The sequence below is a fragment of the Sturnira hondurensis genome, unplaced genomic scaffold (assembly GCF_014824575.4).
Source record: "Sturnira hondurensis isolate 20B ecotype Veracruz unplaced genomic scaffold, ASM1482457v3 Scaffold0023817, whole genome shotgun sequence".
Classification (NCBI taxonomy): domain Eukaryota; kingdom Metazoa; phylum Chordata; class Mammalia; order Chiroptera; family Phyllostomidae; genus Sturnira; species Sturnira hondurensis.
This window is the reverse complement of record NW_028096448.1, coordinates 10,599,881-10,671,969: the sequence shown is the minus strand read 5'-3', so window position 1 is coordinate 10,671,969 and position 72,089 is coordinate 10,599,881. Positions and strand designations below refer to the sequence as shown.

Sequence of the window (72,089 nt, the reverse complement as noted above, 5' to 3'; positions counted from 1 at the left end):
CATCTACTGTTGGACACTTGGGCTGCTTCCAAATCTTGACTATTGTAAATAACGCTGCAGTGAACATAAGAGTGCATATATTCTCTAGAATTAGTGTTTCAAATTTCTTTGCATAAATTCCCAGAAGTCAAATCACTGGGTGATAAGACAGTTCCAGTTTTAAATTTTTGAGGTAATCTCATACTACTTTCCACGGTAGCTGCGCCAACCTACATTCCTCCCAACAGTGCTTGAAGCTTCCTTTTTCTTCACATCCTAGCCAGCACTTGTTTGTTGATGTATTGATGATAGCCATTCTGACAGGTGTCAAGTGATATCTCATTGTGGTTTTCATTTGTATTTCTCTGATAATTAGTGATGTTAAGCATCTTTTCATATACCTATTGGCCATCTGATAGTCCCTCTTGGAGAAGTGTCTATTCAGGTCCTTTGCCCATTTTTAATACGATTGTTTGGGTTTTTTGGTGTTGAGTTTTATAAGTTCTTTATAATTTTGGATATTAACCCCTTATCAGATATATCATTGGTGAATATGTTCTCCCATTCAAGAGGCTGTCTTTTCATTCTGTTGACATTTTCCTTTGCTGGGCAAAAATTGTTCCGTTTAATGTGTCCCATTTCTTCATCTTTTCTTTGGTTTTCCTTGCCCAAGGAGTTATATCAGAAAATAATATTGTGCAAGAAATATCCAAGACTTTGCTGTTTATGTTTTCTTCTAGGAATTTTATGGTTTTTCAACTTACATTTAAGTCTTTTATCCATTTTGAGTCTTTTATCCATTTTGTGTATTCTGTAAACTGGTCTTCTAGTTTCAATTTTTTCCATGTACCTCTTTAATTTTTCCAACACCATTTATTGAGGGCACTCTCATGTTCCATTGTATGCTCTTGCCTTTTTTGTCAAATATTAATTGACCGTAAAGTTGTGGGTTTATTTCTGGGCTCTCTGTTCTGTTCCACTGACTAGATGCCTATTATTATGTAAGCACCAGGCTGTTTTGACAACAATGCCTTTGTAGCATAGTTTGATACCCAGTATTATGACCGCTCCAACTTTGTTCTTCTTGAGATTGCTGAGGATATTCAAGGTCTTTTTTGGTTCTGTATAAATTTTTAAAATATTAGTTCCAGATCTGTGAAATATGCCATTGGTATTTTAATAGGAATTGTCCTGAGTAGTATGGACATTTTAATAATGTTATATATCCAATCCATGAACACAGTATATGCTTCCACTTATTTGCATATTCCTCATTTTTTCCTTAAATACCCTATAATTGTCTGAGTACAGGTCTTTTGTCCCTCTGTTTAAATTTATTCCTAGGTACTTTAGTTTTTGTTGTTGTTGAATAGTAAATGGGATTTTTTAAAATTTGTCCTTCTATAGTTCATTATCGTTGTTTAAAATGGCACCCATTTTTGAATACTGATTTTGTACCCTGATACTTTTCCCAATTAATTTGTTAGATCTAATAGTTTAAGGGGGCAGGATTCTTTAGGGTTTTCTACATATAATATTATGTTATCTGCAGATAATGACAGTTTTGCTTCCTCTTTTCTTATTTGGATGCCTTTTATTTCTCCTTTTTGTCTGATTTGTGACTAGTACGCCCAGTACTACATCGAACAAGAGTGGTGAAAGAAGACATTCATTCTTGTTCCTGATCTTAAAGGAAGCTCTTTTAGTTTTTGTCCATTGAGGGTGATATTGTCTGTGGGTTTGTCATTAATTGTGTTGAGGTATGACCCCTCAATTCCCACCCATAATAAATGGGTGCTGGATTTTATCAAATGCATTTTTGTATCTAGTGATATGATCACGTGATATTTAACCTTTATCTTCATTTTTTAAAGATTTTATTTATTTATATTTTAATTATTTATTTTTAGAGATAGGTAGAAAAAGAGGTAGAGAAATATCACTGTGTGGTTACCTCTTCTGTACCCCCTACGGGGGACCTGGCCTCCAACCCAGATATGTGCCTTGACTGGGAATTGAACCAGCAACCCTTCGGTTCACAGGCCAGCACTCATTACACTGAGATACACCAGCCAGGTTTATCCTTCACTTTTAATGTGTGCTGTATCACATTTATGAATTTGCAAATATTCTAGCAAACTTGCATCATTAGAAGAATTCCACTCGCTCATGGTCTATGATACCGGATCCAGTTTGCTAATATTTTGTTAAAATTTTTAGCATCTATGTTCATCAAGGACATTGACCTATAATTTTTTCTTTGTAGTATATTTTTCTGGTTTGGGGGTTAAGTCTGGCCTTGTAAAAAGAGCTTGGAAGTATTCCCACCCCTTGAATTTTATGGAATAGTCTGAGAAGGATAGATGTTAGTTCTTCTTTGAATATTTAATAAAATTCACTTGTGAGGCCATCTGACCTAGGACTTTTGTTTGCTGGGAGATTTTTGTTTTTATCACCGTTTTGATTTTTATTACTTGTAATTGGTCTATTCAGGTTTTCTGATTTCTCCTGCTTCAGTTTTGGAAGATTGTATGTTTCTAGAAATTTATCCATTTCACCCAGGTTGTCCAATTTTTTGGCATATGTCAGGGGGACCCCCCCAAAAACAGGAATTATTTTCTGGAGGGCAGGGCCCTTGTAGTACGTGTTTCCCCCGTTAGATTAGTGTTCTAAGAACACACCTTTATCAGTGTACCAACTGGCATTGTTGTAAGAGGCTGTGTTGGGCTTCATTGAATTTTTTGGAAGACTCTTTCAATGTGTTTACCCCTTTCATGATGGGTGATTTATAAGTGCACCTGCCCACACCATGCCGAGTGTTCAGCAGTTTTTGAGCAAAAATGGCATGAACCTACATGCCCCTTCCTCCCTATTCATCCAAGTGACTTGTTTTTGGTTCCTTGCATTAAAAAAGTCCTCAAAAGGAAATGTTTTACTGGTGTACAGAAGTGAAAAAAATGGCCAAAGCACTAAAGGCCTTAAAATCAACAAGTTCAAAAACTGTTTTGAGCAGTAAACAAGATATCTTGGCAGGTGCACTGTATCAAATGGAGAGTACTTTGAAGGTAACTGAAGTTTAAACATGTAAAAATAAATACACAATTTTTATAAATAAATTCTGGGGTTTTGGGGTCCCCCCTGGTGGTTATTCATAATATTTTCTTACAATCCTTTGTATTTCTGCGATGTCACTTATTACTTCTCCTCTTTCATTTCTAATTTTAATTACATGGGTTCTCCCTCTTTTTTCTTGATGAGTCTGGTTAAAGATTTGTCAATCTTTTTAGATTTTAAACATACCAGCTCTTGGATTAATTGATATTTTGTACTTTTTTTTAGACTATTTCATTATTTTCTTATTTCTTATTTCCTTATTTCTTTCTTATTTCCTTCTACTTACTCTGGGCTTTGCTTGTTTTTCTCTTTCTACTTCTATTTGGTGTAGGTCTAAGTTGTTTATTTGAGATTTTTCTTGCTTCTTGAGGTAGGCCTGTAATGTTATGAATTTCCCCCTCAGGACTGCTTTTGCTATATCCCACAGATTTTGGGTTGTGTGTGCTCAATATTTTTTTATTTCCAGGTAATTTTTTATTTCTTCCTTGATCTTGTTGTTAACACATTCATTGTTTAATAATATGATATTTAGCTTCCATGTGTTTGAATGTTTGTCAAGGGTTTTTTATTATAATTGATTTCTAGTTTCATACCATTGTGGTCAGAGAAGAGGTGTGATATGATTTGTCTTAGTGAATTTTTTAAGACCTATTTGGTGTCCTATCGTGTCATCTGTCTTTGAGAATATTCCACGTGCACTTCAGAAGAATGCATATTCTGCTGCTTTAGGATAAAATGTTCTGTAAATATCAACCAACTCTATCTGATCCAGTGTGTCATTTGAAGTCACTGTTGCCTTGCTGATTTTTTGTCTGGAAAAGCTCTCATTGTTGATGACAGTGATGTTAAAATCCCCGACTATGATGTCACTCTTTCACTTAATGCCCATCACAATTTTCCATATATATTTAGGTGCTCCTTTGTTGGATGCATATATGTTTGTAAGAGTTATGTCCTCTTGTTGGATCAAGTCCTTCAGTATTATGCAGTGATCTGCTTTGTCTCTTGTTATGGTCAGTTTTTTTTTGAAGTCTATTTTGTCAGATATAAATATTGCTACACCAGCTTCTCGTTTGTTTCCATTTGCATGGAATATTTTTTCCCATCTGTTTCCTTTCAGTCTGTGTGTATGTTCTGTTCTGAGGTGGGTCTCTTGTAGACAGCATAAATACGGGCCTTTTTCTTATCTTTTAAGCTACCTTATGTCTTTACATTGAAACATTTAATCTGTTTACATTTCAGGTTATCATTGGTGGGTACTTATTTGTTGACTTTTATTCTTTATAGTTATATTACTTCACTATATATTTCTTTTCTTTTTTTCTCTTCTTCTCTTCTTTCTCCTCCTCTTCTTCTCCTTTTTCAAGCAGTCCCTCTACCATTTTTTTACAATATTGATTTGGTGGTAATGAACTCCTTTAGTTTTGTTGTTGTTGTTTTGATCTTGGAAGTTCTTTATTTCACCTTCGATTTTAAATTATAGCCTTGCTGGATAGAGTGGTCTTGGTTGTGGGTCCTTACTTTTCATCATTTTGAATATGTCATGCCATCCCTTCTGGCTTAAAGTGTTTCTGTCAAGAAACCAGCTAACAGCCTTCTGGGAACTCCCTTGCAGACGGATAACTAACCGTTTTTCTCTCGCTACATTTAAGGTGAAAAAGGTACTCTCTTGATGTTGTCTCTTGATGTTAGATCCCTTAATTTTTCCTCAATCATTTTGAATTTTTTTCTGTTCTGATTGGATGTTCTCTGCTCCTTGCCCTTCCAAATTGCTGATGCCATCCTGTGCTTCATCAAATCTTCTATTGTTTCCCTCTCAAATATTCTTCATTTTGGTTATTGTGTTCTTTATTTCTGACTGATTCTTTTTATGTTTTCATCTCATCTTCTATGTTTCCTATCTCTTTTATAAAATTCCCAGTGACTTTATTGAGCATCCTTATAACGAGTGTTTTGAACTCTGCATATGCTACATTACTTGTCTCAAGTTTGTTTATTTCTTTCCCTTGGAGTTTTGTCCTATTCTTTTTATTTGGCATGTGTTTCTTTGTCTCTTTATCTTGGTTGACTCCCTGTGTTTGTTTCTATGTATTAAGCAGAGCTGGTAATTTGTTGTATGGCCTTCTATAGTTAGTGTCCAGTGAGATCCAGTGGTACGGTATCCCTAACCACCTGAGTAAGGTGTTTCGGGTGTGTCCCTTTGTGGGGTTTCTGTGCCCTTCTGTTGTAGTTTAGCCTTGATTGCTATTGGCACATAAGTGGGAGTGATTGACTATCAGGCTAATTGGCTGTAAAAACTATCTGTGACTATAGCAAAGAAGTTTTTGTGCAGTGGCTATGCCTATGGAGCAAGACTCACTTTAACGGGCCCTGGTCCCTGCCAAGTCTGCCCTTCGGGTGTGTTGTTTCTGCAACAGGTTGGGTGCTGCTCTGGTGTTGTCTCAATCTAGCCACTGGGAGGGTTGGGTCTGGAACCTCTGGGGACAAGCTTTGATGCAGGCCAAGTTCAGCTACTGCCTTTGCTCTGCCCAGGGCCACCTGGTATAAGCTACAAATTGATCTGCATGTGGTTGCCACTTGTGCTGGTCATGGTGGAACCTGGGAGAGGTTAAGCCATGACCTAAGGATGGCTGTCACTAATGCCAGGCTTGCGGCCACTTAGCAAGACGTATAAGGCCTTCTGAGTCCAGGTGGTACTCTTTGGTGTGTTGTGAACCTTAGAGATATTTCAGGAAAGTCTGCATCATAACAAAGGACAGGCCATTGGTATGGAAAAGTCACTAGAAATGGCTTGAGTGGACCCACAAGTTGAGTCAGGTGGAGTCTCAGGGAATCATCAGGGCAGGGCACACAGTGTTAGCCAGGTTGATGGAGACCCAGATACAGTGCCTGCATGTGCATGCAGCGGGAAAGAAATAAAGGCTTCGGTCAAGTACTTCTGTCTGGGATAGAGCTGCCCCTCTAGTCTTTGTCCTGAAGCCAGACAATTCAGTTCCTCTTTGTGCGTCCCTCACACTTTTCAAGCTGCTGTTCCAGCACTGAGGTTCAGAGCCTGGGAGTCTGTCAGAAAGTAAGTCCATGCATGGGCCCTTTAAAAGAAGTGCCTGGAGCTCCAGACATTCTCTGTCTCCCTCAGCCGCTATCCCTGCTAGTCTTTACAGTCAGAAGTGTGGGAACTTCCCTTCCTGGCACTGGAACCCTGAGCTGGGGAGTGTACTGTGGGGCTTGGACCACTCATTCCTCAGGGGTGACCTCTGCAGCCAAAAATTCCTCCCAATTTTTAACCACCTCGCGTGGCTGTGGGACCAGCACATTCCACATGTCCTCCCCTCCTACCAGTCTCCACAAGACTTCTTTATATCATCACTTTTAGAACTTCTGTTCATCTAGACGTCAGACACTTCTCAAAAATTATTGTTCTGTAGTTTAGTTGTAATTTGATGTGGTCATGGGAAAAGGTGATCACAGCATTTACCTACTCTGCCATCTTGAAAGGAAGTCTCCTTGAGCAGTGCTCAGGGAAGAAAAAAATGGGGAAATGATTTGTCTGAGTTCTACCTGAATGGAGGTAACTTCAACTTTTTGCGAAACAAGTTCTTAAAATACAAATGTGTTTCACCTCTTTGAACTGCTTACCCAGCAGGAGATAGAGCAGATGGGCAGGTAGAATGCAGAAAAGTGAAGGGGAAGAGGACAAGATCAAGGAAAGATTAGTAGCCACAGTGTGGATACAGGCGTGTTTCACTCATAAAAGTCTGTGTGCACACTCAGTGTGTGTGACATTTGTGTACCAGCTTGGTCACAATGGGATTTGGTATCCATTTGATTAGGCAAGAGTCTGCAAACAATGGGGGTTTTGATTTCAATATAAAAATTAGCAAACCAGAAAAGTGAAACCGTTCTGGATAGATACATCTCATATAGCTTGGCAACTGAAATAAATACACATTACATTAGTTTAAGCTCTCGTATCCATCTCCTTTTTTGCCTGTATCTTTGGTTCATATTAGCATAACTTCACCCTCCTCTCAAATTTCTTCCTTTCTGGTCTAGGTGTACAAAAACCTCCTCTCCTTGTTTATCACAATATTCTTGGAAGGACCAAACAAAGACACATAGATATAAAAGTGCATTGTGAACTGTGAAGCTTTATAATAATTTCAATTATCATTATTAATTTATATCCTGAAATATACAAAAGAGAGAGTGGACAGTTAAATATATGAGAAATGTTAAATGCTTAAGATAACTTACCTTAAAGAAAATTAGGTCTACCACCATTTAATAACTAAGCTAAGTATATTAGGAATTATTACACTAAGAAGGTTTTTAAACCTGTAAAAAAACAGGGAAAAAAACATTATGTGGTAACTTCAAGCTTCAAGGTATGTATCAGAAGAAATTCCAACAGTCTGGGTTGAGTCCTAGGGTGGATGAATCATTAGAGGAGACAGTGGTCAGACTTCCCAGGAATTGCATAAGTAGCAGAATGGTCACCATCTGATGTGGCTCACACTTTGTAACCAAGCAAAAAAAGAAATGAGAGATTAGGTCAGCTTAATCATTTTTTTTCAGCCTCAGAAAGGTCAGAGTATTATTTTGTATATAAAAACTTTTTGCAAAGTCTCTGTGGTGTTAACATAAACATTGAAAAACAGAAATCTAATAAGTGTAAATTAGTTTAAGTTCCATCTATTATGCTGATAAAATATTTTAAAATAAAATAAGTACTATGTAATAAATGGAAGTTTTACCAGCAGCCATTTCAGATGAGACTTCTGATGATAAGACATTCCAAGGAATTCAAAATTGTATCAAAGAGGTGTTAGTAGGAAAAGAAGAGTAAGTTTCCCTTTGTTATCTGCATCCTCACCTTTAGAACCTGAGGTGTCCAGGAAAAAGTAATGCTGCCAAACCAGAAACTTTCGTCCTTCAGTGACTGGTCACCATGAACATGCTCACAGCCCTTTCAGAAGAAGGCTACTGCTGTCCTTATTCAGAAATCACTCGGCTGAGCTTTATGTATATGGATAAGTATTTTATGTATGTGTATTTTATGCATTTCTTTATATTTATATATTTTTAAGAAAATGAAAGGGGAAAATTAAAATTCCCGGATTCAAGGTTTTGCGGTGCATTTTCACTTCTCTCATTCAGACTTCACACTGAAAACAAAAGAATTCAGGTAACAAGAAATCTAAATATGAGATCTTCACACAGTGGGGAGTGGGATTCTAACCTTCTGTTCCATGTCAACAGCTTTCTTGGGGTGTGCTGGCTGTGCGTGTGTGTGTCAGTCGCATACACATGCGTGCACACAAATTCTGCCGCTGCTCAAGCACCTGAAAAATTTTCTACACTACCCATGCAGTCCTGAGTCCAGCACAGGAAACAGAATTCCTCTCTTACCGTGAGCCCAGCCTTTTGAATTTCCTCAAAAACACAAGTGCAAAGTGGGGTGGAATTTACTCCACACAAATTGCTTAAAATTGTAAGGAACTTTGGCACTTCTGGGGACCAGGCACCTAGTTATACCAGTGACTACTTTTATGGTGGCTGGTCTTTTGATTAATCCTAAAAGAGATGACACTTACAAGTTTATTAGAAAAACAAAATACAGGATCCTCTTAAAACTGAAACAGGTTGCTAGGGAACTTTCCATTCACCTTTAACTATTCACATATTAACACTATTGCTTCAATGGTACTTTGCCTTAACCGTCCAATAACTTTTTGATTCTGCTCCTCTCAAAAGATGCTTCCCTGCACAAGAATTTTTTCCTTACATGAACAACAATGCAAATATATCAAATGTCATGAATAATGAATAATGGGAAGAGTAAGAGTTTTTATTTATTGGGGTATAATTGACAAGTGAAATTGTACGATATTTAAAATGCATAATGTGATGATTTGCTATACACATACATTGTGAATTAACAATTCACAGTTAATTAACACATTTATCACTTAACATATTCCCATGTATTTATTCTTTGGTAACAACATTTTGGTCCCTTTCTCTTAGAAAATGTCAATTACAAAATGCAGTATTATCAGTTTTAGTCACCAGGTTATACATTAGACACTCAGACCATATTCATCTTATAACTAAAATTTTGTACCCCTCTACCTCTCTCTATTTTTCCCACCTCTGCCTTTAACAGTCACATTTCTACTTTGTTTCTATGAGTTTGATTTTTTAATTTTCATTTTTATTTATTTATTTATTGGGATATTTTATTTTTTAGATTCCATATACAAATGATACCATGAAATATTTGTCTTTCTCTATCTGGATTATTTCACTAAACCTAATGCCCTCAGGGTTCATCAACATTGCCACAATTGGCAGAATTTCCTTTTTTTTATGGCTCAATAATATCACATGGTATATATGTAGATACCTAGATAGATAGATAGATACAGGTATAGATACAGATATAGATATAGAAATGATTTTAGATATCACATTTTTTAAAAAAATTTTTCTTCTCAAATTTTGTATTTAATTATCTTTAGAGGGGAAGGAAAGGAGAGAAGGAGAGAAATATCAATGTATGATTGCCTCTTGTGAATCCTCTGCTGGGAACTGGCCTGCAACCCAGGCATGTGCCCTGACTAGGAATCGAACCGCAATTGTGTGGTTCACAGGCCCGCACTCAATCCACTGAGCTACACCAGCCAGGGCTAGATATCACATTTTCTTTATCTATTCATCTGTTGACAGATATGTAGGTTGTTTCCATGCCTTGCTATTGTATGTAAAGCTGCAATGAACACGGGAGTACACATATCTCTTTGAGGTAATAGTTTTGTTTTCTTTGGATATGCACACAGATGTGGGGTTGCTGGGTTATACGGTTCTATTTTTAATTTATTTAGGAACCTCCATTGGACAATCTCCATGGGACAATCAATGAACAATTTAAAAAATTTAAATAAAAAAGAGAAAAATAAAGAAAATCAGCAATGGGATTCTAATAAGAGATGGCATAGCCCAGAGACAAAGCAAATTTCTCAAAGTTGCTTGAGAAGCAGAGAATCAGCAGAAGATCCAGCTTAAGTTGTATACCAGAAACTGCACCAGAAAAAAAAATTAAATTCATAAAACTATGATGAAGCTAAAAGCCAAGATGTACACCAGTAAGAAAGCTTAGTAGGGTATACATAGTACAAAACAATCTGAAAAGTAAATCATCAAGAGGCTTAGTAGTCTGATAAAAAGAACAGGAGAAACAAATTGGAGAGACAAAACACAAAGGCTTGTGCAAATAGTTGGAACCAGAGGATACTCAGTAGTGAAAGCTTGGGACTTGGCAGAGCAGAGAAGGAAAGAAGCTGCAGCAGCAAGAGCAAAGACGGGGAGGCAGGCCTCATATCTATGCATTTCTGGGAACTAGCCCAATTTTAATGCTTGGACACCATAGCACTTAGAAATGAAAGCAGGCAGAGATTAAATCTGGCTATGGCACTGAGCTGACAATAGTGTCCTTCAGTTTATTTTCCTCGTTAAAGTATAAAGGTAATGCATAGTTATCCAGTGATTACTGAGGTCTTCAGTTTACAATCAGGATGACCCTTGGAAAACCTCTTTGGTGACATATTAGATATTCAGAAATGTTATTTGGTCATAAAAACAACCTTTTAATGGAACAAAATAATGTATTTGTTCATCTACACATGAATGATTACACTGGGGTTTAGAACATTTTACTATTATTGGCACATAAAAAATGTAATTTACATTTTGTTTATTTTATTTTTAGAGAGAGTGGAAGGGAAGGAGAAAGAGAGAGAGGGAAACATCAGTGTGTGGTTGCCTCTGGTGCACCCCCTACTGGGGATCTGGCCTTCAACCCAGGCATGTGCCCTGACTGGGAATCGAACCTGCGACCCTTTGCTTCACAGGCCTGTGCTCAGTCCACTGAGCTATACCAGCCAGGCTAAAACGTAATTTAGATAAGGACACAAGTACTATGTAGGGATTAAATGTATATTTATATTTATGTACAACAATGAATATATATAATTGTAGATTAAAAATATCTATGTTATATCAAATATTATCCCCTTTTGCATGCCACGATAAGTTACTAGTATTTTGGGATACAGCCACATATTTCTTCAATTCATTTCTCCTTTTCGAGGGCCACTTCTTCCATTTTCATTACCAAAATATAATTAACAATTTTATTTTTAGATACCATGCCCATTTCCAATTGACTAAGAATGGAGAAAATCTAGGAGGTTCTGCTATCTCAACCTTAACTTAATTACCACTCTTTTGATAAATGGGAAAAATAATCATGTTCAGATCTCATTTAGGATGATAAAAATCTCTCACTTATCAGTCATTGCCCCAACTAAATTGTTGTTCACTTTAGTCTTAGATTCTGCTTATTTACAAAGGTCACTAGCTATGTTATACTTACACTCTAAACTCAGGTTTTCAATATTTCTTTTTCTAGTTTCAGGGCCAAAAGTTTATCAAAGTTAATTCAAACTTGATGACAGCATGAAAATCAGAGCAACTTTACTATTGCACATTTGGCAGACATGTTTTTTTTTTAATTCTCTTCTTGAAAATATTCTTATAATTAGATCTTAAAAACACAAATATTTAGTCCTAGCTGAGAGGCTCAGTTGGTTGAGGGTCATCCCAAACACCAAAAGGTCATGGGTTCAGTCCTAGTCAGGGCACACACCGAGGCGGCTGTTCGATCCCTGGTTGGGGCAAGTTGAGAGGCAGCTGATCGGTTTCTCCCCCACATTGGTTTTCTCTCTCTCTGTCTCTCCTTTCCTCTCTCTCTAATCAATACATATGTCCCCAGGTGAGAATTTTAAAAAATATTTAAAACAAATAAGAATGTTAACATAGTTTAGACAAAAAGGACATTTTCTTGTCCTCCGATATCCTTTTTATAAAAAAAAAACTAAGTAAACATTTTTGAAAATACTATTGGGAATTATTTTTATCTAATGATAGTAATACCACATTATATAAAATATTTTAGATCATGGTTTATCTTCTAATTGTGGGAATGTTTATATTGTTCAGTGTCATATATCAAAAGGTTTGTGTTTTGGATTTTAAAGGTGGATTTATTATCATCTTTAAAGGATGGTTCTCAGGATGGGCCTGAGAAAAGATTGCAGTAACTCTCAGTCGGGTGGCTAAAACTCTATCAGAAACCCCATAGTTATTCTGGGCAATTGTAGCCACTTGAAAGTAAGAAGCCAGTCTCAGAAAGGAAAGACCCAGAGAAGAGAAGCCCCAAATTTTGTGTACATTTCCGGTGATTTCTGTGTGTATGTGTGTGTGTGTGTGTGTCTAAGCAGCACAACTGGGGATTGAAGAAGTGAACTAAAGTTTGAATTGTCACCCAAGAGATGCAGTTTGAAATTTGAGTCTTGTTAATTGTCAGCTAAAACAAACAAAAGGTAATAGTCTTCAACAGACTATAACAAAACCCAAACACAGAGTATTATTTACAATGACAAGAGTACAATACAAAATTGCTTGACACATGAAAAAACTGTCACTCATGATCAAAAGAAAAGACAATTAGCAGAGTTCAGTCTGGAGATGACTGAGGTGTTTGAGCAAAATAAGAATTTTAAAACAATTATTATAACAATGATCAATGATATAGAGATAAATATGCTCATAATGAATAAAAAGTGAGGAATCTCAGTAAAGAAGCTAAATAAAAAGGAACCAAATAAAAATTTCAGAAAATTACACTATTATTTTTTAATTACAGCATGATGACAAAGTACAGTCAGTAAACTTGAGCATAGAACAATATGAATTATCTAACCTGAAAAACAAACCAATCAATTAAGAGAAAATGAATGGAGTCTCAGGGACATATAGGACAATTAAAAAGGTCCAACTTACATTAAATTGGTGTCTTAGAAGGAAAAGATTATTTGGCCAAAATATTTGAATTAATAATAGCCAGTATGTTATCAAATTGGTGAAAAAAATAAATGTACAGATATAAGAATCTCAACAATACCCTACTACATCAAATTCAAAGAACATCATGTCTAAGAACATTATAGTCAAACTATTTGAAATGAAAAATAAAAAGAAGTCCTGAAAGCAACAAGAAGAAAACAATACATTCAACACAAAGGAAGAATGGTTACTTAACAACTGACTTCTCTAAAATTGTGGACTCTAGGGGACATTGGAATTACACATTCAAAGTGCTGAAGAAAAATATGAACTAAGAATTTTATAGTGAACAAAATTATCCCTCAATAATAAAGGCAAGAGAGGAGACATTTTTGATTTTTTACGTGATATAGTTGTCATAAGCAAACCAGTAATATGTGAAATGCTAAAGGAAGCTTTTCAATCTCATGGGAAATAATATCAGATTAACTTGGACCTCTAGGAAGCAAAGAGGACATTAGTAATGTTAAGTTTCTAGATAAATATATATGACTATTTTCTCTGGTTTCCGCATGTACATATAACTGTTTAAAGTGAAAATTTGTAACATTATTTTTTGAGTTGTATAGTGTATGCGTATGTACCATGTATGATAACTGGAACATAAGGATGAAGAGGGGAGCAAAGGAGACCAACCAATATTGAGGTTCTACAGTTTATGTACCAGGGGACATTGTTAAAGCTGGCTAGCTTGTGGAAGTTATGAGTATATATTATCATCTGTAGAGCAACTACTGAAATGTTTTTAAAAACTGAAGTGCCATAAAAACTCATTTCAGGACAATGATTGTCACCTCAATCAAATCTAAGGAAGTGAATAAGTTTAGTTCCAATAGAATAATTATTGGCATTATGCTTTAAAGAAACTCTACATTGTTTCTTTTTAATATGCAGTGTGTCATACTTGTGTTGATGTATGACAGAAGTTATAACACTTCAATGGAATCTGCAAAGCACTGATTAGTCACAATAGTAACTAGATTCTTCATTTTATCTCTATTTTTAAGAAAATTGCTATCATTATTCCACAGAGAGGCAGGTCCACAAATACTTATCGCAGCATTGTTTATAGTATGAGGAGGGGTAGATGGCACCTGGAAGAGCACGTAAGGAAAATGCAGACGCATTTGATGAAGTACACAGAGTTATGCACAACAGACTAGATATACACACAGCAGCACAAATGCATCTTATAACTACAAATGACTGAAGAAAAACCAAGACAAAGTTCAGATTGAAATCTCTAAGACTGTCTCTTCAACATAAATTAAAAATCTATGCTCATACAATAATATCCATCTTGGAGGACGACATACAAAGTAATTCATGTCAGAATAGTTGTTTCTGAGAAAGAAAGGAAAGGAAGTACAGAAGGAAGCAAGAGACAGATGGTAGGGAGACAGGTGATAGATACAGATAAAAAGAAATAATGAGGATATCTATGTATTAAACAATAATAACAATGTAGTATGAAATGAAGAGAGAGAATAACCCTAGCTCTTTACCTATTTATCTTGAAAGTAAGGAAGAATCTGGAGGGGCGTAGGGGTGCAGAATGGAGACAACTGGACTTGAACAACAATAAAAAAATGTAAGAAAAGTAATTGGATTTTCTGAACCTTGTGTTTTCTTCTTCTTTGTTTTTATTTTCTGAGTGTCTAGGATTCATGTCCATACTAGTTTTATAACTTAAAATAATTGACAGGTTTTATGAGAGAGTCATCAAACCAGGCTGCAGTAATTCTCAGCCATAAGAACTGGAAGCAGTAAGCAAAATATTTTCAGTGATCAGTGTAGATGAAGAGTCAGATTTTCATCACCTATACATTCGTTAAAGCCAAATAAAAACAGATTCATAGGCTTTAAAATTTTGATTTAAACCAAGAACTAGTAAGGTAGGCCAGAGGTTGACAAACTGTAGCTTAGAGGCCAACTCCTGCTGAACAAACTGTTTTTGTAAAGCACAAGAGCTAAGAATATTATTACATTTTAAAGTGGTTTTATATGTACCTATATAATATCCTTTATTTTTACCTCTTGACTAGAAGTAAAAATAAAGAGGCAGAGCCTAAAATATTTACTATTCACCTCTTTAAGAAAAAGTTTGCTGACCCCTGACCTAGACTCCAGAAATATAATTATATCTAATATTCTTTCATTTACATGACTTACATACCAGGTTACAAAAAAATAGTTTTAGAAAGAGTTTTCAGCCCAAAGTAGGACTCTAACACTGTTTGGCAACCCCGGAAGGAGAATATAGAGAAATGTGCTATGGGCTACGTAAAAGATATGATTTCTGTGATTGATATCTAAGGTCATTTGCAAGATAATTTAAGGAATAACCTTTATCAGCACTAGAGTATAATGATTATTGCAGATTGTGTTTTCCAAGAGGGACATCACAGAATTTTCTACTCCACACACTTTCTTTTTTTTTTTAAGATTTTATCTATCTATTTATCTTTAGAGGGGAAACATCAATGTATGGTTGCCTTTCATGTGTCCCCTGCTGGAAGTTGGCCTGCAGGGAACCGGCCTGCAACCCAGGCATGTGCCCTGACTGGGAATCAAACCACGATCCTCTGGTTCGCAGGCCCGTGCTCAATCCACTGAGCCACACCAGCCAGGGCTCCACACACTTTCTTAAAATGATATGTTGGTAACTTTCCCATTGCTAAATGGGGTCTATTATAACCCCTTGAACTTGGGTATGCTGGTGACCACGAAGAATATGATGTTACATAACTTTTAAGGCTTGGGTTGCTTGTTCTTGGGGCCCAGCTTCCATGATGTGAGGAAGCTCAGAACACATGAAGAGTCCATGAGCAGGTGTTCTGCTGGACACCAGCTGCGGTCTCAGCTGACAGTCAACGTCAACAACCAGACATCTGCATGAAGAAGCCTTCGAGGTGGCTGGAGCCCTAGCCATCAACCACCTGCCACCTGCATGGAAGACCCCAAGCAAGAACCATGAGAGATCACAGTAAATTGATTGCTGTTGTCCTAAGCCACTAAATTTTGGAGTATTATTTTTGTAGGAGTACGTGATCAGAACAAGTATTTATAATCTCTTTTTTGAAAGACTCAAAGAATATTCTTAACATTATTCAATACATTATCAAATTAGTTTTATGCAGAGAGGTCACTGACACAGATGAATTATTTGGCCTATCTGATGTCATGATATTCTTGCAGGATTAGATATAACTGGAAGTTGCTGGCCATTACTAGCTTGTAAATCTTCATGAGCCAAAAGGAAAATGCAAGAATCAGGAAGTTTCACAAACCATGACAAATCAAACCTGGTAATAAAGTGATTATTTTGAAATAATCATATAAGCACAGCCTCAGTAAACCAAAAATTACATCAATAACATACTTTAAAACTTCTTCTTATGTAATGATTTATGCATAAATATATATGCACATATATATATAATTTCTAAACAAATAATGACATGCACTTTTTCCAAGGAAAAAGCAAATTTCTTCATCATACATTTTAGGGTTTACTCCCACATAACCCCTTCTAAAAGATAAGGCTTAACACATCAACTTGTTTGTTAGTTCATTATATGTTTAGTTTCCACGTATAAGAGAAATCATATGGCATTCTCCTTCTTCTCTCTGACTTATTTAACAGCATGACACCCTCTAGGTCTATACATGTTTTCACAAAAGGTAACATTTCCTTCTTTTTTATGGCTGAGGAATATTCTACCATATGTATGTACCAACTCCTCTTTATCTATTCATTACTAACGGACACAGGTTGCTTGCATTATCTTGGCTCTTGTAAATAATGCCACAGTGAATATAAGGATTCACAGCATGTATATTTTTGAATTAGTGTTTTGGATTTCTTTGGATAACTACTCAGAATTGGAATTACTAGGTCATATGGTGGTTCTATTTTTAATTGTTTGAGGCCTCTCCATAATGTTTCTCATGGTGGCTGCCTCAATTTGAAATCCCACCGAGAGTGCACAAAGGTTCCCTTTTCTCCGCAACCGTGCCGTCACTTGTACTGATTTTTTTATCATATTCTCGCAGGTGTGAGGGGATATTCATTGTGGCTTTGATTTGCATTTCTCTGATGGTTAGTTATGTTGAGCATCTTCTCCTATGTCTATTGGCCATATCTCTGTGTCTTTTCAGAGCAATATCTATTCAGGTCCTCTGTCCATTTTTTAGTAAGATCGCCTGTCTTTTTGGTATTAATTTGCATGAATTTCTTATATATTTTGAATGTATCATTAGTAAATATCTTCTCCCATTCAGTAGGTTGTCCTTTTGTTTTGTGGATAATTTTCTTTGCTGTGCAAAAACCTTTTAGTGTTATGCAGTCACATTTGTTTATTTTTTTCCTTTGTTTTTCTTGCCCGAGGAGATCTATTTAAAAAATATTACTAAGAGCAATGTCACAGAGTTTACTGCCTATGTTTGCTTCAAAGAGTTTTATAATTTTGGGTCTTACATTTAAGTCATTAATTCATTTTGAGTTTATTATTGTATATGGTACAATAAAGTGACTTTGTTTATTTTTAAAAAGCAGAAACAAACTCATAGAGAACAAATAGATGGTTGCCAGAGGGGAGAGGTGGAGGGTTGGGTGAAAAAAGTGAAGGTATTAAGAAGTACAAATTAGCAGTTACAAAATGGTCATGGGGATGTAAAGAACAGCATAAGGAATATAGTCAATAATATTGCATTAATTCTGTGTAGTGTTACAGGGTACTAGAGTTACCTGGGGAGTCACTTTGTAAGTCAACATGAATGTCTAACCACTAGGCTGTGTACCTGAAACCATTAATGTTGACTATTAACCATAATTAAAAATGTTTAAATATGTACATAAACTTGTAATTTGGGATTGCAATGAAAGTAAAACAGTTTTAATGTCATTTTATGAACTGTGCTAAATGTGTCTGTTGAAAGAAAGAATATATATAATAAATTCTTTCATAACATTATAAAACAACGTTTTTGGTTTTATGTTTGGGATGATAAATATTCCTTTACTTGAAATGACATTGAAGTAAACTATAAGAAAAGACTTTTGAGATTTTTTTTTTTTGATGAGAACAAACCTATGACATTTTCACAAAGCCTTTGGTCTTAACCTTAGAAATCTGGCTGTTGAGGATAAAGGCAGAGAAAAGGAGCAGGAAGGCTCAAAAGGCAGCTGCCAGCATTGAATGCAAATATATTCATTAAAATTGGCCAAACAGGAAGGTATATTGCACTTTTAATGACTTTTTAAGACACAAATATTCTGCAGGTGTGCGTTTATAATTTCATTAAACTTTGAAGGAAGCAGCAGTTGTCAGTGGAAATGGGGCTTGGTGATAAGATGCTATCTCAACTTAAGTTTTTCACCTGCTATTTTATACAAATGTTATATAAAAATTTAAATCCATCAAGAGCTGCCTTATTCCTACTTTCAAACCTTTGGCTTTCCTGCAGAGCCAGTGCATGCTTATTACGGGGTTTTTATTTTGAGTTGCATTGCTAGAAATACCTCAAATAGTGGAGATACTACATGTAATTTTTTTAAAGTATATTTTTATAAAACTTTAAAGCAGTGATGGGGAATTCAAATAGGTTTTGCATGTAATGTGTTTGTGTGGTACAAGGTGAGACTGTGACATTTATTTGAGTATTTCAGAACAGACACACATACACATCTACTCCTCCCAAACACAGTGAGTCAAAGAGACCTACAGATTTCAAAAAGTTAAATATTCAGGTAACACTTTATGCCAGCAGTCCCCCACCTTTTTGGCATCAGGGACCAATTTCATGGAAGATATTTTTTTCACAGACTGGGAAGGCAGGGAAGAAGATAGTTAGGGAATGATTCACATGTAGTACATTTATTGTACACTTTATTTCTATTATTACTACATTGTAATATATAGTGATATAACTATACAACTCACCATTACATGAAATCAGTGGGGGCCCTAAGCTTGTTTCCTGGAACTAGATGGGTCCATCTGGGGGTGATGGGAGACTGTGACAACTGAATTGTGCTGCTTATGTCATCTACTCTGTAGTCTCACTTTGGTTTCTCTCACTGCAGAAAATCCAGCTTCAAGAAGATAGGATGTTGGAAACGGAAGCAGGCTTTTTGGGGCTTTTGTGACAATCTCAGGATATTATGTCTTCACTTAAATCCAGAACACACGGAGATTTGAAGTTGTCCCAAACGTACTTCTAAGGCCACTGTTACTTGCAGTCTCAAGCACTTGATCCTCTCCCAGCACAGACAGAGTCGACGCACCGGGCTTATTCACAGATATGTTGTGGGACACATTTCTTCTCAGTTCAGGGTCTTCTGTGGTTGGGAGGTGATGCTCACACTCTTCTGGAAGCTGAGACAGGTGCCCACACACCAGCTGGGAGGAAGAAGGCTCTGGCTCGGTCTCTTTCAAAGTCTCTGCTAATGTTTGAAACGTGTCAAGCATCCCCCAATGTTCACTTGTTGCCCCCAAATTCCAGTTTGCTTTGAATGCGGCCACTTTAACTGCCAATTTGATCACAGTTGTCATTCTCCCTTGAAGTGGCAGGTTGAGTTCATTGAGCAGGTGGACTATATCACACAAGTAAGCAAGTTTTTCGACCATTCTGTGTCACTGCAATGTGCTGCCAGTGGTGACTGTTTTTTCTAAAAGAAATCTCTGGAGTAGCTCTTGTAACTCAAAAGCTCTGGCTAGTGATGCACCTGTAGAAAGCCATCTCACTTCTGTGTATAAGAGGAGACGTGTGCATTCTGTGTCCATCTTCTCACAGAGCTGCGTGAGCGGATGCGAGTTAAGGGCATGTGTTTTAATGTGGTCGATCATTTTAATCACATCCTGCAAAACGTTGTTAAGTTCAGGTGACATTTTTTTCAGCTAGCCAGCATTTCTCTATAGATGACTCAGAGCATAGACTCACATTCGGAAGCGACCTTTTTGACCCAAGTAGTGACACCAGAAAGCTGTCCAGTCATGGCAGCCACCCCATCAGAGCACATACTGACACAAAATGACCAGTCCAGCTTTCCTGATATGTAATCATTCAAAGACTTGATTAGTTCTGCAGCTGTGGTATTGGTCGGCAATAGACGCACACATAACACATCCTCATGCACGTCCCCCTGAAAAATACACCACACAAAAACAAGCATTGTTACTTTGTTGTCAAGATCGGTAGGCTTGTCAACCTGGACTGTATACCATGGTGACTTATTAATGCTTTCTAACAATTGTGCTTCAATATCTCCTCCTATTTCATCAATTTGTGTAGTTATAGTGCTAGCAAAAAAAGGAACAACTGCAGCCTCTCCTGAAAGTTCATAACAACTGTCCTGAGCAACAGGCAGGATCTTCACCACTAGTAAAGGGCTTCTTAGCTTTAGCAGTGTGGTTACCCACTAAGAATGATACTCTCAGTGCAGACACATTTGATGAAGTGGTGGCCTTCAATGATTGCTTTTATGAGTTGTTTTCATGGTTTTTTTTCTTTTGAAAAGTTCCAAAGGCTTGTCTTTTATTTAATGCAGCGTGCTTGGTCTCCATGAGGTGAAGCAGTTTTGAAAGTTTCATAGCTTCGTTGTGTAGCCAGTTGCCACATATTATACAAAGCATGCTTGGAGACTATGAATCACCTGGTGCAATGAAGCTATAATTTAGGTAGGATTCCCGATATTTTCTTTTAAATACAGCTTTCTTTTCGTTAGAAGTCTGTCTTCTGCTGTCTCATCATTGGGTCTTTCCCCCTTTTCAGGAGCTCTCCAGTGACGTTTGGTTTTTACTCATTTGGGCCAGGCTTACTTAGCTTGTGGGCTTACCGAAACTGTGACTGAGACAAGTGTGCAGTGCGGGGAAATGAGCACAAATGAAAGTCGTAAATAAAATAATGGGCGGGCCACACGCAAACTCAAATAAGTGTCAGACTCTGACTTAAAGCCTGCCACCATGTGCAGCCGCACAACTGAAGGACATCAGCTCACCACTCTACAGCCTGCCACCAGATGCAGCTTCCTTGTCACTTGCCACTCACAGGGTTTTGATGTGACTCTGGAAGTCATCGGTTTATTATGGCCCCTGTGCAGTCAGACCTCCCTGCTAATGATGATCTGCATTCGCAGCCCCTCCCCAGCACTAGCATCACCGCCTCGGCTCCACCTCAGACCATCAGGCATTAGATTCTCATAAGGAGCTCACAGCCTAGATCCCTCCCATGCTCAGTTCACAGCAGGGTTTGCAGTCCTGCAAGGATCTAAAGCCTCCACTGATCCAACAGGAGGTGGAGCCCCGGTGGTAAATGTGAGCTGTAAATACAGATAAAGTTTCCCTTACTGGCCCACCACTCACCTCCTGCTCTTCAGCCTAGTTCCTAACAGGCCGTGGACTGGTACTGCTCAATGGCCCAGGGGTTGTGAGTCCCTGCTCTATGCATCCGTGGACGTGTTATATTCTAATCAGAACACTAAAAAAAAAATGGGTGCACTCTTTTAATCATCATTCTTTTTTGGTTATTAAGGTATTTGAAAAGTAAAAATTATTGATGATTTTACTAACAGCTGCTTAGTTTCTACAACACCTAGCAAACAATTTGATAGACTCTTCTTAATTATTGAATTTTCTCAAGTAAAACACAAATTTGAAAGGTTCTGAACAAAAATAAGACACAGGTCAACACAAGCAAATGCAATGAGTACTTGTTGAAATTGCTTGAAAAAAATAATGGAAAAAAACCCTTTTGTGTTAGCATTTGAGATTAAAGATATCTTTAGATCGAATCATATGAAGACTACTTCATTTTTAAACTTCATTTAGGTAGACGAGAGTTTGGATGATATAGTTACTTTACACACTTATCTTCAAAAATGTACTTAAATCATGAATATGTGCTGCTACATACTTAATGTGACTTAATGAGGTAGCTTTCTATAAACCAAACATGGAAACATCTCACAATTTCATAGCTGTTTCCTGTATTTGAATTCATGATTTGTTTATCCAAATTGGCTCTCTTTTCATATGCAGCTCAAAGTAAAGTCTATCTCTTATTTCAAGTTATTAATAGAAACTTACAGCTTATATTCATTCTCTTCCCTTCTGTATAAAATTAATGCCCCATTCTGGAAGAAACACCCAATTCCTCATCTGTTAAGTTAATTGTATAAGGTGTGAGTATAAAATAGCCCATAGAAGAAAGAACATTCAAATGCCACATCACCTTAAAAAGGTAATAATATTGCTTCTATCAAGTGGTTGACAGATCATTTTCTCAATCTATAAGAATTCTCTGACTTTCATGCTACTAATGACATAGAAGTGACAAGTAAAAAAGTGAAATGAGGATTTTATGACATAGGCAAGATTCATATTAGTAAAAGAATTCTTAGACACCAGGACTGCAGATAAACCAAAGACCAATTTGAAAAAAATACAGTTAATGCATTTTCATTCCTTATCTACATAACTCATTTAGAAATATTCTAATAAATGCATTGTTTTTATAACATAATTTAGAATTACATTCAAATTCTTTTTTGACAGTGGAGATGTTTCCTTTATGGCTCCTGAGTTTGTAAAACATTTTTTATTCTCTTTTTGGAACCCCAATTAGCTTGGAATTTTTCCTAGAAGAAACGCATTTCTTCATTTATTCTCAAGGTCACAGCTGAATGTTTTCACCAAGACTTACCATCAGCTGAATAAAAACTCAATGTTCACAAGTATCAGTAAAGTATGGCAGACAAATGATTTGAAGTTCCAGTGCCAGGTCTGTCAATAATCAAACATATTTACAGTATTGCCTTTACCTGTAAAGTGAAATAATTGGTTAGATTTACTCTATAGTTTTTCTGATCTCAAATACAATGATTTATACAAATTAGAGATTGTTCAGAAGTTGCCCCTCAGGATGATTAATCTTATTGATATCTAAACAGATTAGAACAGAATTGGATGCAGACAGGGGAAATGAAAAAGAAGAAATTATAAATATCCAGGTCAAAATGACCTGGAGAGAGGAAAAAAGAAAGATTTATGGAGGTGAAAGAGGTCAAATAATTGCAACATAACAACTGGTTGAGTGGGAGCGAAGGGAGACAAAAGAAAGGGAAATAAACACGACTCTGAGGGGTTAACTGTGGGCAACTGACAAGATAGTTGTTTAAGAAAAGCTGAATAGGTAGGAATTTCTTTTAACGACTCAGAATATCCTTGTTAATGACAAATATAGATTAAAATATATAGCACATAGATGGCAGCTTAGAAGAGAAGTCAGGAAAAGTCGAGTTGGGATCATGGTCATAGAGATGACATAGAGATGACTGTCACTGAATGTGACAGTTCATGGGGAGAACACAGGGTTGAATGTCAAAAAATTTTGATAGAGCTAAGGACTCAAGAAGTCACCATGACTCAGCAATCAAATAATCATTGGTGATTCCCAAGAGAAAATAAAACAAACTGTACTACATATACACTCTTACTGCCATGTGTTCAAATTTTTAGGAAAATGTTACATTTTCATTAGGGCCAATGAAAATGTCATTCATTGTAGAAGTTTCATAGGAGTTTGAAATTTCGAAACACGTAAACATACACCTATCTTGCATCTTGGTCATTTTACCTCTCTCTCAAATATGTTTTATTTTGGACCCTATTATTAAATGCATACAGCCTTGTCTCTATTGTGGATTGTGAACAATATCACAAAATGCTGCCTTTCACTTTAACACCTTTGTCTTAAATTTAAACTTGCCTATTAGTCATTTTATTACTCCAGCAATTTAAAATAATTTGCTTGAGGTTTTGTTTTTTGTTTTTTTTTTGTATTTCTATTTTAACTTTTGTTGGTTGCTTCTTTTTAGATCAGGGTTTCTCAACATTGGAGCTACTGAGATTTGGAAGCTTATGTTCTGTTTCAGGCTGCGCTATGTACTGTAGGACATTTGGTTTCTACCCAGGGGATACCAGGAGCACCCCCACTTTCAGTTAGGACAATCAAAAATGTCTTCAGATGTTGGCAAGTGTCCCTGTGGGTGAGAATCTTTCAGTTAGGACAATCAAAAATGTCTTCAGATGTTGGCAAGTGTCCCTGTGGGTGAGAATCAGCCCCCAGCTCCCCTTCCCTTGAAAACAGATGTTTGGGATATATCTTACATTCAGCATCTAAATGGGTTGTGCGGTTTTTAGACAGAGTTATTTTTTTCTTTTAATAAGTAAACTTATCACATAATATATTTGATATTTGATCTTATTCTGCCCTCTAATTTTATATTTGTTGTTCCTTATGTTTCCTTTGTTTTCTATCACTTATTATATGGAATGCCTTGTATATTGTCCGTGTATGCATGTGTACATGTGTGTGTGTGATAGTTTCTTTTCCTGAGATGTTAGAAGGTTTATAATTTTTCCAGTCTTCCAGTGATACAATGATAATTTTGCATCATCTGTTGACATCTTTCCTTTAAAAAAATCAGCTTGACTATATTTATTGATTCCCAGCTATGAACCTTGAAAAATTAACATATCAATACTTCCACCTTTGAAAAAAGTGTAATTTTGATAATATTTTTAACCTTGCTTTTTACTCATCTTATTAGAATTAAGAAAAACCAAAATTCTGTGATCTCCATGTCTCAGAAATCCCCATCATCACCCTGTACATTTACTTGCCTCCAAATTTCAAAGTGTATATAGAGATAAATAGATATAGATAATATATTTCTGTATTTAAAAGTATGTATATAGATAGATATAGATAATATATTTTGGATAATATAGATATAGATAATATATACCTATAATACATCTATAGATATAGATATATTATCTGTATCTATCTACATCGATAATATAGATAATGTATTATCTATTATAGATAATAGATGATATGTGTATGATATAGATATAGATATAGATATAATCTATCTATCTCTCTATATATACTTTTTGGTCAATAGAACACCTCATTAAGGAATCAATTCTTACTTATATCTCAACCCTAAATGATAAAATACATTGTTAAACAATTCTCAAAGTAATTAATCCCCAAATATCAAAGTACATATCACACTAGTAAGAGATGTTGCTTTCAATGGATAAGAAAAAGATGGATGGATGCGTCCAAGATAAGATATTTTCAACAAATTCTAACAGGAAAACTTACTGGGTCGTGACAACTGTGTAGAGTGGAAGTGGAGGGTATTCTTTCCTCTGAAGAACTTACTTCACGATCTGAATTCTTTCAATATATTGAAAATGGTTCACAGTGGAAGGAGGCAGAGGGTGGATCGATACCTGTATGGCCTTATGAGTTGTTAGAATATTGAAATAATTCTCTTCAGATCAGTACAGATTTGCTGCTCTGACCTCCCAAATGGCCTGACTCCACTTGACTGCCCCAGCCCCTCCAGTAAGATCCCCAGAATCTCCCCACAACTGAACAAGGAAAGAGTTAATGCTATCAGGTCAGGGAACCTTAGGGACCCTGGTATGTTACTATGGCTTTCTGTTCTGTTTGGTGATGCCAGTGCTAATTATAAGATTAAAATTATCCCTGGCAATTTTAACCTTATACCTGGCAGTTGGTATGGTTCAGAGTGCTCTTCCTATTAGATAATAAGATAGATAGATAGATAGATAGATAATAAATAGATATTCCTGGAGCGAACACACTTCACATCTATTTCCCATTAGTCAAACAATACATAATACACACACACACATAATATTGAAGTGTGAAGAAATCTTTTACAAGGAAAACTGTTATCTATGCCACTTGGATTAAGCATACAGTCAAATATTTGATGCTTTTTTTTTCTTGAAAAAATGTAATCTCAAAGACTGAATCTGTAAAGTCTCCAAACACATCATCCTTAGGTCTGTCATTGTCTTATATCAGGCATTAAAATCTATCCACAGGTACAGAAGATTCAGAATATGCATGTGACAAGAAATTCATAGGACAAGCCAGTAGAGACAACTCATAAAAAACTACATCAAGGATATTAATATTATATCACTGGAAAAGAAAAAGAAAGAGAAAGGAATCACAGGAGAAATTGCCCAGTGCTTGCTTACACTAGGTTTTGTTTTGTTTTGTTTCGTTTTTAAGGAGCAAAAGTTCTCAAGACACTGCCAACAGATTAAGAACTTGGGTTCTGAAGTAACTTAGGGAAGTTGCTGATGTGCAAAGCCCTAGTAACAGATAAGCATTGAACTCAGGCACTAAGGGGGAGAAATGTGTGTTTTAATATGCACGAAATTTATATAAATAGTAGAAAGCGAGTAAATCATTATTTCACTTATCCTGACAACAGTTCAATTCAAGAAATCGCCATTGTGATGGGTCCTTTCTTCAATGCTCCTTTTACATTTTCTGGTACCGCATATGAAAAACAATGTACATCCTATCTTATCTTTTAGACCAAGTTTTGGAAGGTGGCTATTTAGAATTCTTAAATTCATAAACAATAAACTTTTCATCATTTGCAAATTCCACTTTTTTAAAGATAATTTATTACTAATATAGATTGAGATATCCTCGTGAAATTTATTCTGATGAGTGTTAAGCCTCTTAATATCTTTTGTTCTTTAATACTCCTCACTGTCTTTCAGTAGACAGCTTTCAAGTTATATGAAGTATTTTAAATATTTTTGTATCATCAATGAGAGAAAAAAAATGTCATTCCGAACTTAGGGAAAAGAAATTACAAGCTCAATTCCTAAGTAGGAAGAAAGAACAACCTGATGCTACTTAATGTTAAAAATTAAAATCATTTTAAATGTGGAAAAATATGTGTCAGGCGCTAAAAATATCATGGAAATTTAACATCATTTCAGGTATTTATTCAGATACGTGACAGGAATTAATCATCAGCTCTGGATTTAATATTAAACCGCTGGTCCAAAAAATGGCAAATAAATGAACTTGTAAATAGAAACAGTCAAGTCCAATCTTAATGAACTTCTTTATTGCTCTATATTAAGAGCAGGGTCTGAGAAAGGAAAGGCCTGCAACAGAGTATATACAAAATTAAGGTGAAAAGTGGGTAACATGTATAACAGAAAAAATAGGACAGCTATGACTTTTTGCATAGAATATGCCTTTTGCATTATTTAGATATTGCAATAGCCCATTGGTGGGAATATGGGACTGTGGAGCAGCAAGGAAGCGGATGAGAAATTTCGCAGAGAAAACGTGTCTCTTCGGAGGTAAATAAATCGTGGCCTCCACTGAATAAACACAACTCGGGTTTTCTTAGATTCTTCTTTTCCTGGCTATCTACAATAGTTGCAACACCTTTAAATTTTAAGATTAAGTTGTCAGTTCTTATGAAAGATTTCCCTACTCTTAAATTTCTAGGAGAGGAGGGAATATAGTGCAGCATTAATTTCTCTACCACACGGCACTGCTCTCTGAATAATTCAGACGTTCTCTGTCCTGGGGAAAAAGTGGATACCTAGACTCAGTGTATGGAATCCTGGCTGAGCTTTCAATTGTTAGAAACTATAAATCATGATACTTGATAAACATAATTCAAAATCTAGTGTTGCTTCAGGTAGGGCAATTAGGAAGAGAGTAAAGCAATGTTAGTCTTGGTTAAGATTTCTAAGTTCCCATAAAAAGCTTAGTCCCATAAGGGGACTTAGTCTGATGGTTGCTGAAGTATAAATGAGGCAGTAGCAACTATAGAAAAAGTAAATGTCATAGAAAGGGATTATTTTTTAAATTGCTTCCTCTGTAAATTTACTATAAGAGACATATGGTAAAATTGAAACTAAAGGTCACAGGCTGCTTTAGATGCACGGACTTAATTTAGAGAAAGTCGTCAACAACTTAGTTTGTATTCATTATAATCATTTCATTTAGGAAATCTCTAAAAGGCAAATGGAACTTTTGAGCCCATGAAAGATTAATTTTTGTCACTTTAGCCCCAGAGTGGTTCAAGGTCAGAGAAATAAAGTGATCATATGTTGATAACGGTTTATCAACACCTATGCCTGAGGAACATGGCAGTGACTGCCTGGAATTTTGTTTTACTGCATCGTCTGTGTACATGTGAGTGTGTGCCTGTTTGCCCTTGAAAAACACTCTGTCACGTCCCCCAAATGAACTCCCTAAGGTCAGGAATTTCTTCTTCCTCTTTGATGTCAGTGCAGCACAAGGTTTGCTGGACAATTCATCCCGCAGCCTTTTCATATCCCTCCGGATTCCTCTGGAAGCAATAATCCTTCTAGCATTTACCTTGACTAATTACTTCTTCTGTATCCTTGACATTTAATCCCTCCCAGCCTCAGTGTTTTAATCTGTAAATTGGGGGTGATATAACTTTACATACAGTTAAAATCAAAACAGATTGGCACAGAAAAATGCACATTCTAAAATGAAGAAAGAGACATATATGCCATCTTAAAAAGGACAAAATAATGTGTAAAAGCAGGGAAAGAAGCGAGGGAAATGTAATTAGAGTATAATGACGAACTGAAAATCTGATTTCCTCAATCTTTATTCTGTCTTCACTGGTATTTAGTGTGTAAGTTTCAAAATCTTGGTTTTACCCAGCAAATATGGATGAAAAAGAAAAGATTACCCTTTGAGAATACATGAGACACCTAAGTGAAATATAACGCTATATTCAAGAAACTGCGGAGAAATAAGGGTAAATTTCAAAGTAAATGACTTCTAGAGTTTTATGTTGGGAACAAGAACAATGGCCTCAGCCCCAAGGAGCCTGAAACCCTAGAAGAGACCCTGTAAGTTGATTGCCATCTGTTTAGTTTCAAAAATTTCCCTTCCAGTTGAGACAGACCCCACCCTTTTCTCGCGAGTGGACCCTGTAAGCCAATAATCTGCCTCTGTGCAAAAAAAAAAAAAAAAAAAAAAAAAAGGACAAAAAAACGCCTGCTTGATGACCTGTATATAAGGACTTAGCTGTAAGCGCTAGGCGCGAATCCCGGACGAGCCCCCAGTGGGCACGGTGTCTCTGGAGGGATCGCCCCTGCGCAGGTTAAACTTGGCCAGTAAGTTAACATCTTTGAATCCCTGAAAGTCTCCGATATTTGTTCTCGTGGTTGGTGGATCGAACATTTGGAGGTTCCACCGAGATATCCCTCCTCGGAGACCGGATGGGTGACTTCAGCTGAGTAAGTAATTGGTTGGGATCCTCTTAAGTGTTTGTCCTCCGGAGTGAAAAGACCCTGTGGTGTGAGACAGGACGCTGTCTAAGACCACCCAGGGATTGTCAGGGGCAGGACGCTGCTCTCTGAAATTTGTTATTGACGACTTGGATTGGGACCGGTCCCGTTAGGTTTCTCTTTCCTTGCGCTGCGCCGTGCTGCGAGTGTGCTTGGTGTGCCTGCAAGTGTGTATGTTTAGGGACTCGGATAATCTGTGTGTTCGTACCGTCCTGTGCGTGTCGGGTCTTTGTTTGCCTTGTTTTGTGTAGTGGTTTGGCCTCTGAGGTCTCTAAGGTCTCTCAGATGGGTCAGCGAGAATCTGTGCCCGATTCTCCGCTTGATTGCCTGTTGAAAAATTTTTCTGATTTTCAGAGGCAAGCCCAAGGATATGGTGGCTCGCCGCCGGACCCTGAATTCCTCCGAACCCCGAGTCAACTAGAATGGCCCTCCTTAAATGTAGGATGGCCCACGGAGGGAACTTTTGAGCTTCCAACCCTGTTTGCTGTCCGGGCTACTGTTTATAGAGTCCCCCACCCCGACCAATACCTGTACATAGATATCTGCGTGGATATCGCTACTGAGCGGCCTGGATATATTAGGAAATTTTTAAAAGGCAATCAGCCGGGCAGAGGAGCAGTTTGTCTCATTGCAGGAGGGAACAAAGAAAAGGGGGAGGAGGGGAGGGGCGGAGCTGCTGGTGCCTCCGGGAGACAGCCCGGGGGGTCAGCGTAGGCTTTATCCTGTTTTGCAAGAACCGCCGGAGGACAATCTCAATCCAGATCCCCTGAACGCTCCTCCACCTTACCCACGCAAACAGGAACCTGATTCCTTGCATTGGGACCTTGGCGACTCCATGAGCCCGTGACACACCCGGGGGCGGGGGGGCACTCTACGGGGAGGGGATATTGCCTGTGGGGCGCAACCCTGCTGCTTTGTCCTCCTCAGAGGGACACGCCCCTTTGCCTGTGGCGGGAACTCCTACCATCTTACCCCTCCGAGAAGCACGGTCCCTGCCAGACGCCCCACCGCGAGCTCCTCCTCGATTTGTCTATGTCCCTTTTTCCACCAGTGATTTATATAATTGGAAACATCAGAATCCCCCGTTCTCTGAGAAACCCCAAGGGCTAATCTCCCTCCTCGAAACTATATTTAGAACTCATCAACCCACCTGGGATGATTGCCAGCAGATTCTGCAGACCCTTTTCACTTCGGAGGAGAGAGATGGGATTATTAGGGAGGCTGCAAAGGCAGTCCTGGGTGAGGAGAGGGACACCGTGGCGTGGCGGGAAGGAGGGAAATTGAGGGCATCCTCCCTTCCCAGCCTTCTAATTGGGATCCCAACACTACAGGGGGGAGGGATTCGCTCATTCAGTATCGCGGGGTTCTAATCAGGGGGCTGAAGGCAGCAGCTAGAAAGCCGACTAATTTTAGTAAAGTCGGTGAGGTCATCCAGGGGCGGGNGATTCTGCAGACCCTTTTCACTTCGGAGGAGAGAGATGGGATTATTAGGGAGGCTGCAAAGGCAGTCCTGGGTGAGGAGAGGGACACCGTGGCGGGAAGGAGGGCAATTGAGGGCATCCTCCCTTCCCAGCCTTCTAATTGGGATCCCAACACTACAGGGGGGAGGGATTCGCTCATTCAGTATCGCCGGGTTCTAATCAGGGGGCTGAAGGCAGCAGCTAGAAAGCCGACTAATTTTAGTAAAGTCAGTGAGGTCATCCAGGGGCGGGAGGAGTCCCCAGCAGCCTTCCTAGAAAGACTCATGGAGGCCTACAGGATATATACCCTCTAGATCCTGAGGCAGAGGAGAACAGAAGGCTAGTGAATATAGCTTTTGTGACTCAGGCAGCGTCAGATATCAGAAAAAAGCTTCAGAAGATAGAAGGGTTTGAGGGAGAGAATAGGAGCAAGTTATTGGAAATAGCACAGAAAGTGTATGTTAATAGGGATGATCCGGAGGTTGGCAGAGCAAAGGAAGTTGCCAAGATTTTGATAGCCGCTCAGAAGCCTCCTCCCAAAGGAAAAGGGGGACAACGAAAAGGCCAGGGACGGCGAACAGACATAGACAAGGACCAATGTGCCTTTTGCAAGGAGAAGGGACACTGGAAGCGAGACTGCCCGAAGCTGAAGGCTAGGAAGGCAGACAGTCAGGGACAAAAACAAGGCCCTGAAGTCTTGCTCCAAACCTTAAACTGACGGGGCCAGGTCTCCATTCCCGTTGGCTCCCAGGAGCCCAAGGTCACCTTAACAGTCAAAGGTAAGCCAATAGATTTCCTGGTCGACACGGGAGCCACTTTTGCAGTCCTGAAACAACCTCAGGGGCAAATTCAGAAGGCAACCACCAAAATAGTTGGGGCGACTGGCAAAGCAGAAGCCTATCCATGGACTACCGCTAGAATTACTAATTTGGGCCGAGGCACCATCACCCACTCCTTCCTAGTTATCCCAGACTGCCCTTACCCACTGCTTGGGAGAGATTTGTTGCAGAAGCTTCAGGCCACCATTACCTTCAGACGTGAGGAGAGCCCTTCGAGGAACAAGGGCAAGGAGGCAGAGGTCAGCTTGGAGATAACTGTCCCACTGTCTGAAGAATACCTACTTGCCGTTGTACAAGGAGGTAAGGAGGAAGGAGCAGGGGTCCCTGATGCCCTACTCACCAAGATACCTGGAGTATGGGCAGAGACCAATCCACCAGGGTTGGCCATCCACCAGCCACCTGCCCTGGTGCAGCTGCTGAGCACCGCCAGCCCAGTTAGAATTAGGCAATACCCAGTCCCAGCCCGAGCCAAACAGGGCATTGCACGACACTTGCAACGCCTGCTGGAGGCAGGCATACTCCGAGAGTGTCAATCCGCATGGAATACCCCACTACTCCCTGTCCAGAAACCAGGGACTCAGGACTACCGCCCGGTGCAGGACTTGCGGGAGGTGAATGCGCGGGTAGAGACTATTCATCCCACGGTGCCCAACCCGTACACCCTGCTGAGCTCATTGCCCCCGACCCATACCTATTATTCAGTCCTAGACTTGAAGGATGCCTTCTTTTGTATTCCCCTGGCGCCCCAGAGCCAAGAGATCTTTGCCTTTGAATGGAACGACCCAGAAAATGGACTGGTGGGGCAGTTCACTTGGACTAGGCTACCACAAGGGTTTAAGAACTCCCCCACCATTTTCAATGAGGCCCTCGGCAAGGATCTGCAGGGTTTTCGCTCCTCCCACCCGTCGATCGTACTGCTCCAGTATGTAGATGATATTCTCATAGCAGCCAAGGATAAAAGAGAATGTGAAGAGGCCACCATAGATCTGTTACAGGATCTCGAGCGGATGGGGTATCGAGTCTCAGCTAAGAAGGCCCAGATTGTGACTCAGACTGTAAGTTATTTGGGGTATAACTTGCAGGGGGGACAAAGAACTCTGTCCAGCCAGCGGATCCAGGCAGTTCTGCAGATTCCTGAGCCCTCCACCAAAAGGCAAGTACGAGAATTCTTGGGCGCAGTAGGATACTGCCGGTTGTGGATACTAGGCTTTGCAGAACTAGCTAGACCCCTGCATGAACTAACCAGAGGAAAAGAAGAGCAGTTCACATGGACAGATAAGGAGAGGCAAGCATTCCAAGCACTTAAGGAGGCCCTAGTGACTGCCCCAGCCTTAGCCCTGCCGGACCTGGCTAAGCCCTTTCAGCTGTTTGTAGCAGAAAAGGGAGGGGTAGCCCTAGGGGTGCTGAGCCAGGAGCTTGGGCCATGGAAGAGGCCCGTCGCCTATTTGTCTAAAAAGCTTGACCCCGTGGCCTCAGGATGGCCAACATGTCTGAGGGCACTTGCTGCCACCTCAACCCTGGTCAAGGAGGCCAGTAAGTTGACCCTGGGACAGGACATACAGGTGATTGGGGAACATTACGTAGAGCAAGTGCTACGAGCGCCCCCAGATAGGTGGCTAACTAACGCACGGCTAACGCAGTATCAGGCCCAACTATTAAACCCTCCGTCTGTTCAGTTCCTTAAAACAGCTGCCCTGAACCCGGCGACCCTGCTGCCAGTACCGGATTCCACTTTAGTCCACGATTGCAAGCAAATCCTTGACACAGTGACTGGCTCCCGCCCGGACTTAAGAGATCAGGCATATAAAAAGGCAGACCTGACCCTCTTTACTGATGGGAGCAGTTTTATCAAGGATGGACAGCGGTACGCGGGGGCAGCAGTGACCACAGGAGATAAGGTCCTGTGGCGAAGGGCATTGCCTGCAGGGACCTCTGCACAGAGGGCAGAGCTGATAGGGCTGACCGAGGCCTTACGGATAGCTGAAGGAAAAGTGGCCAACATCTACACTGACAGCCGTTATGCATTTGCCACAGCCCACATCCATGGGGCCATATATAAGGAGAGAGGCCTCCTAACAGCAGGGGGAAAGGACATTAAGAACCGCAGTGAAATTCTTGCCCTCCTAGACGCCATTTGGTTACCCACCAAAGTTGCCATCATTCATTGCAAAGGACATCAAAAGGGGAATTCCCCTGTTATAAAAGGTAATTGCCTGGCGGACTCGGCTGCGAAAGAAGCAGCTACGGGACAACAAGAAAACCTCCTCCCCCTACTGCCTCAGCCAACGCTACCTCCGGATCCTAAGTATTCCCCGGAGGAAGAGCAGGAAGGGATACAACTAAAGGGGCAGAAAAATCAGCAGGGATGGATAGAACTTCCCGACTCCAGACTCTACCTGCCACAAGGAGTAATAAGAGAGATAGTAAAGGATATTCATACAAGTACCCACCTAGGGCAAAATAAGTTGGAACAGCTTGTCAAGAAATACTATTTAGGGCCCAACATTAGGGACATTATTCACTCCATTGTCTCTAGATGTAGCATTTGTGCTAGGGTAAATGCGCAGAATAAGAAATTGCCTCCCCTTGTAAGGTATCGGGGAAAAGCTCCTGGAGAGTTATGGGAAATAGATTTCACAGAGATGACTCCTGGGAAATCAGGTTATAAGTATCTATTAGTATTAGTAGACACCTTCTCGGGATGGGTAGAAGCATTCCCCACACGAGGAGAGACTGCCTCCACCGTTTGCAAAGTTTTATTGAGGGAAATCATACCCAGATATGGCATTCCCATAGCCCTAGGATCAGACAATGGACCTGCATTTGTCTCAAAGATATCTCAAGAATTAGCTACAAAGTTAAATATCAATTGGAAATTGCATTGCATTTATAGGCCCCAGAGTTCAGGACAAGTAGAAAGGATGAACAGGACTTTGAAAGAAACCATAATGAAATTAAGGGAAGAGACCGGCGAAAACTGGGTTGAGCTACTCCCTTTCGCCCTTTTTAGAACAAGGTGTACTCCTTACCTTAAGAAATGGGCCCCTTACGAAATTTTATTTGGACAACCAATACCTCTTGTGCCTCGGTTAACTAGAGAAGAGATAGAAGTTTCTAACCACAACTTCCTCAAGTCCTTACAGGCACTACAGCACATCCGGAGCGAGGTGCGAGCCCTTCAGAAGACAGCTCTATCAGACGCTGATCGTGGCACCCGAATACCTGAACCACCAGAACCTGGACAGTGGGTGTGGATCCTCAATCACAGGCGGGGTAACCTGGAACCGAGATGGAATGGACCATTCCAGGTACTCTTAAGCACGCCAACGGCTATTAAAGTGGCAGAGAAACCCTACTGGATCCATCTCTCCCATGTGAAACCAGCCAACCCCCCTGACGAGGATCCCCGGAGATGGCAAGTCAAAAGAAAACCAGGGGAACCCTTGAAGTTGACTTTTTCTGCCAACTAAGACTACTGATTCTTTGTTCCCTGTTTGGTCAAAATATGGGGTTAAAAGGAGGAGAATGGGTACTAATTCGAACAGCCGATGGAAGTGCTATTGCTAAAAATTTTACTTGGGATGTGGGCCCAATAACCCTACAAGCTGATTTTTCTAAATTTTTTGGAGACACTCTTAAAGATTCCTCAGTGTCAGATAGGTTAGGGACTTCAAACCTTTATGTATCCACTGGGATAGTTGGAGGAGGGGCTCCCCCCAAACCCATACCAGTGGATGAAGAAGAATTTTTAAATAAACAATTAAGTAGAACGGGAGCCTACGGGTGTCCACAACCGGAGAGGAAAAGAGCCCGTGGCTGTGGATGGGAAGGAGATTTTTACTGCAAAAGTTGGGGTTGTGAGACTTTAGTCAGCAAGGGAGGATGGGTCCCAGGAGGAGGAAAAGATCCCCATATTAACTTAGATAGGGAAAGTAAATGGGGAAAACCTCAAGACTGTGGAAAAAATAAGTGTAACCCAACAGTCATTACTATTAAGAACCCAAAAGACCCTGAATGGATTAAAGGGAGAACTTGGGGTTTAAGATTATATGTTACTGGACAGGATCCAGGAACCCTGTTTACTATAAAGAAGCTCCCTACGAAAACTGAGTCACTCCTAAAGGGGGCAGGAGGTGGTCTCCCACCAAAGCCACCACAGCCCACTACAAGGGGGCCACCACGATCCACCACAAGTTCTCCCAGTCAGAGCAGGTTGCCTGTAACCCCCGTTGAAAAGTCAGAAGAATTAGAAGACCAGAGCCCTAAGCCACCATTCTACACTCCTAATCCACCGTTAGAAAGACCGCATCACCAAGAAATCTATGCCTTAGATTTATTGGATAAAGTTTTCCCATTCTTCAACAACACTCAGCCAGAAATTACAGAGTCCTGCTGGCTATGTTTAAGTCCCCGGCCGCCTTTTTATATAGGATTAGGAGCCAACACCTCCAGAGGAGGAGAATTAGCCCCTAAGACAGTCACTCTTACAAATGACATAGACCGAGATCAAGACCAGATGAAGGACTGTGTTACTGAAGGGTCCCTCACCCTTGCGGAGTTCCATGGGAGGGGAACCTGTTACCTCCAAGCAAATTCCACTCTAGACAAAAATCCAAACTATAGTGACTACTGTCTTAATCAAGAGGCCCTGCAAATAACCTCAGGGAACCCCTTCATAACCAAAGCTTCTGAGGGGTTATGGTTTGTCTGTACCCAAGGCATTTTTAAATGCATTGTCCCCACTCACCCTGAGCTCTGTGTTAGTGCTTATATTATTCCTCAAGTATATTTGTATGGAGGAAATCCTGAGTTTCTAGTTGCCTCCCCTAAGCGCACCAAACGAGCCCCATTGCTTATCCCAATTGTAGCCACTATAGGGATTGTAGGTTCCGCTGCTGTAGGGGCGGGGGCTTTCATACAAGGGGAGCTCAACCTCAGGCAATTATCCCAAACTTTCTCAAAGGACATATCCCTCCTACAAGATCAAATAATATATCTAGAGCACCAAGTAGACTCCCTTGCTGAAGTAGCCTTACAGAATAGGAGAGGACTAGACCTCCTCCTCCTCCAGCAAGGTGGGTTATGTGCTGCATTAGGAGAAGAATGTTGTTTTTATGCTAACCACTCTGGAATAATTAAAGAAAATGTCAAAACACTCACCAAAAGGTTAAAAGATAGAAATAGAGAAGAAGAAAGTTCTAATTGGTATGAATCTATGTTCAAAACGTCCCCTTGGCTAACCACCCTTATATCGGCCATTGCTGGACCACTCCTAGTACTCTTATTAGTGGTCACAATAGGACCTATTATCTTAAATAAAGTACTTGCTTTCATCAAGGAGAGAATAGAAATAGTTAAGCTAATGGTACTCTCCCAACCATACACCATCCTCCCAAGTGATGAAGAATCAAAGGTTTGACATACCCCCCAAAAAAAAACGGGGGAATGTTGGGAACAAGAACAATGGCCTCAGCCCCAAGGAGCCTGAAACCCTAGAAGAGACCCTGTAAGTTGATTGTCATCTATTTAGTTTCAAAAATTTCCCTTCCAGTTGAGACAGACCCCACCCTTTTCTCGCATGTGGACCCTGTAAGCCAATAATCTGCCTCTGTGCAAAAAAAAAACAAAAAACAAAAAACAAAAAAACGCCTGCTTTATGACCTGTATATAAGGACTTAGCTGTAAGCGCTAGGCGCGAATCCCAGAGGAGCCCCCAGTGGGCACAGTGTCTCTGGAGGGATCGCCCCTGCGCAGGTTAAACTTGGCCAATAAATTAACATCTTTGAATCCCTGAAAGTCTCCGATATTTGTTCTCGTGGTTGGTGGATCTAACATTTTACAGGTTCTCTAACCCAACCTAGTTTCCAGATCTCACCTTCATTATTTTTCTCATTTCCTTTTGGTCTAATTAATCAAAATCCTTCTTAGAATGTTCATTTCTGGCACTATGTCTTCCTGAATATGAATAAGAAAAAAATACCACTTGATGTTTGAAATTATGGGGGTAATTTCAATGACGGAAATAGATGACTGGTAAAAGGGAAGGAAATGTTTGATTAAATATATTCATAAAGGTGTCAAAGGCTTATAAAGCCAATACCTGGGGAAGAAAAAGCTGTAGGACTACCAGATCTTCTCTGGCAAAGGGTGTTTCCCGAAATTCTCACCACCATGAACAACAAAGCGTTGTCACGGAAAGGTACGTGCAACAATTCATTGAGTCGTTGGCTTTAGCAATACTCCTTTGGGGGTACTAATCTAAAATTTTAGCTAATATTCTCTTAGCAAGAGGTTTCAGGTTTGTAGAGTTTAGAAAACCTATTTAATCATTGCTCTTTCGAGCAATTGTACAAAGGCCCAATAGAATACAACAGTGGTTCTTAAATGGAGGAATTCTTCTTCCAGAGGTATATCACTAATGTGTGGAGATATTTTGGATTATCTTAATTGGGATATAAAGTGTTCCTGGTACCTAGTGAGTAGAGGTCAGAGATGCTGTTAAACAAACTACAATGCACAGGAGAGCCCCTAAAATAAGAAATTATCCAGCTCAAAAGGCCAGTAATGCCAAGGTTAACAAATCCTGAACTGGAATAAGACCAAAAGTGTCTTTCAGTCCAATTTATCACAACTCCAGAGGCAGAAACTAATGTCTTCTGGTTCCCAGGCTTCTTGTGTCATTTGGTCATCAGTCAACCTGATGAAACTTTCAACTCTGAAGCCATAATGTAGCAACAATAGCATAATGGTCTCTTATAATACTGTGTGGATTGGGGTTAAGGCAATGACATTTCAAAAGGAACAACAGGCCAGTAACAACGAATCACCTTTACTTTCTTGGTTGATATTTGCAAAAAAAGAGAAATTAGTACAACCATAAAATTTGTTTTATGAAATGAAGAACAAAACATTGATCAATTTTATCTCGGACTGTGAAAATTCTTCAGATGATAAATGTACAGGTAAACGCAGTCAGAGTTAGAGTATTTATCCAGTTATGAATTTCCTAGAACGAGTATTCCAATTTCTCTATCTGCTAAGCACTTTTTATTTATACCTGTGGATAAATATCCATCCAGCTACATTTCACGACTATAAGGTATAGAGAATAAACTTTTTGGCAACATCATGTTTTTAAAAAATTTGAAGTCTATATATGAACCATCTCATAATATTAATTTATTTTATTTTGTACCTAAAATCTATTTGGTGGATGTTCTATGTTAAATATTTTTAGATATCTTAGGAGTTTAGGTTTAGATATTTTTTACAAAGAAAATTTTAGCACTTGCATAGTTTTGTCTTAGACATATTTAATTACATTTATTAAAGATTCCTTAAAAGTTTTGCTTTTCTGATCAACACATTTGAGGATATTCTTTTGGAGTCAGATATTCTTTTGGAGTCATTTGATGTTAAAAAAAACTTAACATATTATTTCTTTCTTCTTAGGAGTATAAATTATTGACATGTCAGAGGTCTATATCTGTCCATCTGCTGAGATAAAAAATTGATGACTAAATCATCTCTGATCATTGTCAAAGATTTTTAAAGTGTGTGTTTTATATTTATCCACTTTTTTCTGTCTTATAGAATAGGAAAAAAGTGGATAAATAAACTTCCTAATGCCACCGTTTTCATGAAATCAAAGATTGTTTTTCATAAGTAATGACAATGGTCTCTGGAAGCACTGAGTCTACTGATTGTTCTGCCTATCACACACTTAGAGAGCCGGAGAGCTCACAGGTGTGTGTAATGGGTGGGGCTGGAGGAAGTGAATAGATGGTAGTATTAGTATCTAGCTTCCTCCACCTGCTAATAATAGGATTGGGGAAAACCCCTTCATCTCTCTAAGCCTTCTGGTTCATCAGTATAATCTGTGATAACAATGAATGATGCTATCTCACTGGGCTATTGTTAAACTAAATTTTTTTTCAAATGTTAAAACTTTTGGCAGAGTGTCGAGCCCTTTGATGCACAGCATTATTAAGGTGAGTTAGCAGATCTAGGCTGCAGCATCATTTGTTATGGTAGACTTCTCTTCATATTCATACTACCATCTGTCAGACATGTGCTTATCTTAACAGTCATGGAGGTGAAACAAACCGGTCAACTGTGCTGTCCTTGCCATTTCAGTGTCTAAATGCAAGTGTTAGTCAGTAGAATGTTTTAAAAAATTATAAAGTCCAAGAGAGCTAGGCTGCTGAAAATCTGCAGAAATTCCCAAGACACTATCTTAGAAGAATGGCTTAAACGCTCTGGCTCAAAATTAATATAAGCTCCAGATGTTTGCCAGGCATAGAAGCACTTCTGGGAAAAGTACAAAAATGCAAGGAGCAACCTACTTCTCCAACTATATATCTGAGCAAATACAATTCCATAGCTAAATTGACACAGTGGGAAGTGTTGATTCTTCCCCACCCCAGCTATTATAGTACCTAATCACGCTGAGGGCAATGTTGAGAGATAAGGCCGTCCTCCACCGGATGACTTTTGATAACATCTGCTGAATATATCGTCTGAGAACGGCGCCTGTTTTTGCTTAAGCAGGGTCATTCCTGCTCCTCTGGCTGCTGCTGTCCAACCTGCTCCTGTGCAGGAGCGTGGACTCCCTGCCCATCTGCCCCACGGGGGCTGTCAACTGCGAAGTGTCCCTCCGAGACCTGTTTGACCGCGCAGTCATCCTGTCTCACTACATCCATACTCTCTCCTCAGAAATGTTCGGTGAATTTGTAAGTACCACACTTCTTGCTTCTTCCCAGAAGGAACCTTCACGCAAATGACTGAGCTATACCTCACTTTAAACAAGAAAGCCACAGGAGTCAAAGAATGCACCTTAGAGGTCAAAAAGGCATCTGTAAATGAACTGGGAAACAAGAAGAAAGGGACAGTTTCATGAAATACCAACAATTTTTAAAGAGTGTCACGGTTTCTTTTTAAATTTTCTTTCATTCATTTTGTTTTGTTTTTAATTTCCAAAAAATTTTACGCATCTATGTTAGTTGGCTTGGACTGCCATACACAATATCATAGATTGTGTAGCCTAAGCAACAGAAATTTATTTTCTCACAGTCGTATAGGCTATGAGATCAAGGTGCCAAAATGATCAGGTTCCAATAAGAGCTCTCTTCTTCCCAGCTTGTGTTCTCCCTGTCTCCTTACATGGGAGGAGGGGGCAGGTAAATGGAGGGTCAGAGAAAGCAAGAGGAGAATGAGCAAGAGCCAGAGGACTTTTTGCTGTCTCTTCTTATAAGGAGAATAATCCTCCTGGAATAGGACTCCACCCTTATGCCCACATCTAACCTTCATTACCTCCATACAGACCCTACTTCCAAATATAGTACATTAGCAGTTGGGGCTTCAACACATGAATTTGGGGGTGAGGAGACACAGCCACCTGACATAAAAAAACTTTTAGGTAGGGCTCAGAAAAAGACACATGTTCATTTCTTGTCCTTGCATATAGGGTATGTGTCTGCCAGGGTATTCTTCACCTCTCACACTGCAAACATCTAATAAATGAGGACTGTACTACAATGAGCTGGGTGGATTGGACAAAACTAAATTAAACTAAATTCACGTTAAGAAAATGAAGAAATTATAATAGCTAGCTTTCCTGAAACTCAAAAGTGCTAGGAATTGTTGTTCTAAGATTTCCAATGTATGGGTTTAGAACCACAATAGAAGGATTCGTTTAGAAATGGAAGCAATTGTTCTCTGAGTAAGGTACTTTGAAAGTTGTATGTTAACTCTTTTAGGTCAAAGATTGGACAATAGATTAGAACTTCAATAAATCAAAGGATCTTCAGAAAGAATGTGGCTCGATGTTTGTAATAAATATATATTTATGTATTTTTTACACAGTAATTTTTCTTTCACACTAAATTTTTGATTGGCCATCTCTAGTCTTACAAATCTTCCTAGTAATCTCTTCAAGTTTCCACAATGTTTGCTAATGATTAGGGTTTTTTTTTTCTGTTAATGTGTTAGGTATAGTTTTTTTCTGTTCTTATTGTCAGTTCATTGCTTAGTATTTCCTGTTTTTCTGACTTATTACTTCATCATGATTCACAAATTGTATGCTGCATCTCTGATGAAGATGCTATAGTTGCATGGACTTAGAGATTAAACAAAAGTTACAATTTTATAATGCTTATTAAAAGACTATATCTGTGCAGACCCACATAAACAAGAGATTATATGGCTAAGTACATATGCACTATCACATTTTGTTCAAGTACTAAAGAAAGATGATACATAATAAACACTTAATATTTAATATTTCAAAATAATTTTAGTATTTACTTTCCAAATAGTAATGTATGGGAAGGATGAAATTAAGGAAATAGCAAAGAAGGGAAGAGTCTAGAATTTATGGAAGTTAGCTGAAAAAAATGTTTATAGAGATAATAGAAAGGTAGGGGAAAGATTGACTTTTTTAATTCTCCTGTTCTAATTTTTGTGTGGCTCTTATTTCTAAAAAAATTTATATTTATCAAATGTGTTAATATTTTGGTAATAGATTCAATGCCCAAAGAGCCTCAACTGAATTTGTTCTATCACTTTCAGGAACAACAGTATGGCCAGGGTAAGAATTTCATTGCCAGGGCCCTCAACAGCTGCCACACTGCTTCCATCCCTACCCCTGGAAACAAGGAGCAAGCCCAAAATACCCACGTGAGTCTTTTGTACAGGTTTCTCACCAGAACAACCGAGGCAGTAGATCATTAGGGACATTATAATAGGTAATGGTAATTGCACATGCAGAGCAAAAAGGAGGAAAAATAGCAATCAGAGAGAAGTTATATATTTAGTAAACTATTAGTAAAATCAAATGCAGACTAAATACTATAGCAGCAACATAAATACCAGATCTATATATTGGCCATGCAGACATGATTTTAATCAATGTGTTAGACCCAGGACTGCATATATTATACCATATGAAAGAACTGATTGAATTGGACTTGCATGTGTGAAATGTAGGGTTTGAAAAATTCATGGATACATAGGAAATAAATGCAGTTTTACTTATGACAGGGGCTCCTGAAAGGACAGGACTTCACGTTACTGACCACCACCCCACCCGAGCCGTCACACCTGGACTTCTCCTGCCCCCCACACGAGGCTCTCCCTCTGCCTGGCCTGCTTCTCTGACACCACTTCTTCTTCCTTTCTTCACTCTTCACTTACCCCTCTGCCACCTCTTCCATATTAATGATGAGTCTGACCCCAAAACAGCACCTGTAAGTTACTGTTTTGCTTCTCAGGACTATTGCCTCTGTTCCCATGACAACAAAGGCTGCGCATCAAGCTCCAATCATTTATCCCACATCCAATTTATTTTTATTATCATCTCCCTTCTGATGTCCTACCATAGCCACAGTTAACACAATTTTCAAAAAATATCTTCACATATATAGCTCCCATAAATACAATGTGTTCTCTCCTTACAACTTTGGTAACATGACCAGCATTCTTTCTGTCTGCTAAGCTCATTAGTAATAAGTATAATGATGATAACAATAGTACTAATAAAATAAAGATGGTAAAAAAAAGGAAGAAGAGGAATTAAAATTTGTTGATCGTTACTATATTGCCAGACACCTTACAAATCATTTTACATGCATTACTTTATTTAATTCTCATATAAAATCCTGTAACACAAAGTGCTATTATTACACCTACTGACATAAGGAAACCATGGCTTGGAGAGCTGATAGAATTTACACCAGTACATGGGTAGTGAACAGCGAGTCTGGACTTCATCCAATTCAAAACCCTCACACTTCACTGTTATGTTCCAATGCCCCTAGCAAAACTGCCCTGCCATCCACCACAGAGCCAGTCCCTCTTTACCTATCCTTTCCTTCATATCTCAGTGCATGCTTCCATTGCAAAGCCTATTTGATTCTTCTGTCCTCTTCATTTCCCTGACCACTCGACATCACGATAGCAAACATTTTTACATCCGAGGTGATGGGCTCTCTGGCACTTCATGCACAGTCCTTGTAATAGTAAACTAGTGGGCAAGACATTCACTGTGAATTCCCTTAATGCTGGTATGAAAGACAGACAACAATGCGCCATTTTAGCCACCTGAATATGTCAGCAAATGCAGTGGTCTGAGAGCAGGGTTGGCATAGATTGAGGAAAGCATGTTTCTGAATACTGTATCTTTTTTTCATGTTCTCTTTGTTCTAATTTTGTATTAAAAGAAAAGTAGAAATCACAAATCAACACATTAACACATACTTTGGTTCATTACTTGGAATTAATCTTTAAAAGAAATGATTCAGGCTCATTGTCGTTGACACTGCTGGAATCTGAATGTCCTGAGTCAGAAGGGGCATGTATGGAGTTCCAACAAAACTCTGGTTTCTACCCATGGTCCAGCAAAGCAGTTAAATATAAAAGAATTACCTGTGTAGGCAAATGGTAGCATTTCAGAAGGAAAACAAAATTCGTATAACTCCCATTAAAATAAATAGTTATTTAAATAAGCCAGATTTTTTAGATTTTAGCAAAGCGTAAGCTACTAGCTTAAATTTTAAATTTTCTCAACCTGTACCACTTAGAAACAACTTTACATACACATAGAAATAACAAAGAGATAATTAGGTCAGCCTCCCTGAGCAGAAAGCACGTATAACCCATTGTACTATACTTGTTTTAACGTAATTATTTCAATGGTTGCTTAGCACGAAACCCTTCTGAGCCTGGTCCTTAGAGTGTTGCGCTCCTGGAATGAACCTCTGTATCATCTGGCCACAGAAGTTCGTAGTTTGCAAGGACCCCCCAGGGGCATCCTATCAAAAGCCATAGAGATTGAGGAACGTAACAGACAACTTCTGGAGGGCATGGAGAAGATCATTGGCCAGGTGAGCAACTTAGTGACACTTCTTTGTTTTTTGTTTTTCTGGGTTTTTTTAAAATTAATGAAACAGATGAGGCCTGTGAAGAGAAATGAGTTTTGAAATATCTCATTCTGTAAGAACAAACTTTAAGCCTTTTATACTCTACACTGCTATTAAATCAAGCAAGAGCCAAGTGATTCGTACTGATAGATTCTACTGTAAGTGAATCTTACAATCCCACTGTCATATTTGCCAGGCACAGACTTTCCTAGACTACACACAAATCCATCCAAGCCTTGGCCCTTCTTGAGGATTGGCATTTAAAATAATTTTAAGGGAAAGAAACTGGAGAGTGGAATCTACAGGATAATGTCTTCCTCAGTGTATTCTAGGACACCTGTTATTGAAATTCCACTCATATACTTTCTCTTTTCTCTCTACACCAATGTGCGAGAGGGAACAGAGAAAAGAGAAAATCAAAATCAGTTCAGATGGTGTTGACTCCACTCTCCCACCTCCCCCTGCTAGACAGATCTGTCGGGGACGGAAGGAGCTTGGAAAGACAAGGCGGGAGGGCACTGATGCTGCCTCCATGCCGCTAGGTTTCAGTGGGCTACAGAGGAAGGGGGTGGGTCTTCTCCTAAATGCTCTTTATTTTGTAATTCATAGAGAGTTGTGTCATCCTAAATCTTGTTTTGGTGGGCTTCCAGATGAAACTCATACCTTGCATGGAATCTCCCCAAATCATTTCATATGTATACAGAGGGAATATTTTTAATATATATCTCCATTTACATGGGATCCCTTCAATGTGAGCAAGGAAACATCTAAACAGCTTTCTGAAGGTTCTCAAACATCACGTATCATCTAAAGAAAAATACACGATTATGAAAATAATAACAGGAGAGCTATTTTCTTATTGTATACAAAGTGCATGTTGGCATGTGGTACCTGGTCATTTTCGTAGAAGACACAGAGCACACTTTAACGTCAGGGTAGGTGAAAGGCACGCCTACCTGTTCAAGCAGTTTTCTTCATTTCTGTGGGCCTGCTTTCCAAGGTCACTCATTTGTTCTATACTCCATTTTTTGTTCTTTCTTTGAAAACCAGGTATTTATTTACTCTTGCTCATATCATTGTCCCTGGCACAGTAAATTTTATCATAAGGGTCAAGCACCAAAAATCAAAATAAAAAAATTTAAAATGCAAGCCAACACACACATGCACACCTTTTATTAAATACATTTTAATTTCCAATAGGAATCCCTGGTTTAAAAAGATATTTTTAACATGCGGGAGAAAACGCGTTTAGTGATCAGACTGTACAATGTCCCCACATTTGTACCTTCTGGCTTCGCAGACTCCCTGACAGCCTTAGTTGCCGAGCTGTCACTAGGTCTCCCAGCTCCCTGGGGACTCAGGTCTCTGGGGACTCCCAACATGCCGAGGCTAATGGCTAGTGTTGAATGGCACGTGCTCGTCCTCCATGTTGCTCAGTTGCCTTTGGTTATCACAGTTGTGCTCCCACCCACCACCCACTCTTACTACTGGTGGGTTCCTGCCAATCCCCCCTTCCTAGCTGGCACTTTCCCAGAACCTCCCACCCCATAGACCTCAAAAGAAAGCAGCTATTCCTCATAAAAATTTGTCACTTATCTGTCCTGGGTGGATGGTGAACGTCTCCTGACTACTTCAGCGGATCATCTTAGTCTACGCCATCACAAAATTATCTGGACCTTTAAGAAGCAAGTACAACCTTCACCATTTCTAATATTTCTGCTTTGTATACTACATGGAGAATAAAATCTGTTCAAAGCAGGGAAAAGATCAATGTAATTAATGCAACCTGTCAGAAGAAATAAAGTGCAAAGTGCACACCAGAGACAAGCAACTGAAATGAAGCAGGGCCTCGAGTGAGAGAGTGGAGGCGAGCTCCTCCACTGTTCCTCTGGCACATTCACAGCCACGTCCAAATAGCAACTTTCCGGTTCTCCCCTAGCTACTGCTCCACAGACATACTTCGTCTGTGATCACATACATGTGAGGAAGTTTCCACTTGAATTTTGCTTCTAGTTTTTAAATTATAAATATTGATAGATTTCGAACACGCTGGCTCAGTAATCAATGCCTCTCTCTGGAGAGTTTCACATTCATGTCTCTTCCACAAATATTATTTCAACAATTAGAAAGAACAAAGAGAAGCAAATAGTAATAATACTAATACTAAGTCACTATCTTTTGGGTCCTTAGGTTTATCCTGAAGACAAAGAAAATGAGGTCTACTCTGTCTGGCCTGGACTTCCATCTCTGCAGGACGCCGATGAAGACAGTCGCCTTTCTGCTTTTTATAACCTGTTCCACTGCCTACGCAGGGATTCACACAAGGTTGACAGCTTTCTCAAGCTCCTGAAGTGCCGAATCATCTATGATAACAACTGCTAAGCTTACATCCATTCCCTCTGTTTCTGAGATGGTTCTTAATGATCCATCCCATTGCAAGCTTCTATTAGTTTTATAGCTTTGTAATGCATGCTTGGTATAATGGGTTTGTCTTAAAAAATAAAAACTGACTTCTTAGAGGTGACAAAATCTAAAAAGGCAATTTGTCAAAGTTTCTTATCTTTATTTACTAGAAAATCAAGAGAAAATTCATTACTACCACTGAGAATTCCTATTAAAATTTGTCACAAATAGCAGAAGCTAGCGTTACAAATAAGACAATTAACAACTTAATTTAGAATCATAGTAAATCATTTGGGTCAAGTTATAGGAATCAAAGAATTTGATAATTATTAATCATGCTGGTCATGCCAACAAGAAGACAGAATTTTCAGGATTCTTTATAAAAGCCAACCACATCTTATCAGCAAACTTTCACAGTATTATGACAGACAATTTAAGTACTATGAAACTATAGTACACCCAAGTAGGGTGAAGTTTACCAAACAGTCTAAAATTGGTAGGATACTATCTTAGTATGTTTGGGCTACTACCTCAGCCTGGGTGGCTTATGAACAACAGAAATTTAGTTCTCATGGTTCTGGAGGTTGGCATACAAGGTCGGAATGGCCATTCTGGCATACATCTGCCAGCATGTCAGGTGAGGGCCCTCCTCTGGGCCACAGACTTCATTTGATCCTTACAGAGCAGAAGGGACCACAGAGCTTTGTCTCTTTCAAGAGAGCACTAATCCCATTCATGAGACCCAACCCTCATAACTTAATCACCTCCCAAAGGCCCCACCTACTCATACTATCACCTTTGGGGATTAAGATATCAGCATATTATTTAATTCTGGGGTAACACCGACATTCAGACAGTGGCAGATATAAGCACGCACGGCCATCCTTCTCCAGAAGCTGTCTTCACCCATACTATCCGAACTCCCATCTTCTCAGTACTGTCTTGGACACAGTCCATCTATTTTAATCACTCTGGGTTTAATAAGTCCAGTCCAGACAGGTTTTAACTCCATCCCATAGTCAACCTCTTCAATGCTTTCCTCTCCCCTATTATGGCTAGCGAGACTCACAGGGAGAGTAAATGTCATCTATTTCCGTAAGCTGCTTCTCTCTCCTTCTTCTGCATCTCCATTCTGCTGATATGCTGGGAGGGACAAAGGAGGAGAAATGAGAGTGTTTTGATGTCACTGACTTATGTGATGCTTTTGTAGGCTTCTCATTGCTGACAGAGACAAAGCTTGAATTTCTTCCAAGCGGCAAGTGTGTCTCTTGTGGGGATACCCTGCTCTATAGTTTATCAAGAGGAAATTCTCTGGCTCAGTTCTTCTCTCCACCCCACAAACCTGATGTGTTCCGTATTCTCCACAGCCCCCTCTGCTATTCCATCCTCCTGAAAGCACCTTACCGAATAAAACTGGCTCAGTATCAACTATCTACCAACTGACACACAGAAAACTCAGCCCTTGTAACCGCTCTAAACAACTGAATGCCAGTAACACTGGATCACGTCTGACCTCTTCCTGGGGCCCCTTAACAATTCTCTCCTCCCCTTCTCCACACAGACACCAAATTGGTAAGAAAACGGGATTCATAAGCAGATATTAACCTGAGTAATGAAATGCCAGTCTCTCTTTCCTTTCAATCAAATGTCTAATTATCTCTTTTAATAATTGTCTTAGAGAGCTGGCCCTAGAAACATTCCCACCTAGCCACTGGACTGCAGCACTGTCTCCATACATTTAATTTTCTATTGATGGAGACTGGATAGAGGTGACTGCGTCGGGGCCACTCAGCTTATTTGACTGCCCCTAGACAGCCTGGGAACGGGGCGTGTCTCTCGCTGCTCTCCTTACAAAGCAGTGGCATCGCCAGGCTGTTTTGCAGCAGCTTTAAGACTCTAGCAGGATTTCCTAGACAACAAACAATAGGAGATATTCCATCCAACATCCTGACAGAGATGAAATAGAAAGGTGAATAGAAAGAGGAACAAAGAGGAAGAAAGGAAGGGGAACAGAAAGGGAAGGGAAAACATGAAGAGGAAAAGTAAGCAGAAAACATAGTTTGTGACAGATAAGCTGCTATTGGAATACTCTACTCAGTGAAGACCTAAATTTTCATACCCTTACAGCAAATATCTCAATCTTTCTTTTACCTTCTTTTCTTCCTCTCTCTTCCTGTTGCAAAATGTCCCTTTGTATTAGGAGTATTCTTTGCCCTTGATTATTGAGTTGCAATAGCTCTAGAGAGGAACAGAACTTGGCACCTCTTCAGATAATTCCACTGCTGGGATTATACCCTAAGAACCCTGAAACACCAACCCAAAAGAACCTATGCACCCCAATGTTCTAGAAGTACAATTTACAATAGCCAAGTGCTAGAAGCAACCTAAATGCCCACCAGTAAGTGAGTGGATCAAAAAACTGGTACATTTACACGATGGAATAATATGCAGCAGAAAGAAAGAAGGAGCTCCTATTCTTTGTGACAGCATGGATGGAATTGGAAAGCATTATACTAAGTGAAACAAGCCAGACAGTAAAAGACAAATACCATATGATCTCACCTATAAGTGGAAGCTAATCAACAAAACAAACTAGCAAGCAAAATACAATCAGAAACACTGAATTAGCCGTGGCTGGTGTAGCTCAGTGGATTGAGCGCGGGTCTGCGAACCACATGATCGCAGTTCGATTCCCAGTCAGGGCACATGCCTGGGTTGCAGGCCAGTTCCTGGCGGGGGACTCACAATAGGCAACCATACATTGATATTTCTCTCCTTCTCTCCTTCCCTTCCCCTCTAAAGATAAATAAATAAAATCTTAAAATAAAAAAGAAAAGAAACACTGAATTAAAGAACAAACGGACAGTAACCAGAGGGGATGGGAAAGTGGGATAATGGGGGGAAATAGGGGACGGTCCATCAAGGAACATGTATAAAGGACATATGGACAAAGCCAAAGGGGGGAGGTTCGTGGGTGGGAGGCAGGGATGGGTGGGGTGGGGAGCCAAGGTTGGGGGAAAATGGAGACAATTGTACTTGAGCAAGGAATAAAAAAAGAATTCAAGGCAATTTTCTTCTGCCATGCAAAGAAACATTTCCCCCACGTATAGAAACATTGTTTACCAAAACCAGTCTCTTCCCTCCAAGCCAGGGTTATTTTTGTCTGAGTCCTGCTCCTGCCTCTGGCTGTGATGACCCAAACCATTCAGAATACCATGTCACAAACCAATCCATCAGTCTCTTCCTCTGTTCCTGCACACACGTGAAAGGTCAGCTTTCTCATCCTGCAGCTCTCCTCTTTTAAAAGGCATGAGAGTATAGAGAAAACTTTACGCACTTTCATAAGTCATTTATTGTGGAAAATATCTAATTCTCTTGTGTTACCCCTTAACTTCTTTTTTTCAATATCTAGATATTTCCAACAGAGAGGATGATATTTATCACGGGGGAAAAATGTCAATAAGAGGACAATGGAGTTGTATGACACCTAAGTTCACCACTAGCCCACATACGTCTTCATGTATTCTTCTCTTAAAGGTTTGTTCCAAGCACAAATTTAAGACTTCAGATAAATAGCTGAGATGGTGATATTAAAAGGCCTCTCCCTGCTTGACCATGACATATAAACTGAATACTGTAGTTTTCAGACAAGATTGAGCAGAGCCATGGACATTCCGTAGAGTCAGCAAGGGGGAGCTAGAAAGAGAATATTTGGGGAAAATATAATAATAATCACTCCCCTGCCAAACACAGTGAGTTGTTTTTCCTCTTTTTTACAGATTTCTGTGCAAGATGACATTTGAAGAAATGGCCCTGCTAGAGCAAGAATAACAGCCATGGTTACAAAAAAGAAACAAATACATGGAAAACCCTTGAAGTTAACCAATCACATAGATTAGTAAATCATGTGTCATACGTACTACAAGGACTGAAAGAGAGGTCAGAAAATTATCTTACAGAATTTTGTTCACAAGTTGTAGAAAAAGGGAGTGTTACATAAATATGCACATCACTATTGAGTATGGTAGAGAAAAGATAGTGTAACGAGTGATGCTAAGTAACGTGCTACAGTAAGTGAAGGGCAGCTAGAAGGCATCTGGTCATGAGAAGGAGGAAGTTTTTTAGAGTGACTCCATTGTGATGGCTTTATGATGAAGCTTTACACAGTTGATGGGATATTGTCAGGCAAAAAACAGGAAGACGGCATTTATGTCAATTCATTTAGAATCATTTAATGACGTAAGTATCTCCTACATCCTGCACAAAAAGGAACTGAGGTGTCCATACATATAGTATTATAAAGTATCAGTAAATAATCAAGTTGGACCAAAACACAAGAAGGTTCACTTTTTTGAACAGACATGTAATACCTCTGATGATTATGCTCCCATGACATGCGGCTATACACATCACAGTAGGGTAACAATGGGGAAAGCTCTTTTAGGGATCGTCAATGTATTGTAGAGAATCATTTATACCAGTTTGGAGAGATTATACTCATTCTACAAGGCAAGAGGAAACCAAAATTTTAGGGGAGGAGAGAAATATGTCCAGGATTGAAAAATAGAAAATGAATCTAGCTTGAAGGGTTGTGGAAGGGTGGGACTAGAAGAGAAAATGAAGTAGTCCAGAAATTAGTTGGAATATTACAATGACCCTCTAAATGAAAATCAAAAAGGACTCTAACTGGAGGATAAAAGAAAGAAGCAAAGGATGTGAGAAAACTAGAAACAGCAATAGAAGTCTACTGCATAGAGGGAATGAGGCAGATATGAGTCAAAAGGCATCCAAGAACACAAGACCAGCTGAGTAAATAAATGATGGTTAAGTCAGAGAGAGAGATAAGAAGGTAAACTGAGGTTTTGTGCAAATGCATTTGAACTTTATTTTCCTGTATTTCATCAGCTTTGCATAGAAAATGATCAAAAATGTTTAGTCACATTAGCAAATCACAGAGATGAGGACATTTATCCATTCTCTAAGAGTTTTCACTCCTCCTAAATCCACCCCTGTTTACTGTTCTTTCGAAGTTTCACTCTCAGCAGATGGTCAGTTAATCACTAATCCAATAAAGAATTAAAAGCGTTCTCCGTAAGATAATACTCATATTGAAGGACCCTTGAAAGAAAAGCTTTCTAATCTCCCAAAATAAAACTCTAATAGTGAAGTGACTGTTCTTCAGAAGCACCTTTCCCAAGTGCCCCATAAGAAGACATACAGGACCCTGCTACTTAGAAATTTGTGGCAATGATTTTTACCTATTTGGATAGTAAAGATATAAAAGACAAATGAAGCAACAAAAGACACTTAACACGCAATGCATGTACAAGTGAAAAAGATAGCATGCTTTAAATACAGAGCCATGCCTGCGTGTCACTCCAGCCTGACGGGAGCCAGGTGAGCCTAATCAGGGGTGACTTCTTCAGTGAAGGCTTTCTACGATTGGCACTGAGAAATCTTATTCAACTCAACTGCTCAACGTGATTCTTTGATTCAAAGACTCAGAGCCACTCATTCTACTTAATTGCATTAAGTCAAAGGAATATACTTATTGCATATTTGAAAGTTGCCAAGAAAGCAGTAGGTCTTAAAAATTCTCTTCACAAGAAAAATGTAACTATGTATGGTGACAAATGTTAGCTAGACATATTGTGGTGATTGTTTTGAATATATACAAATTTGAATCATTATGCTGTACAACTGAAACTAACATAATGTTATATGTGAATCATATCTCAATATAAAACAAAAAATAAAAATTTTAAAATTAATTTTTAAATGTTTAAAGAAATATACTTAAATTTGGATAAAGAAAGCAAATCAACTAGTAGTTTTTAGTTTGGGGTTTTTTTTAGCTAGCATATTGGGTCTAAAACCTCTCCACCAAATACAGAGAAGAAGAACAGAAGAGTGACCTAACCTTGTAACATTAACTGCAGAAAACTTCAGCTACGATAGCAAAAAAAAAAAAAAAAAAACACAGTAAATCCTAAAACTTGTAGGCTATCCCAGTACACTACTCTACTACTGGTTATTAAACAAACATTTAGCTAACTTGCACTTTACCCAGGCACTATAGTACTGCTAGGTTTACATCAATGAGCAGAGCCGGCTGACACCCCTCATGAAACGTTGTTCTATAGCTGGGGAAGACAGACAACCCACATAAACGTGAATACAAGTACACCGTATACAGGTTCCCTTGCTATTTGATAGTAGAGTGTTCCTATGATACCTTTCATAAGCCACAATGGCATGAAGTGAAGAAGCAATTACCACTAATTTATATGGAAAAGTTTTTTAGCATTCCAACCAAAAATTCAACGCACAAACTCTATTTCACTCACCATGATCGAAATGCTTAATTATGGCCAGTTTTACACTAATTGGAAGATCCTTAAGAGCTTTCTTAGGCTTTTCTGATACCTTAGACACACCTTGCTAATGGATGCACAGATAAATCAAGATAAACCACAGATGCTCAAAGACATAGTTCAAAGCTATGGCAGCTGATGCTGAGACGCTGAGTGTGGTTCCGGAGAAAGAGGAAGGAGATTGGCAGGGCCACTCTCGGCGCTCGGGGTGCGGACAAACACAGCTTCTGTAACTACTGGTGCAAAACAAACACCAAACATTCATTATTTTCACTTTTTCAAATAAAAGCAAAGTCCTTTTTGACTTTCTTTGTTAGCAAAAACAAGTAGTAATGTAGGTTTTTGTAAAAGCAACTGTCGAAAAGCAGAAATACCTGTAGTGCATAGGTGCTCTGTGCTGTGGGAAAAACAGCAAAGCAGAGTAAGGAGCTTAGGGTGGAAAGGCGGAAAAGGGAAAGGGGTTTTTAAACACAGAGTAGGACTCACTGAGAGCAACAAGCCCTGACTCTCCTCTGGTAAATCACGCGAAAACGTGCTCTTTGCATTCCAGGTTCACATGTTGTCCTACCCAACACATTTCTTTCTCTTCTGTGCAACTTCAAAAATGTTTCTTTCTCTGAAGCTCTGAGAAAGATAGATGTATGTTCTTCAAACTCAGGCAAACACAAAAATTCTGAACATTCTGCCTCTCTTCAGTTGAATTAAAAGACTTTATAAATAATTGGGGATAAATTCCCCAAATTAAGTAACTTTTTTATGCAGCAAACTTTGACAACCTTCTTTTTCCGGAGTCATTAATCTCCAAACTATTTTGGCTTTACCACACCCTATCAGTGCCCCAAATCACATAATATTAAAATGTTATACATGTATTGCTATTCTAATATATTATGACATTTTAAAATGTACATAAAATACAAATTAAAGGACAATGAGATTGAAATAAATAGAAATAGATATGCTGATATTTTCTTCCCAAATGGATGAGGGCACTCACATTTAAGGCCAATGGACTAATGCACATACGTAATTATTCCACAGTTGTTACTACTTTAAATAATTTATTTTACATACAATTTAAATCAAAGCTCTCAGAATGCCACAAGGAGCAGGGAATAAAATCATGTGAATATCTTCCTTCAGATGCATGCATAAAATTTTGAAATCTCAATTAAATAGTCATCATTAGCTGTTTTATCCCATCAATTCATCTACTGCTAAATAATAATCCAAATTTTACAATACAAAGAAATTCTTTCCTTCAAGGGTTTCAATCTCAAGGCAAGCCAGAAACAGAGGAATTCCCAGCAAGAATCAACAAATTTAGTATGGTTATCATTATATGTACATATCTATTTGTATAGAGAATTAATGAAGAAATACAAAAGACTTAAAATTGGAGGAAACAAAAATTGTGCTCACTCAGAGACAGATGTGCATATTGTCTACAGTACACTTAGGTCCTCACTGTCATCTAGAGGTTCTTGGAACTATAGCAAAACAATATATCGTGAAATCAATTATACCAAAGACTAATTGATATAAAAAAGACAAAGACAAAGAAGGAATTGTTACTCAAGGACTTGCTGTACATCCTCTGCTTCCACACTTCCATCTCCTTCTGCCTGGCATGGAGTCTTCCCTCCACAACTTCCTTCATTATTATGCTTCTTCCGGGTAAGAAATAGAATCGGATTTCAGGTACAGACAAGATGGTATACATCTGCTTATGCTCACTCCTCATCCTGGAAATAACAAGAGGCCACTAAAATAGATTTCGGATACTCGGTAAGAAGAAGATGAACTAGTTTGGGACCTGCAGACTGGAGAAGAAACACAGCAGTACCCAATGGAGGTACTCCCAATGGAGAAAGGTGACTCAGGCCCAGCATTTCCTGACCTCCACCTACGATCCAAAAGCAGCTTGGGTAGGGCCGTTCCTCCCTGGATAGAACCTGCATGAACACCAGGTGAGCTGGACTGGATCATTAAGGAGGATGAATGGGGATAAGCACTCTCCTGACAGAGATTCAAGAATGTCATAAAGCGTGAATAAGAGGCACCACACAAGCAGTCTGGTTCTGGAAGCTTCTTTGTCCCCACGGGCCTATAACTCCCCTATAGAGGGTGCCTGTAAGGGGATCCCACCACAACAAACAGCTTACCCAGGAAACACTCTCTGTCCACCTCACAGCGGAAGGAAAACACTGTCAGAACAAGTATCTGGCCAAGGAGGCTTCCCCAAGTCTGAAATTTCCTTCCACACTGGGGACATGAGAGTGGCTGGGTAAAAACAGCAGAGAGGACTCAACCACACAGGGAGCAGAGCATGGAATGCCTCTCTGTCTCCAGGAACCTGAAACTCTCCTCCTCTGGACAGGGACACTGGGGCAGCTGGGGCAGCAGGGACACTGGTAAGGGATTAAGACACGAGTTCTAGCTCAGAAAACCTCTTTTTTCCTTGAAAGACCAGGCTGCCTTCTAGCTCCTAGAGACCCCTGAGGTTTAGCCTGAGGAAACCCCTTCTGCTACCTCAGGCAGCACCATCAGAGGCCAGTGGGAGCTCAGCAGCATCAGATGAGTCAGACAAACTTATCTGTTGGAACATAACTGTCAGTGGAACCAAAGCCCACAAACTAAGTCAGGAGCTGCATGCTCAATCTAAACAGTACGGCTTTCTGCTACAACAAGATTTAAATAGGATCCCAGAGTCTCAAACAAAAGACAAAATGTCCAAGCAATAACTGAAAATGATTGTTATACCTAAAATGGGAAAAGACAACCAACCAATACAACACTGAAATTAGTCAGATGTAATTATCTGACAGAGGTGTTGAAACAGACATCACAAAAGCACTTCAAGATAAATTACAAATTCTCTTGTGTAATTTAAACCTGTGTCAACTAAATAACACATTTCTACATGATCCAGACGTCAAAATGAAAAAATTAATATAATTAAATACATAGAACTCAGTTTAAAAAATGAAAGCACAATACATCAAAATATGTGGGATGTAACTAAAGCAGGACGAAGAGGGAAATTGATAGTACCAAATGGTTACATTAGAAATAAGAAAAAGTTTGAAATCAATTATAAAATTTCATACATCAACAAACTATAAAAAGGCAAAGTAAACCCAACACAAGCAGAAGGAAATAATACAATTAATAGTAGATCAATGAAAGTAAAAATAGGAAAACAATAAAACAATGAAATAAAAATCTTTGATTCTTTGAAAAAATCACCTGGCTGGCGTAGCTCAGTGGATTAAGCGTGGGCTTGCGAACCAGACGATCGCGGTTCAATCCCCAGTCAGGGCACATGCCTGGGTTGCAAGCTGGTTCCTTGCAGGCTAACTACCAGCAGGGGATGCACAAAAGGCAACCATACATTGATGTTTCTCTCCCTCTCTCCTTCCCCTCTAAAAATAAATAAATGAATAAAATCTTTTTTAAAAAATCAACAAAATTGATAAACCTATAGATAAATCAATAAAATTAAAAGATAGAAGACATGAATCACCCATATTAAGAAAAATAGGGATATCACAGACCCTACAGTTATTTTTTAAATTTAACAAAAGAATACAACTAATTTCAAACTCATGAAGTTGACAACTTAGAAGAAATGACCAGTTCCTCAAAATTCACAAATTACCACAAGCCAACCAGGAGTTAGATTATCTGACTAGACCTACCACCTTCCGTGGCATTGAAACTGTAATAATCTTAAAGCTGCTGAAAAACAAATCTTTAGTCCCAGAGGTTGTTACTACAGAATTCTACCAAAATTTTAAAGAAAAATTAAGATCAAATTTACACATCTCTTTGAGAAAACAGAAGAGAACGAAACCCTCCCCAACTAATTTGATAAATCCAGTATTGCCCTATACCAAAACTAAAACAAAACAAATCAAAGAACTACAGAACACTGTCTCAAAAGTGTCTTTATTTATTGGATAATATGTCATAAGTGTAGATTTAAAATTCCTCACTCTCACAAACACAAATCAGCTAGCTAAATCCAACAATGCATAAGAACAGACCTTGAACTGTTCCTGGTCCCCTCCTATTTCTGGTTGCACTACTTACCTCTTCAAAGTGTTTAAATAAGTCAGTATTACAGTCAGTTGGGGCCTTAGTAAAAATATTATTATTACAGTAATATAGTGACAGGTACCCAAGTGTAGGACAAATCAGAAATTGACTTTTCCCATTAAAGTTCATCATGCCCAGGGTGACTCTGAATGTCTATCAATAACACATCAAGTACTTTTTTATAAGATGAAGGAAACCTTCTACAGCATAAAATATACGGATGTGCTTGATATTCTCCATTTGCATGTTCAGAACCACTCTTGATCCTTTTCTATTCTCTTATGGGCCTTTGAAGGCTGTCCAGACCAGACTGCTCCCTCCAGCTCCCTTGGCCTCTGGCTTCTACTTGAGCAAGAGATTAGAGAGTCAGTGGAGAAAGACATTAGTGTCCAGGTTTTTTACTGAATCCCAGAGCTCTGGTCAGCTGTCCTCTAGTACGACAGCTACCTGCACAGGTCTACAGGTTCCAATGTCCACTGTTTCCCTTTGTCCCTCTAGACCCTAAGGTGTTAATGCCTTTCCCCCAAATTTCTGTTGTTCCTTTTAGGTTACCCTTAACTATAATTACAACTTCCTACTACCCCCTAAAGCTCATCACACTCTCCTGATTTTCCTCATTCGAGTCTAGAACCTTGTGTCCTGACAACGATGTAGATGAACACAGATGCTGTGTGAGAATGGTCCCTCTGGGATCAATCACTAACGTGCCAATAGCAGATGAGTGAACCTTTTTCCTGACTCCAAAGTCAAATATAGAAACATCTGCAGATGCCACAAACTCAGGTAAAAATAACTGTAAAAAAAGCAATTATTCAAATGTGTTTCAACTTTTTATATAACTTTGTAGATATTTCAGCCAATATTTTTGGCACAAAAAAGGGAGTGTCTTATCCAGATATCCAGATAACTACCCAGTAGGATTCCCTGGATATTAGAAGTGGAAGGAAACTTGGATTCAACTAGACAACACCCTCATTTTGAGATCTATAAACAAATCCAACAATAAGTCACTTATCTAAACTCATAAAACTAGAGGGAAAAAATAGAAACAGAAAGGAAGTTTCCTAATTTCAATCCAATGTGCCTGTAATAAACAGTGCTATGGCTTCAAAACTCTGTCTGAAGTAAATACAAGTTTGAACATGCTCTGCTGAAAATCTTTCTCACATAAAACAGTGTGTCTCACTACTTTAAACATGCTATAAACTTACGTGACATATGCTTCAGAGGTAAAATTGCGATGAACCTTAAGTAGGCTAAAAACAAGAATTCAACTCTAAATATTAGTAGAAGTCATAGTTTTGACATGGCTACTGGGAGTCCAGAAAAAGGTATATTTTTAAAAACTATAAAAACAAAAACAGAATAGTGTAGCTAACTTCTAAAACTCTCATTAACTTTATTCATATTTTGTTTTAGTCCCATTCCTGTGATTTGGTCACCAAGTAACTTCTTCTACATGACCATTAGGTTTCCATAGGTTCCTGAATGTCTGTGTTTCTGACAGTCAGTCTCTTTCTCGGTGGTACAATTACCAGCAAAGCTCCTTCGGGCTCATATGTCAGCTATGAACTCAGCCAAATATCACATACCATATGTCAATATTTCTGCTCATATGTCCTAAATATATTTCCAAACAATTTTTATTTGGAAGCTAAAGTGACTATGAGACAACATTTCAGAAATACCTCCTTTTCTCTGGGCTTTATGCCTGTGTTTATAGATGTCCTTCCATAATTGAACATAGAGGGGGAAATGCACTTCTTATGGCAGTAGTTTTTTTCTCTTTCCCCCCCATTTATTCAGCTGGGAAGAGGAAATGAAAAAATATGAGCAATGAAGTTGAACATACTATAAACTACATCTATTTTTCGCAGGCAGCAGACCTATGTACTGTCTCTGCAGTGGTGTGGGGCAACCTTAACTGCTTCCATTCGTTTTTGCTTAGGCTAGGATCTCAAGTTGTATATTTCTCTAAAGTGACAGCAAAGTACACAAAGACAATATGGAGAACAAGGCAGATGCTAAAAGGAGGGTGAACGGGACTAAGCTTGCTTTGAGTGAAATCTCATATATTTTCAAAGTCCACCATCTCAAGTCCACCATCTCAAAGCAAGAAACAAGAACAATCCATGAACTTTTGAAAACCCGTCAGCCATAGCCTGACTGAACAGAGGGTGTTGATAGGGGAAAAAGGGAGGTAACTGAAAAAATATTTTCTGGACACTAAAAACAGGGAGTTGAATACAAGTTAAGAGAAATCATTCCTACAGTATGGAATGCCTGCTTGACATCCTAGAAGTCAAATATCCATATAGTGTATTCAGTTATCAACTTTAGTATTATTCTTATAAGATAGAAAACAGAGAAAAAAGATACATTGCTTTTACTGGAAAAAAAACTCCTAGAGGCCTAAAGAGGGTGCTATGCACAGGCCAGGGCGTAGAAAAGAAGACAGGAGGGTGCAAAAGGAAAATCTCAGCAGCTTTGAGGGATGGACTCAGTCCAACTCTGGACTCAGAAGGAGAAAATGCATGCCCTTTGTTTATTCCGTCCAAATCAGACTGGGCCAGAATTCAGGGGAACACCTTAAGTTCAACTTTTCAGCTTTAAGAATAGGAAAATCAACTTCCATGAACCAACATTTAAATCTAACCACCAAGCTAAAAACTGCTTCAATGGCAAATGAGTTCAGAATGGCTTACAAATGAACTCTTGGAATAAAGCAATTCCTAGGTAAGAGATTTCCTACAGAGAGGCAAACATAGAGAAGATTACCCCAGGAACTAATCTCCTATGTCTTGGAAAACCTATAACGGTGTAGAAAGAGACAAGTTAAAATTTAACATTACTTTGAGCCACCGAGTAATATATATTTTGAGTAAAATAACTTTGGTTCTTTTTTTACTGTTGTTCTGGTACAGCTGTCTCCATTTTCCCACCACCACTTCCCCCACCCAACCCACCCCCACCTCCCACCTACTTTTGTTCCGTATGGAGAGTTTAGCAAAGTCTTTATGCCACCATGCATTAACTTGACACCTACTGTTCATAATTGTACATAATTGTATTGGAATGTATGTAACCCACTAATTTGTTTATTGGTAGGTAGTGAGACTAGGGAACTAAGGTTTGAAAAATAAGCTGCTTAAATGAATTAATTATTTAAAGTGTGATCAGCTCTTCCAATTTTATTGCTAACATTCTTAACTATCACGATGACATATCACTGATGGCCTAATTTTCCAATTTTAAAATACTTTTGGGACAAGCAAAATTACCTTTTTTATTTATTCCTTTAGTTATGCATTTATATTCTGCTTCCCATGACCACAGTATAAATTTCATGAGAATAGGTACTTCATATTGTTCACCACTGTATCTCCAGTGCCTAGAATAGCATAGGGCACAGAGGAGTTGTTGAAGAAATGAATGAAAGAATGATATAATAAATCATATAATAGAATGAAATTTCTATATCCATCTTATTTGAAAAGTATGAATGCTAAAGCTACTAATGGAATATTTGAATTCATGGTTAATTAGTTGAAATAGAATAATCTTAAATTCTAATTACTTCTACAAATCTTTCAGTTAGCAGTAAATCATTAGCTTAAAAATTAGCTTAACTGCAACCAGTATGGTAACATTCTTGGACTCTATAAAAAATTTCAGGTTCAATAGAGCTATTCTAAATATAATTCTATCAGGCAAATACTAAGGAAAATAATTCTAAGTCATTAAAGAGCAATACCACCTAACAGTAGAAGGCTCTAGGCTTGAGAGTCAAGAGACCAAGAATCTAGTGTAAACATTTACTTACTAATTGTGAGAACTTGTGCAGATCATCTGACCTCTCATAGCTAAACCTTCGTATGTAAAATGCCAAGATTGAATATAATTTCCGAGGCCTATTTTAGTTTTAAAGTTCAATCAAGGCAGTAAATTGTTAGCTAGGGGGAAAAACTACCATGCCTATGTACATAATAATAGCAGATACATGTAGTTCTTACTAAGTGCAGACATTCTCCCATTGATTAGCATGCAAAATATTTACAAACAGGACTATGAGGTAGCTTTCACCCTCTTCATTTTAGACAAAGGAAAACTGAGGCCAAGACAGGTCAAGTGACTTTCTCAAGGTCCTAACAGATAGACATGCACTGCCCAAGACGCAAGCGGTTTGCCCTCTGCCTGCCCCTTATCATCCTGGCTTATCTCTTCTGAGGTCTCTGCACTCAGACCATGCTGGACTTGTCTTGGACTCCAAGCACATAGACTTAATCCCCTCTAAGACACTTTTCACTAGTTCTTTCCCTTACCTGGAGGATTCTTTCCCCAGAACTTTGCACGACTGGTTCCCTCTCCCATTTGTCTCATATCAGAGATCATTGGCCTGCCCTGATTTCTCTAACCAAAGTCATCGCTACACATAGCTACTTCTTTTGCTTCACAGCATTCATAGCCACCTGAAATGATCTCATTTAGTTGCCTGTTAATTCATTTATGTGTTTATTATCCACCTTCCCTGACTAGGATATAAATTCCAGTAGGGCAGGAATTTTAAATTTACATCACTGTATCTTCAGTACCTAGAATAGTACAGTGAACATAGTTACTGACTGCAGAAATAAATTGACAAGCAAATGAATGATAATCTAATAAAAATGATTTTCCTATATTCACCTTAGTTTTTCAAAAGTATAAATGCTAAAGCTACTTACAGAATATATTGGATCTCTGCTACCCTATTTAAGTAAGAAACATTTTCACACAAAGAAATAAGTTTACTGACAAATTTGATACTAGAACATACCAGGATTTTTGCTTTACTGTCACCGCCTATTAAAATAATTATGTAAACATTTCATTTTTTATTAAATGAATATTTTCTATTCAGAAAAGAATTCAGATCTTTTACTAAATCACCCAAGAAACTGAGGGACAATATGAGTCATCAAAAACATTAAGCTCACAGAATCTAATATTTCCAAGAAGCTTGGAATTTTATATTAAAATGTATATGCTTAAAGAGCATAGCACAAGTGATGTGCAGAAACAGAAGCATCAACACATGTTTCATGTTTTCCCTGGGGAAGGTGGTAAAGTTTTATCAGTACAGAAAATCCTGTAGAGGGAAGAGTAGGCAAATCTTGAGGGCGGACTGACTGCACATGGATGCAGCTTAAAGAACACCAGGGGCCCTACAGCTGGAGAACATGACGACGAAAGGTCAAAACCTTCACTGTCCTCAGAACTCGCATGCTTGCTTCCATAAGTTATTTAAGGTAGCTTTCAAAATTCACACAACACACTAAGAAGAGATATACTTAAAACTAAGAGGATAAAAAGGGAAATCAGGAAAAATGGCCATAGAACAAATGAGTGGACGTGAATGCACAAGCTGCCTGTGGGTCTGGACCCTTGCTGAAAGGTCACGTAGGCACCTACATTTTCTGGCCTCCAGGGCAAGGAGGGCCTAGGTGGACACAGGCAGGAACAACAGGATTCGGATGACACCCAGTCAGGTATACTATTCATAGCATGGATGGGCGTGGGGGAGATACAGCCCAGAGAAGTCATTACTGCTTCTGATATCTGAGAGAATCTTCTCCCATGGCTCCTCACCAGGATGGCCCTCGGTGGTGAAACAAACCCAACAGCATTCTTGCACTAAACTCAGCAATATGTTTCATAAGACTGGTTCTCATAGCTATTCGCTGTAGGCTGGGCCATAGCCCTAAAAAAGCAATTCAATAAAGGCAATTATATGAGGGGCCAACAGCAAAAAGCAGTTCATGCAGTGCTCATCCAGACTACATATCCTTCCAGTGGTGTGTGTGTGTAAATATGCTTTTGTTCAAGTGAGTTTTTCATAGTATTGGAGAAGCAGGAACCTTAGGGTGGTATCACTTAACAGTTACCTGGAGAGCAGCTGTCCTGTGTGTGCTGCCTTAGCTTGGGGCGATGTGCCTGCATCGGGATGACTAACATCCTCTTTGGAAAGTTGAGATGCCTGCTTAACAGAACACATGGTAAATAAAAAGCTTCTCAGTCACTGAGGGAAGGTGTGAGAAGTTCCTCTGGATGTAATTTTGGATATACAGAAGAGACCATTAGGTTTCCAAAGTTCTTCAGCAGAGAGTATAGGGCTGAAAAAAACTTTAGCTCAAAAATTGCACATGCAGGCAAACCAATCATATGTGCCCCTTGGACTTTTTTTTTTAAGTCTCAGAAAAACACTTTTGGGTAATTAATCTTGGTTAGCAGTCAATTCTCTGTATGGGACAAGGGAAGCGATTGCAAAATAAGTACCTAAATAACCCAATGAGTTAACCTACTGCACAAGATCGTACATTATAAGGTAGTTGTATGTTATGGATAGTTTGCCCAAGACAATGACTTTTCTTTTGGTGTGGTACACCTGAGCCTCTGTGTGGCAACAAATGACTTGGCCAGATGTGTATGAAAGCCATTGCTGGCTTATGGTGCTTTCACCACAAGCTCCATAAAGAAAACAAGTTTACCTCTCTATTCTCTGCTTTGTTGTACTACTCTAAGAAAATACGATATATATCTTAATATTTAAAGTATTGTATTTATCATATTTATATACCAATTTACATATAAGTTACTAATATACATATCATGTTATAATAAATGATTCCTTAATGTTTAATATATATTTTAAAGACAGACCCTCTAAACTCTTCATCTGTTAGAATATCGCAGAAGACATTGTTCTTCACATTATTCCCTTAATTAGAAATCTTGCAAGAAATATCCTTCTGGGATTAGTACAGAATAATTGTACCCCTTGAAAAATAAGTTTATTTTTAAACATATAAACTCTGTAAATTATGACATTGTCCAGGTTACATTTTTTGTTAATTTTTAGAAAGTTTAGTGCTGACTTCTTAGTTTGTATGCAACGAGTACACAGGTTTTTATAATATGCATTAGCTTTACTTATCACTTTTTTATCTATTTGGGTTTAAATTATTTTTAATTTAATTTACTTTGAGTGATGTCATGTTGTCCTGGTATGTTTTCAGTCTGCTTTATATCCATCTAGTAGTAGAATAAACTTGCTTACAACCTGTGTTCTCTTCATGTGCAGTATAGAACTGAGTAGCCTGTTTTACTTTTTTTAAAAAAAACTGGTGTACATTTTTAATCAGATAATTAAAAATCCAAACACTCTAAGATTTGAAGGAGGAGAAAATAAATACATTGTGGACTTTTGTTTTCATTACTTTGGAATAGGACTTAAGATGAGAATATAACTCCTAGTATTCTTAAAAATAAAATTATATTGACTTCCCTTGTTTTTCTTTGGGGAGATACGGGAAGCTGTTTGTTCTTTCGTCTTTTTAACTAAGCCTCTCAGAAAAAAAAGTCTAATTATGAAATAAAATGAAATTCAAAAATTTTAGTACAGCTATAAACTAAATAAGTATATTATGAAAATTTTTCAAACATTTGTTATAACATTTGGATTTTTTGCAAAAGCATTTGTTTTTAGTATGTTAGTTTTTTACCCTTTGCCATGCAAAAAACCATTTTCTTCAACTACTATATCCCAAAATGCTCCTCAATAGATTTGTTATTATGTTACTATACGTTTTGGTAGCCACTAGAACATAACAGGATGAATTTAACTGGAATATGTATATGGTAATATTTCTTGTAAGACTTACAATACTTGGTAACTCCCAGTGCTTCAATTTACTCATAGTTTAAATAGGAATGGGACTAGTTTTAATAGGAATATTTAAATAAGCTTAATATAAATATTTTAAATAAATGTATTTAAATAATTTCCTTCAATTTCCATTCCAAAACTTTCTATTTTTAAAGTGTTCATAGTAACATCAATTTTCTATTTCACCATGTATTATACCAAATATTTGAAGGCATGTAATAATTTTGTCTAGGTACATGGTACTCTCACTATCATTTTAAGAATTTTCGTTTAAGATTTATCATTTTAATATTTTCCACCAAATATTTAGTACAAAACTCTTTTTCACTATCAAATAGTTTCCATATGTGTAGATGTTTTCATTTCAGAAAGTGAAAGAAGAAAATATTTTGTGTGGAGTTACCCTTCAGATTAAAAAATATATACATAAGTAGCCAAAGGCCCATGAGGAAAAGAGACAGAGCAGAGGACACGTATAGAATTAGCAGCTTTACTTATTGAAGTCTGTGTTATTTAAGCTCATTGAATTATCCAGGGTATGGACCTATTGCAAAACAATCATTATCCAAACATCTTGGAAAAGATAGAAAGTGACAGGGAAGAGAAAGGGACCTAATGTGAACAGTATGAAATCGGGAGAGAAAATTAACCTGTTCTGCAAATACGCTTTAACTTCTAAGACCCAGCTGTGGCCTGTGTGATGTAATGCCTTCTAATATCTAAAAGGTGGCACAGAAATATTTCCTTCAAGTTTTAGGCAGCAAACTAAAGAATTCTTTATTCTCTTCTACTGACAAGTATAGTCACAGTGTGGTTTTAAGATAATGAGAATAATTCCACAATTATATGTAAAAATCAGTCTCATTGTCTTTTAGTCACATTTCATTTTAAGAGAAAAATCCAATTTGTGATCTAATTTAGGTCTTTTAGACAGAAGTTTTCTTTGTTTTTCTGGGTCTTTTGAAAACTTTGTTTCAAGTTCTGTCCTTATACAAGAACAGCAAGGTAAAAAAAAATCAAGATGTAATTAGGCGATCCTATGATAATTTGAACTCATGCATTAAGTTTGGTCTCTGTGACCCTAGTAATCAGCAAAATGGACCCTTTGCAAATGCATTAATCAGGTCTCAGAAAGTGAAGTTATGGAATGACATGCAAAGGAAAAGACATCCTGAGTGTCACGCGAGATGCGGACATTCTAAGTATACAGCTTTAAAGCACTTTACAAATAAAAAGAATTACTACGTTTTATTGTAATCATTGGCAGAAAAATCAGTAAGTGGTGTCAAAATAATGAACTTGCCCCAGTACCATTAATATAACTTTAGGTATAAATAGTAACTAAATTTTCCTATTACTTGAAAAGCTGTGCACCTTTGCTTGGTACTTGAACTACTCACTTGAAACTACTCACTTATAGTAGTGCCCGTTTTATTGACTGTTAGCAAAAAGCTATGCAACAACATGAGAACTACCTCTCAAATTAAACACAGAATGAAAGCTAAAAATGTATAAAGAAAAAAGAATCCCCTTTATATTCTTTCTTTCTTTTCATTGAATTTATTAGGGATGATACTGGTTAATAAAATTATATAGGTTTCAAGTACATAATTCTGTAATATATTATCTGTATATTGTAGTGTGTGTTCACCACCCCAAGTCGTGTCCTTCCATCCCCACTTATCCCCCCTCTACCTTCACCTACCTCCCCTCTCCCAACAATGTGGTAGTCACCATTGTTGTCTGTTTTTATCAGGTTTTTTTTTTTGCTTAATTCCTTCACCTTTTTTACCCAGCCCCACAACCCCTCCCCTCTGACAGCTGTCAGAATGTTCTCTACATCTATGAGTTTGTTTCCATTTTGTTAGTTTATTTGTTCATTAGATTCCACATATAAGTGAGATTATATGGTATTTGTCATTTTTGACTGGCTTATTTCACTTAGGAAAATACCTTTTAAGTCCATCCACGCTGACAGAAAATACTTCCTTCTTTTTTACAGCCTTGTAGTACTCCACTGTGTAAATGAATCACAGCTTTTGTATCCACTCATCTACTGATGGGCACTTGGGCTGCTTCCAAATCTTGCTGTATTGTATTGTTCATGCTGCAATGAACATAGGGGTGCATACATCCTTACAAACTAGTGTTTTGGATTTCTTTGTTTATCTTCTCAGAAGTAGAATTGTTGAGTCATAAGGCAGCTCCAATTTAAATTTTTTATGGAAACTCCATATTGCTTTCCACAGTGGTTGTACCAAGCTGCATTCCCACCAACAGTGCACAAGATTTCCCCTTTGTCCACAAGAATCTTCTTTCAAATTAGAGCAAAAATGAAAAATCAAATAAACTCTAGTTTGGGGGGGTTACTAACAGGATCTCATCATTCCAATTATTTCCATAGTTAAAACTCTCTAATTAGTTTTATGATCTCAAAAATATATTCTTTAATTTTGTTAGTTCTTTTGTGTGTTTCTTGACTCCAGAAGATTCAAGACAAGTCTAGAGACAGAAGAATGTTAGCTGTGATAATATGGTTCACAGAGAATGATAAATGAGGCCTAGAAAGTAGATGGTCCCCAAGGAAGGAAGAAAAGAGTAGATGTTCTTGAAATGGGCACTGAAGACCATGCACATTTAGAAAAGTAGGAAACAAGGGTAGTGAGACAAGGAGTAGTCCAGGCGATAGACAACAACCCAGAATCAACATCACAAAAGCCAAGTGTTTCAAGAAGCAGGGTAGAGAAAAAAATTACAGTCTACAGAGATGTTATGCAGAACGAACACTGAGCAAAGGCCATCAAATATGGTTGAATGACTGTACTAATGACGGTCTAGAACACAGTCTCAGTGAAGACGTACAGACTAAATTCAGATCAAAGGATACAAAGTAGACACATAGACATGAGAACTGACTGTTCTAAAATCGTGGTAGCAAGACACGAAGATGGTAGAGCAATAGCTATGCTCAGAGAAACACATCGTTGTGCAATATTACTCACTTTCCTCCTCGGTTTGGGGAACACTTAGATTTATCCGCTACTTATTTACTTATTTGATTGACTTTTCATTTAATTACCATTCTAAGTATAAAATTTTGTGTTACTTCAAAAAGATTTATTCATCTAGATATGATATGAAGTCTAAAAATAGGGGGGCATTTTAAACAGCACTTGAGAGCTATTTTCACTTAAAGGCAATGAAATGACTATTATTATCACCTAGTAAAAGCTTCATACAAGTACATGTACATGATACTCAAATATTCTTTGCAATTAATTATATGATGCTTTATAAAATATTGTTTCACATTTTATTTTTAAAATTCAGCTCGTAGTATATAATTCTATTGTATTATCATAATAAATTCAATACACAATTGAAAACATTATACTACAAATAAAATCTACACACTATTAATATTGGACTTAAAAGGCAGCATTGTGCAGCATAATAAATAACATTCCTTTATACTAGATTTAGAAATAAAAGTAATAAGAAATAGTCCTAAAATATCTCTAAGGACCCCTCCAATATGCTTATTATATAACCTCATAATTCCTAATTTCTCTTTGTAGGAATTTTAATTTTAAAAGAATCTAAAATTTTGATGAGTGGCCATTTAATGACTTTTAAAAATATTAATAGTCACATTATTGCTGGAAGTATACATTGATATGCAACAGTATAAACAGTACATTTTATTCTGTATTTGGTTATTATGCAGAGTAGAATAATGTGACAGGTAATGGAAACTATCAGTTGTTACAAGGAAAGGTAAGTTTTGGTTGTCCATGACACTTGTTGCTAAATATAACAACCATCTTCCTAGACAACAGGAGGGTAGTAACAGTCAAGAGCAAGTGCTCACAATTTCCTCCCCAGGCTCTATGGCCCCCTCTATTCAGTTCCTGTGTCCTCTCCAAGCAGGAATTGGATTGTTCTATCCTGAATTAGTTCTAAATCATTTCAACCCTTTTTTCTAGACCATTTTCAAAGAGCTGTTTGTCTTGGATTTGAGCAATCTGTTTAAAAATATGAAAATAAAGAGAGTAGAGAAGGAAAGAGATCTATTCAAACTACGAATATTCACACAAAGAATAAAAGGAACCAATAAAACCAGAAAACAACATTTTTGTCACATAATAAATAAAATATGATAAAAGCATACTTATGATTTTATTTATGCTGTGTTGAACAATTCTTAAGGCATATTACACAAGAGAATTGCTAACCTTAGTCTTGAACCTAAAATATGTCTAAAGACACCAATTTCAATGTTACCTTTTAAGTGAAAAAAAATGCCTGACAACATAATTATTGAAGACCAAACAAATCATACTCTAAATAACATTGTCCTCAATTTTCCAGTACAACTTTTATGTACTTTGCTATGTACTCAATTTTCTTGTACTTTTTAACAATAAAGGCAGTTATTTAACTATGTAAGTAAATAAAAATCACCTGTATATTTGCAAAGGCTTAAAATATCATATTGTATAACACCATAAATGAATAAACTAGGAAAAAGTTTTGGCCTCATAAAAAAGTCTTCACAAACATTGACCACTTAAGGAAATATATGGTAAATGCTGACCAGAATTTCTCAGTGTGCAGTGAGGGCAGGTTAAGATAAAGTAAGTTTAAATTGTAGTAGGTGCAATTTTGAGAAGATATAAATAGGAAATCTTAACAGTCAGAAAAATTCACAATGGGAATTAATGGATTTAGCTTGTTCTATAGAAATAAACAGTCATTAATCATCACAACCATCACTATCTATCATTGCTATTATTTTAATTATCATGATCCGCTATTTCAAAATTCCTATATAGTTTTGGATTTAAAAAACATATATATTTTTAATTTAATCTTTATTGTATTTTTTATCCAGTACCATTTAGTCTCCTTATACTCCCCTCTCCCCAGGAATCACCACACTCTTGTCCATGTCCATGAGTCCTTTTTCCTTTCTGCTCAATCCCTTCACCCGATAACCTGCTCCAACTCAGCTGTCATCCCACTCTCTATCTGTAAGTCTGTTCCCATTTTCCTCATTAGTTCAGTGTGTTCATTAGATTCCACATACGAGTGAAATCACATGGTAGTTTTCTTTCTCTGACTGGCTTATTTCATTTAGCATAATTTTCTCCAAGTCTATCCATGCTTTCACAAAGGGTAAAACTTTCTTCTCTTTTACAGCTAGTAGTATTCCACTGTGTGAATATCCAATAGTTGTTTTATCCACTCATCTACTGATGAACACAGGCTGCTTCCATGTCTTGGTCATTGTAAATAACACTGCAATAAACTTAGGGGTGCTTATGTTCTACTATTTTGGGTTCCCTCTGATATTCCCAGAAGTGGGACCACTGGGTCAAAAGACAGATCCATTTTTAATTTTTTGAAGTATCTCTAACTGCTCTCCACAGTGGCTGTACCAGTTTGCATTCCCACCAACAGTGCAAAAGGGTTCCCCTTTCTCCACATCTTCGCCAGCTCTTTTTGTTTGTTGATAAGCAATTCATTCAGTGTGACGTGTTCAATTAAAATGATGGTTGAAAGCAAGGAACAGGTTCAAGTTGTATGGAACTCAAAGCTTATGCATTTGGGGGGTCTGAGTTAAAGAAAAATAAATACAAAATTTCAGGTACAAAATTAGGTTTAACAGTATACATTTTTGAAATGAAAAAATAAATTGCAACATATTTCAAGATGTAAAAGCTGGAAAATACCACAAATATAAACTTAAGGAAAATCAAAACATTTATTAATAACTGGACAAATCCAACTCTACAATAAATTTTGTCTAGAATTTTGGCTTTGGCTTCTTTGATTTCCTCTTTGTAAAGATAGCTAATTTATTCTCTCCTTGCTCATGGATAATCAAAATTCATTTTCTTTTTATTGCTGATAGTTATCTTTTAGTTTCTTGATGTGTTATTAGTAGTTTAATTAAAAGTTTTATTGGTAATCTGGGAAAACTTCTAGTAAGTCTTTGTACATGTGAGTGTAGAATTTAGAACAATTTTCTACAGACAAGGTCATGGATCTCTCTCTCTATATATATATATATATAGAGAGAGAGAGAGAGAGAGAGATAGATAGATATAGATATATCTATCTATATATATAGATAGATATACACAAAAAGTCTAGCCATTGTTAATATAATGAAAATGGTTTGTGTGATATCAATGTAACCTGGCAGCTAAGGAGAGTGGATTGGAATGTGCGTGTATGAACAATGACACCTTCACAATACCAATGACACCTTCACAACACCACCCCCACAATAGTTAGTGGGGGTGGTAGATGCTCTTGAGTGAGTGTGTTACTGTGTGGCTGTGGCATTCAAAATGACTGAGTGAGCAGAGCAACAAATCTGCATCAAAATTTGCATTGACTCTGAACATTCTTCCCTGGAAACTATTATTCAGAAGGCCGAATCACAAAGGGCAACTGGTGATTGGCAGCTTCATCATGATAACGCACCCATTCATGCATCACATCTAATGCAGTTTTTTGGCAAAACATCAGATCACCCAGGTGACTCAGCCCCCTACAGCCTAGATTTTGCACCCTGTGACTTCTGGCTTTTTCCAAAACTAAAATCACCTTTGAGAGAGAAGATTTCAGACCATTGATGAAATTTAGGAAAATATGACGGAGCAGCTGATGGCAGCTGGGAGAACTGTGTGAGGTCCGAAGGTGCCTACTTTGAAGGGGACTGAGGTATCATGGTCTTGTGTATAAGGTTTCTTGTATCTTACATCTTCTTCAATAAATGTCTCTATTTTTCATATTGCATGGCTGGATACTTCCTGCATGGACATATACTTATGTCCTTCCTCCATTAGTCACATGGGTCTACTCTCAGTACCATAGGATGTGTTCATATAACCCTAATCCTATCAAGATTCTGCTGAAAGCAGTAAGCAGTGTTAACATTTTCAGAAGCTATTCCTAAACCAGGATAAACAGCACTGATTTGACTATACCTGAGAGTAAATGTAAATC

The 72,089-nt window shown here is 38.2% G+C and overlaps 2 protein-coding genes across 3 annotated transcripts; both read left to right on the top strand.

The window, feature by feature from the left end:
- Nucleotides 1-20,194: 20,194 nt before the first annotated feature.
- Nucleotides 20,195-37,162, top strand: LOC118981227 (uncharacterized). The gene is made up of 6 exons (XM_037037956.1): nt 20,195-20,258; nt 33,307-33,874; nt 33,986-34,550; nt 34,605-34,877; nt 35,633-36,451; nt 37,121-37,162. The coding sequence occupies exons 1-6, from the start codon at nt 20,195-20,197 to the stop codon at nt 37,160-37,162; spliced, it is 2,331 nt and encodes a 776-aa protein (XP_036893851.1).
- Nucleotides 37,163-37,740: 578 nt separating this feature from the next.
- Nucleotides 37,741-46,918, top strand: PRL (prolactin). 2 transcript variants are annotated; one of them, XM_037037979.1, is made up of 5 exons: nt 37,741-37,768; nt 40,120-40,301; nt 42,139-42,246; nt 44,271-44,450; nt 46,677-46,918. In XM_037037979.1, exons 1-5 carry the CDS (start codon nt 37,741-37,743, stop codon nt 46,866-46,868), a joined length of 690 nt encoding a protein of 229 aa, XP_036893874.1. In that variant the 3' UTR covers nt 46,869-46,918. The 2 variants fall into 2 exon arrangements, with proteins under 2 accessions (XP_036893874.1, XP_036893873.1); XM_037037978.1 differs by having other exon boundaries at nt 40,117-40,301.
- Nucleotides 46,919-72,089: the final 25,171 nt, after the last annotated feature.

Coding starts and splice junctions, on each gene's coding strand:
- LOC118981227 (XM_037037956.1), top strand. CDS start 20,195: ATGCACGTCCCCCTGAAAAATACACCACACAAAAACAAGCATTGTTAC. Junction 33,875..33,985: donor ACGCTACCTCCGGATCCTAA/GTATTCCCCGGA, acceptor AGGAGTAATAAG/AGAGATAGTAAAGGATATTC. Junction 36,452..37,120: donor TTGTAGCCACTATAGGGATT/GTAGGTTCCGCT, acceptor TTTCCCTTCCAG/TTGAGACAGACCCCACCCTT.
- PRL (XM_037037978.1), top strand. CDS start 37,741: ATGAACAACAAAGCGTTGTCACGGAAAG. Junction 40,302..42,138: donor CAGAAATGTTCGGTGAATTT/GTAAGTACCACA, acceptor TATCACTTTCAG/GAACAACAGTATGGCCAGGG. Junction 42,247..44,270: donor AGCAAGCCCAAAATACCCAC/GTGAGTCTTTTG, acceptor ATGGTTGCTTAG/CACGAAACCCTTCTGAGCCT.